At 37.1% G+C, this 72,089-nt stretch overlaps 5 protein-coding genes across 5 annotated transcripts; 4 read left to right on the top strand and 1 right to left on the bottom strand.

The window, feature by feature from the left end:
- Positions 1 to 18,284: 18,284 nt before the first annotated feature.
- Positions 18,285 to 19,241, top strand: LOC125083597 (olfactory receptor 13C9). The gene has a single exon (XM_047700356.1). It carries the CDS (start codon positions 18,285 to 18,287, stop codon positions 19,239 to 19,241), a length of 957 nt encoding a protein of 318 aa, XP_047556312.1.
- A 12,377-nt stretch (positions 19,242 to 31,618) lies between these two features.
- On the top strand, positions 31,619 to 32,575 carry LOC125083548 (olfactory receptor 13C9-like). Its single transcript, XM_047700275.1, has one exon. The coding sequence runs from the start codon at positions 31,619 to 31,621 to the stop codon at positions 32,573 to 32,575; it is 957 nt and encodes a 318-aa protein (XP_047556231.1).
- An 11,649-nt stretch (positions 32,576 to 44,224) lies between these two features.
- Positions 44,225 to 45,180, top strand: LOC125083539 (olfactory receptor 13C2-like). The gene is given in 2 exon segments (XM_047700256.1): positions 44,225 to 44,297; positions 44,300 to 45,180. Coding segments are annotated over 2 exon segments (954 nt in total).
- Positions 45,181 to 64,759: 19,579 nt separating this feature from the next.
- Positions 64,760 to 65,719, top strand: LOC125082997 (olfactory receptor 13F1-like). Its single transcript, XM_047698897.1, has one exon. The coding sequence runs from the start codon at positions 64,760 to 64,762 to the stop codon at positions 65,717 to 65,719; it is 960 nt and encodes a 319-aa protein (XP_047554853.1).
- Positions 65,720 to 70,394: 4,675 nt separating this feature from the next.
- LOC125083545 (olfactory receptor 13D1-like) lies at positions 70,395 to 71,333 on the bottom strand. The gene has a single exon (XM_047700270.1). The coding sequence runs from the start codon at positions 71,331 to 71,333 to the stop codon at positions 70,395 to 70,397; it is 939 nt and encodes a 312-aa protein (XP_047556226.1).
- Between the last annotated feature and the right edge of the window lie 756 nt (positions 71,334 to 72,089).

Genomic DNA, 72,089 nt, shown 5'->3' with positions numbered 1-72,089 from the left:
CTCTCTCTCTCAAGTAAATAAATAAAATCTTTTAAAAAAAGAAAAAATATGGTAAATATAAATTAGAAGGAATGAAGCAAATGAAAATATTACATTGCCCAACATTATTATACTCTTATTCAAGAAAACACTGGTTCAGGCCAGTTTTATTAAAGTCAGTATTGCACACAAAGTGATTAATGACATTTTTTCCATGAAGGAAAACTCTTAATGTGAGTACATTTTGTGTCATTCTATTGAAAAAGCCTAATATCCAGGAGATAGCTGCCATCTAAACACAAAGTGCCTTGTTTATGATGATGCGTGATTTCAGAGATTTGCTGATGACCATGTAGAAGCCATATGCTATCACTGCCAGGAACACACACTCTGTGGATAGACATTTATATAATACAATCTGTGAATGAGAGTTTTTTTTTTTGTTGTTGTTTTGTTTTATGGTAGCAAGTTTGTCAGCATAGAGGGCACAAAAGAGGATGCATACCAGATACCCACAATGAAGAGGCATATGGAGGCAGGCTTCTAGGAGGGTTAAGATGACCAAAGTACTGTTCTCTGGGAGGATCATCAAATATACTCCTAACCAAATGACAAAAAGGAATTTTTTCAGTTCATTTGTACTCATCAGTACTCATAAAGATCTCTCAGAATGTACTCAATTTCAGTTGTCCAATTGGTCCTCTCCATTTTCCTTTTTCATACCTGAAATAAGCCAGAAAAAGAAACAGCATATAAGTTAAATATGTGGTCCCATATTATATAAAATAAAAGGTAAGTGGGGTAGGACATCCAACAACTATGTGAGCGCCACCTAGCCTAGTGGTAACAGCAGTGAGATTAGCTCATGGGATTCCTCTTCTAGCTCATAAAGCAGCTGACTCGCATGGGTAACTTATTAAAAATGCAGGCTTCTGTGTTCGATTTTCTGAGATTGTGATGCACAAGGTCTGAGGCAGGAAAGAGTGATTTGCATTTTAACAAACATCTGCTATTTCTGATGCAATCAATCCATAAACTCGGCTTAAAAATCAATATTTTAGAGAAAACACGCTTTATTTTCTCAACAAAGATTTATTTGATTGTACACTACAACAGTCACTAACAATATCATTTGTTTAGAGTTTTATAGTTTACAAATGTGTTCAAACATATTACTTATTTTATTATCACTATAATTCTCTGAGGAAAATGAAATCCAGAGAGAAGAAATTTATATAAAATTGTTAAGTGAATAAACTGTTATTGAAATCTGTTTTTTTCTGATTTTAAATCTCTATGTATTTCTTAACTACACTTTATTTTCATCCAAAAATTCTTTTTTTTGGTCTGATTGCTATGACTAGAACTTCCAGTACTATATTAAATAACAGTGGTAAGAATGGACATCCTTGTCTTGTTCCTGACTGTAGAGGAAAAACTCTTAGTTTTTTCCACATTTGAGGATGATTTTAGCTGTGGGTTTTTCCTAGAATTTCTTATGTTGAAGTATGTTCCCTCTAAACCTACTTTGTTGAGGGTTTCTGTCATGAATGAATGTTGTACTTTGTCAAATGTTTTTTCTCCATCTATTGAAATGAATCATATGGTTCTATCCTTTATTAATGTGGTGTGTCATGTTGTTGATCTGAGAATATTGAACTACCTGGCATCTCAGGAATAAGTCCCACTTGATTGTGGTGAATGATTTTTTAATGTATTGTTGAATTTGGTTTGCTAGTATTTTTATTGAGAATTTTTGCATCCATGTTCATCAGAGATATTGGCCTGTAGTTCTCTTTTTTTAGTGGAATGTTTATCTTTTTTTTTTTTTTAAAGATTTTATTTATTTATTTGACAGAGAGAGATCACAAGTAGATGGAGAGGCAGGGAGAGAGAGAGAGAGGGAAGCAGGCTTCCTGCTGAGCAGAGAGCCCGATGTGGGACTCGATCCCAGGACCCCGAGATCATGACCTGAGCCGAAGGCAGTGGCTTAACCCACTGAGCCACCCAGGCGCCCTGTTTATCTGGTTTTTATATCATGGTAATGCTGGTCTCATTAAATGAATTTGGAAGTTTTCCTTCCTTTTCTAATTTTTGGAATATTTGAGAAGAGTAGGTATTAAATGTCTTGTAGTGTGGTACCTGGGTGGCTCAATTGGTTAAGCATCCAACTCTTGATTTTGGCTTGAGTCATGATCTCAGAGTTGTAGGATTGAGACTTCCTCAGGCTCTGTGCTCAGTGGGGAGTCTGCTTGAGATACTGTCTCTCCATCTCCTTCTACCTCTCCCTCTGCTCTCTTTCTAAAACAAATAAATAAAATCTTTTTTTAAAATTATGTTCAGGTAGCCCACATCATTAGTTTTGATGTAGTGTTCAGTGATTCTTTAGTTGCATATAACACCCAGAGCTTATCACAACACATGCCCTCCATAATACCCATATCCCAGTTATCCCCCTTCTGGAACCCTCAGTTTGGTTCCTGGAGTCCAGAGTCTCTCATGGTTTTTCTTCCTCTCTGATTTCTTTCCCATTCAGTTTTGCCTCCCTTCCCTATGGCTCTCCATGTTATTCCTTATGTTCCACATGTAAGTGAAATCATATGATAATTATCTTTCTCTGCTTGACTTATTTCACTTAGCATAGTCCACCCCCCCAGTTCCATTCATGTTGATGGATATGGCAGGTATTCATCCTTCCTGATGACTGAGTAATATTCCATTGTATATATGAACCACATCTTCTTTATCTATTCACCTGTTGAAAGACATCTCAGCTCCAAATCCCGAAAAATGGTAGAATTCCATTGGGAAGCCATTTGGCCCTGGACTTGTTTATTGGGAGTCTTTTGATTACTGAGTCTATTTCTTTGCTGGTTATCAGTATTTTCAAATTTTCTATTTCTTCTGATTCAATTTTGGTAGTTTATATTTCTAGGAATTTATTCATTTCTTCTAGGTTGTCCAATTTATTGACATATTTTTCATAATATTCTTTTATAATTTTTTTTGTATTTCTGCAGTGTTGGTTATTATTTCTTCTCTCCTATTTATCATTCCATTTACTCAGATCCTTTATCTTTTCTTTTTTTTATTTAAAAAAAATTTTTTTTAATAAACATATAATGTATTAGCCCCAGAAGTACAGGTCTGTGAATTGTCAGGTTTACACACTTCACAGCACTCACCATACCACATACACTCCCCAATGTTCATAACCCAACCACTCTCTCCCTACCCCCCTCCCCCTGGCAACCCTCAGTTTGTTTTGTGACATTAAGAGTCTCTTATGGTTTGTCTCTCTCCCAAACCAACCTTGTTTCATTTATTCTTTTCCTACCCCACAAACCCCCCATGTTGCATCTCCACTTCCTCAATCAGGGAGATCACATGAAGTTGTCTTTCTCTGATTGACTTATTTCACTAAGCATAATCCCCTCTAGTTCCATCCATGTCGTCGCAAATGGCAAGATTTCATTTCTTTTGATGGCTGAATAGTATTCCATTGTATATATACACCACAACTTCTTTACCCATTCATCTGTTGATGGACATCTAGGTTCTTTCCATAGTTTGGCTATTGTGGATATTGCTGCTATAAACATTCGGGTGCACGTGCCCCTTCAGATCACTACGTTTGTATCTTTATGGTAAATACCCAGTAGTGCAATTGGCTGGGTTGTAAGGTAGCTCTATTTTCAACTTTTTGAGGAACCTCCATGCTGTTTTCCAGAGTGGTTGCACCAGCTTGCATTCCCACCAACAGTGTAGGAGGGTTCCCCTTTCTCTGCATCCTTGCCAGCATCTATAATTTCCTGACTTGTTAATTTTAGCCATTCTGACTGGTGTGAGGTGGTTATCTCATTGTGGTTTTGATTTGTATTTCCCTGATGCTGAGTAACGTGGAGCACTTTTTCATGTGTCTGTTGGCCATTTGGATGTCTTCTTTGCAGAAATGTCTGTATATGTCCTCTGCCCATTTCTTGATTGGATTTGTTCTTTGTGTGTTGAGTTTGATAAGCTCTTTATAGATTTTGGATACTAGCCCTTTATCTGATATTTCATTTGCAAATATCTTCTCCCATTCTGTCGGTTGTCTCTTGGTTTTGTCGACTGTTTCCTTTGCTGTGCAAAAGCTTTTGATCTTGATGAAGTCCCAATAGTTCATTTTTGCTCTTGCTTCCCTTCCCTTTGGCGATGTTTCTAGGAAGAAGTTGCTGCAGCTGAGGTCTAAGAGTTTGCTGCCTGTGTTCTCCTCAAGGATTTTGATGGATTCTTGTCTCACATGGAGGTCTTTCATCCATTTTGAGTCTATTTTGTGTGTGATGTAAGGAAATGGTCTAATTTCATTCATCTGCATGTGGCTGTCCAATTTTTTCAACACACTTTGTTGAAGAGACTGTCCTTTTTCCATTGAACATTCTTTCCAGCTTTGTCGAAGATTACTTGACCATAGAGCTGAGGGTCCGTTTCTGGGCTCTGTATTCTGTTCCATTGATCTATGTGTCTGTTTTTGTGCCAGTACCATACTGTCTTGATGCTTAAAGCTTTGTCTTAGAGCTTGAAGTCAGGAATTGTGATGCCACCAGCTTTGCTTTTTTTTTTTTTTTCAACACTCCTCTGGCTCTTCGGTGTCTTTTGTGCTTCCATACAAATTTTAGGATTATTTGTTCCATTTCTTTGAAAAAAGTTGATGGTATTTTGATAGAGGTTGCATTAAATGTGTAGATTGCTCTGGGTAGCATAGCCATCTTCACAATATATGTTCTTCCAATCAACGAGCATGGAACATTTTTCCATTTCTTTGTGTCTTCCTCAATTTTTTTCATGAGTATTCTATAATTTTCTGAGTACAGATTCTTTGCCTCTTTGGTTACTTTTGTTCCTAGGTATCTTATGGTTTTGGGTGCAACTGTAAAGGTGATCGACTCCTTAATTTCTTTTTCTTCTGTATCATTGTTAGTTTATAGAAATGCAACTGATTTCTGTGCATTGATTTTATATCCTGCCACTTTACTGAATTCTTGTATGAGTTCTAGCAGTTTTAGGGTGGAGTCTTTTGGGTTTTCCAGAAAAAGCATCATATCATGTGCAAAGAGTGAGAGTTTGACTTCTTTGCTGATTTCGATGCCTTTAATTCCTTTTTGTTGTCTGATTGCTGAGGCTAGGACTTCTAGTACTATGTTGAATAGCAGTGGTGATAATGGACATCCCTGCCGTGTTCCCGACCTTAGTGGAAAAAAAATCTCAGTTTTTCTTCATTGAGAGTGATATTTGCAGTGGGTTTTTCATAGATGGCTTTGATGATATTGAGGTATGTGCCCTCTGTCCCTACACTTTGAAGAGTTTTGATCAAGAAAGGATGCTGTACTTTGTCAAATGCTTTTTCAGCATCTATTGAGAGTATCATATGGTTCTTGATCTTTCTTTTATTAATGTATTGTATCACACTGATTGATTTGCGGATGTTGAACCAAACTTGCAGCCCTGAAATAAATCCCACTTGGTTATGGTGAATAATCCTTTTAATGTGCCATTGGATCTTATTGGCTAGTATTTTGGTGAGAATTTTTGCATCTGTGTTCATCGAGGATATTGGTCTGTAATTCTCTTTTTTGATGGCATCCTTGTCTGGTTTTGGGATCAAGATGATGCTGGCCTCATAAAATGAGTTTGGAAGTTTTCCTTCCATTTCTATTTTTTGGAACAGTTTCAGAAGAATAGGAATTAATTCTTTTTTAAATGTTTGGTAGAATTCTCTGGGAAGCCATCCTATCCTGGGCTTTTGTTTGTTTGGAGATTTTTTTTTTTAAGATTTATTTATTTATTTGACAGACAGAAATCACAAGGAGGCAGAGAGGCAGGCAGAGAGAGAGGAGGAAGCAGGCTCTCTGCTGAGCAGAGAGCCTGATGCGGGGCTCGATCCCAGGACCCTGGGATCATGACCTGAGCCGAAGACAGAGGCTTTAACCCACTGAGCCACCCAGGTGCCCCTTGTTTGGAGATTTTTGATGACTGTTTCAATCTCATTACTGGTTATGGGTCTGTTCAGGTTTTCTATTTCTTCCTGGTTCAGTTGTGGTAGTTTATACATCTCTAGGAATGCATCCATTTCTTCCAGATTGTCAAATTTGTTGGCGTAGAGTTGCTCATAAGATGTCCTTATAATTGTATTTCTTTGGTGTTGGTTGTGATCTCTCCTTTTTCATTCATGATTTTATTTATTTGGGTTCTTTCTCTTTTCTTTTTGATAAGTCTGACCAGGGGTTTATCAATCTTATTAATTCTTTCAAAGAACCAGCTCCTAGTTTCGTTGACTTGTTCTATTGTTCTTTTGGTTTCTATTTCATTGATTTCTGCTCTGATCTTTATTATTTCTCTTCTCCTGCTGGGTTTAGTCTTTCTTTGTTGTTCTTTCTCCAGCTCCTTTATGTGTAGGTTTAGGTTGTGTATTTGAAATCTCTCTTGTTTCTTGAGAAAGGCTTGTATCACTGTATATTTTCCTCTCAGGACTGCCTTTGCTGTGTCCCACAGATTTTGAACCATTGTATTTTCATTATAATTTGTTTCCATGAATTTTTTTCAATTCTTCTTTAATTTCCTGGATGACCCATTCATTCTTTAGAAGGATGCTGTTTAGTCTCCATGTATTTGGGTTCTTTCCAAATTTCCTCTTGTGGTTGAGTTCTAGCTTCAGAGCACTGTGGTCTGAAAATATGCAGGGAATGATCCCAATCTTTTGATACCAGTTGAGACCTGATTTAGGACCCAGGATGTGATCTATTCTGTAGAATGTTCCATGTGCAATAGAGAAGAATGTGTATTCCGTTGCTTTGGGATGGAATGTTCTGAGTATATCTGTGGTGTCCATCTGGTCCAGTGTGTCATTTAAGGCCTTTATTTCCTTGTTGATCTTTTTCTTAGATGATATGTCCACTTTCAGTGAGGGGAGTGGTAAAGTCCCATACTATTATTGTATTATTGTTGATGTGTTTCTTTGATTTAATTATTAATTGGTTTATATAGTTGGCTGCTCCCATGTTAGGGGCAGAGATATTTAAAATTGTTAGGTCTTCTTCTTGGACAGACCCTTTGATTATGATATAGTGTCCTCCCTCATCTCTTATTATAGTCTTTGGCTTAAATTATAATTGCTCTGATATAAGGATTGCCACTCCTGCTTTCTTCTGATGTCCATTAGCATGGTAAATTGTTTTCCACCCCCTCACTTTAAATCTGGAGGTGTCTTTGGGTCTAAAATGAGTTTCTTGTAGGCAGCATATTGGTAGGTTTTGTTTTTGTATCCATTCTGATACCCTGTGTCTTTTGATTGGGGCATTTAGCCCATTTACATTCAGGGTAACTATTGAGAGATATGAATTTAGTGCCATTGTATTGTCTGTAAGGCAACTGTTACTGTATATTGTCTCTGTTCCTTTCTGATCTACTACTTTTAGGGTCTCTCTTTGGTTAGAGGACCTCTTTTAATATTTCCTGTAGAGCTGGTTTGGTGTTTGCAAATTCTTTCAGTTTTTGTTTGTCCTGGAAGCTTTTTATCTCTCCTTCTATTTTCAATGACAGCCTAGCTGGATATAGTATTCTTGGCTGCATGCTTTTCTCATTTAGAGCTCTGAATATATCATGGCAGCTCTTTCTGGCCTGCCAGGTCTCTGTGGATAAGTCTGCTGCCAATCTAATATTTTTACCATTGTGTGTTACAGACTTCTTTTCCTGGGCTGTTTATACAAAAAAATAAAGTTAGATACAATGAAGGTTAAAATATGACTATAATAATTATTATATAATAATAATAAAAGAGTTTTTTTTAATGAAAGTTATTGTTAAGATACTCTAGTTTAAGAACGTTAAAAAAGGAAAGGGTAAAAGTTAAAAAAAATTTAGCAGAAGAAAAAAAAATTAAATTAAAAAAATTAATTAACTTTGCAAGACTAAAGAATCATCGGGAGAAAGCCATGAATTCCATGCTTTGCTTTCTCCTCCTCTGGAATTCTGCTGTTCTCCTTGGTAAGTGAACTTGGTCTTAGCTGGATTTCTTGTTGATCATCTGGGGGAGAGGCCTGTTATAGTGATTCTCACGTGTCTTTGCCCGAAGCGGAATTGCACCGCCCTTACCAGGGGCCAGGCTAAGTAATCCGCTTGGGTTCGCTTTTGGGAGCTTTTGTTCCCTGAATGTTTTCCATAGAGTTCGGGAGGATGGGAATGAAAATGGCAGCCTCCCAATCTCTGTCCCGGAGGAGCCGAGAGCTTGGGGCCCCACTCCTCAGTGGGCCCTCAGAGAAAAGTGCTCAATCACTCCTGTCTCCATGGCCTCTGGCTGTGCTCCGAGCTCACCCAGCCTGTGACCCAGTGTCTCTGTCTCTGGCACACAGCTCTGCCTGGAGTCTCTGAACCCTGCAGATCCCTGAGCTCTTCTGGGGGGGGTCTCCCCAGATATTGTGGGGATCCCACTCACGGAGCAGTGGTCTGTGCCACGGATTTCGGTTCAAGGTAATCCCGAGTTGAGAGCTCTCTCCTCGCCTCTGTCTCTGTAGCCGGCTTCCCTACTCTAATACCTGTGAGCTCTGTGACACTCAGACACCCCTGATCCTTCTGTGACCCCATGGGACCTGAGGCCATGCTGTCCCCACGAGGGCTTCACCCCGGTTTAGCCTCTGGAGCGATGTTGCTCAGTGGAGCAGACTTTTAAAAGTCCTGATTTTGTGCGCCATTGCTCCGCCGCTTGCCAGGAGCTGGCCCCTCCCCCCGTGGACTATCTTCCCATCGCTTTGGATTCACTTCTCCGCTGGTCCTACCTTTCAGAAAGTGGTCGATTTTCTGTTTCTAGAATTGTTGCTCTCCTTCTCTTCGATCTCCTTTTGGATTTGTAGGTGTTCAGAATGGTTTGATAAGCTATCTATCTGATCTCCTGCTACCTGATGTCATCTCAGCCTGCTATTTCTCTGCCATCTTGACTCCTCCCCCTCTCTTTTCTTTTTGATAAATCTGGTTAGGGGTTACAATTTTATTAAATTTTTCAAGGAAGCAGCACCTGGTTTCATTGTTCTGGTCTATTTGTTTGCTTGTCTGTTTGTTTTTTTATCACTTATTTCTACTCTAATATTTATTATTTCTTTCCTTCTGGCTTTATTTTTTGTTTGTTTGTTGTCCTTTTTCTAGCTCCTTTAGGTGTAAGGTTAGGTTGTTTGAGATTTTTCTTGCTTCTTTTGTTGTAGGCCTGTATTACTGTAAACTTCCCTTTTAGGGTGGCTTTTGCTGCATTTCAGATGTTTTGGATTATTGTGTTTTCATTTTCATTTGTTTACATTTTAAAAAAATTTATTCTTTGATTTCTTGGTTCACTCATTCATTGATTAGTATCATGTTATTTAACCTCCATGTATTTGTGGTCTTTTCAATTTTTTTCTTGTGGTTGAATTCTAATTTCATAGCATTGTAGTCAGAAAGTGTACATGGTATGACTTCTGTTTTTATGTGTTTGTTGAGGCCTGTTTTGTGACCTAATATGTGATCTGTTCTGGAGAATGTTCTATGTGTACTTGAAAAGAATGTGTATTCTGCCGTTTCAGGATGGAGTGTTTTGAATATATCTGTTAAGTCCATCTGGTCCATTGTGTTATTCAAATCCATTGTTTCCTTGTTTATTTTCTGCTTGGATGATATATCCACTGTTGTGAATGAGGTGTTAAATTTTCAATCATTGTGTTATTATCAATTAATTCCTTTGTGTTTGTTATTGATTAATATATTTGGGTGCTCCCACTTCGGGTGCATAAATATTTGTAATTGTTATGTATTCTTCTTGGAATATCCCTTTTATGACTGTATAATCATAATTTTTTGTCCTTTTTTACATTTTTTGTTTTAAATCCTAGTTTTGCTTTCTTTCTTTCTTTCTTTTTTTTTTTTTTTAGATTTTATTCATTTATTTGACAGACAGAAATCACAAGTATGCAGGGAGGCAGGCGGGGGTGGGGGGGGCAGGCTCCCCGCCGAGCAGAGAGCCCAATGCGGGGCTCGATCACAGGACCCTGGGATCACGACCTGAGCTGAAGGCAGAGGTTTTAACCCACTGAGCCACCCAGATGTCCTAGTTTTTCTGATATATGTATTGCTATTCCAGCTTTCTTTTGACATATATTTCAGTGATAAATATTTCTCCACTCCCTCTCTTCCAATCTGCAGGTAACTTTAGATCTAAAATGAGTCTCTTGTGGGCAGCATTATAGCTGTATCTTGTTTTTTAATCTATTCTGACACTCTATGTCTTTTAATGGGTGTGTTTAGTCTGTTTACATTCAAAATGATTATTGATAGATATGCATTTATTGCCATTTTATTACTTGTTTTATCATTGTTTCTAGAGACTTTCTCTGATCCTTTCTTGCCTTTGTCACTTTTGGTCTCCTTTGAGTTCAAAGAGTGTCCTTTAATGTTTCTTGAAGGGCTGGTTTAATGGTCACAAATTCCTTTAGTTTTTGTTTGTCTGGAAAACTCCAGGTCTTTTCATGTTCTGAATAATAGCCTTGCTGGATAGAGTATTCTATCCAGATATTTTCCATTCAGCACTTTTGATTATATCACGCCACTCTCTTCTGGTTTGCCAAGTTTCTGTTGAGAAGTCTCCAGCTAGCTTTCTGAGTTTTCCCTTGTAAGTTAAGGATTTCTTTTGTCTTGCTGCTTTTTTTCTGTATCAGTCTATTTTGCAAATTTAATTATAATATATCATGGTATTGGCCTCCTTTTGATGATTTTGGTGGGAGTTTTCTGTGCTTCCTGGATCTCCATGTCTTTTTACTTTCTCAGATTAGGGAAGTTTTCTGTTGTTATTTCTTGAAATAACTTTCTATCCCCTTTTCTCTCTCTTCTATTATGAGTCTCCTGTTATATGAATCTTTTCATGTTTGATGGGGTCACTGAATTCTTTAACTCTATTCTTCTGTTGCATAATTCTTCTTTCTTATTTTGTTCAATTTTATTAAATTCCAATATTTTATCTTCTACATCACTAATTCATTCTTCTGCTTCTTCCAGCTTTCTGCTCATTGCATCAAGCCTGTTTCCAATGTCATTGATTGCATTCTTCATCTCTGGTTGATTTATTTTTTTTTAACTCTTTTATCTCTGTGGTAAGGGTCTCTCTGATGTCTTCTGTTCTTTTCTCAAGCCCACTGAATATCTTCATGAGTGTTGCTTTAAATTACCCATCAGGCATGTTGCTTATAGGTATTTTGCTTAGATCACTGGATGCAGCCTTATTTTATTCTTTCAGTTGAGAAATTCCTCTTCTTTGCTTCTTTGAATGAGTCTCTGCCTTCTTCCCTGTGTTAGAAAAGCCAATTATGTCTCCTGTTCCTGAAAGGAATGACCTTATTAAGAACTAGTCATGTAGTACCCAGGACTGGGCACTTTAAGAAGTGTCTGTAGCATGTGTTGTATACACTCTACTGTTGTGTTTTAGCTGCTCTATCCCTCAGGCCAGTCATCTGCTGATGCTCTTCTTGCCTACTGGGTAGTGTTTGGCTCTTGGCTTGAATTTGGTGAGTTTTAGCTAAGTGTGCTCTTGTCTGCTTGTGATATGAGTCCCAACACCACCTCCATGAGAACTGAGGCCCTCTAAGACTCTCTAGTGGGGACATGTGGTGTAGGCAGGGGTTTGTGCTGGTCTTCTTGGAGAGAGGCCCACTATGCTGGGACTGAGCTGAGTGACTAAGAAGGGCAGTCCTGCCAGAGAGAAGGGGGCTTGGTGTAAGCCAGTTAGACAGCCAATGTCAGTGCTGCACTGCTTCCTGCATGTGACTCTATGTTTATGGTGAGGGAAAGGGAGGGAAATGGTGACAGCCAGCTCCTTTGTTCCTAGAGAGGTATCTCTGTGGATGTTGCATCTCAGGGACATGCTCCTAGAAGAGCGAATAATCTCCCCACTGTGCGCCCCAGATGTTCTTCATATCATTATTTCCATGCCATCTTCCCCTGGGATGTTTTTGCCTGCCTTCTCTCCAGGAGCAGTGCCATCTGGGCTCTAGCCCAGCCAAGCTCACTGACCTTTAAAACTCTAGGCTTTAAGCCCCACTGGGTGCAAGAACTCGTGAAATTCAGGCCCTCTAGTTTTTCCAGTTGATGGGTTTGGGGAAATGTTCTCCTTGTACATTTCCCTATGTGTTCCTTTCTCTCTCATCCTTCTCCATGACCAAGGTTCCTGCCCCTCTGCAGGACCCCCTTCTCCTTTTCTTCCCTAAACCACATCTCTGCACTTCCTACCTTCTTCAAGTTGGCCTCTATTTCCCCTTTAGTTGTGGAGTTTTTTCTGTCAGTCTTCAAGTTGATTCTGGGCTATTTAGGAAGATTTGATAGTTACCTAGTTGTGTTTATGGGAAGAAACAAACCCAGGATCCTCTTGTTCCAGTGTCATCTTCCTACCTGTTACCTTTTTAAAAAAAATATTTTATTTATTTATTTATTTGACACAGAGAGAGATCACAAGCAGGCAGAGAGGCAGGCAGAGAGAGAGGAGGAAGCAGGCTCCCTGCTGAGCAGCAAGTCCAATGTGGGGCTCGATCCCAGGACCTGAGATCATGACCTGAGCTGAAGGCAGAGGCTTTAACCCACTGAGCCACCCAGGTGCCCCTGTTACCTTTTGAAGTAGTTTTTCATACTTGTCTATTTTCATGGAAGGGAATTATGAAATCATCATAGTACATCCTTGATGGACTGTTTTACAACAACTGAATGATATTTTTGAAGAATTTATATTAATACAAGAATACTTTTGTTAAAACAGTTATGTGAAAGAAATACAAAAACTAGTCTTCAGCATTGTTTGCAAAGCCAAAACCTACCCAGGAAAACTTACCATGTGTGATAGATGCTGGAAAGATATATCTAAAGAAAATTAACCATAGTATTTTTTCTGAGTTGTCTAAGTTTCTTGAATAAATACAAATACTTATGAAAAACAGAAAATGTAATTTTAAAGAGAGGAAAAATTTGAGATTGGTGCCCAATTATGTTAGAAAGATTAATATATAGTAAAAAGATATAAAATCTCAATTAAAAATTTAAGCAGTGTCTTTAGGTCTGGAGATTACACAGTGAGGCTGAATTGCACTGCATGCCCATGTTTTGTACATCCTAGGTGATAACAGAAAAGATAACTATATTTAAAAATATTTTTTTGGTGGGGGGCACTTTAATGATCCATTTGGTTTGTGGATCCTTTAATTGTGACCTTTAATGAGATAGGTTAAAAAAATAGTAACTAAAACTTTTTTGTCAAAAAATGTAAAAGAATAATTTTATTTTCTTGAAACATTATTCTGATATGATTCACTTTGGTGTTTCACTTAAGTAATGTTGGATATTGGATTTTGAGGATCCCTCATGATTTGAGAGGAAAGGAAAAGAATGGGTAAAGAACTCTGTTCTTGAGAAGGAAGCTTAGTCACATGTTGGCAGACTAGGACCTAAGATGTATAGGAAGCAATTCCTTGTGATCAGATCAGTGAACTTCAGAAACAAAGATGTTGGATATCCAGTTTTAACTTGTTTCTGTTCAGTGCTATGATTTTTCCTTATTGTCTTTAAAGCCATAGTCAAAGTCTGTTTTACCTGGGTTAGTGGTTTTATGGTAAATAAATTATATTAATTGTTTGGGTGAAGCAGTTCAAGGAAGGGAGAGCACAGCCTTAAGAAGTAGAAGTTGGCTGACAATATCTGGGATTTTATACATATATTCACCTTTACCTCCTATTTGTATTAGATAGGTGGTAATTTTATGTCAGTTAAGGTGGGTGATAGGTATATATGTTTAGGTGAATTCTTTTTAAAAAAGTATTTGTTTATTTGAGAGAGAAAGAGAGAGAGGGTGTGTGCATGTGCACACGCAAACGCGAGCAGGCATGTGGCAGGGTTTGACCCCAGGACCTGAGCAGTAACTAAGAGTCAGAGGCTCAATTGACTGAGCCACCCTGGTGTCCCTGTTTAGATGAATTCTTTGGAGATGCTTTCAGTATGAAGTGGGATTGAGTTACAAATTAGGTTGTAGAGTTGCAGTAAGAAAACTGAATAGCTCAGTGGCTTCTAGGTTTCTTTGAATGGTTGCAAAATTTCTAAATTTGTGAATTTCAAAATGCCAGTCATATTCATATAAGTACAGAAAATTCTGATTTTCAACTTCAATAATTTTTTGATTATTTTGTACAATAAAACACTTTTTCTCTTCACTCATTAATTAAAGAAGTAAGAGTCAAATGACTTAATATATATATAATTCTTAAAATAATGCCTGGAGGGGTGCCTGGATGGCTCAGTGGGTTAAAGCTTCTGCCTTCAGCTCAGGTCATGATCCTAGGGTCCTGGGATCGAGCCTGTGTTGCGCTTTCTCTGCTTAGTGGGGAGCCTGCTTCCCTTCCTCCCTCTCTCTGCCTGTCTCTCTGCCTACTTGTGATCTTTAAAATCTTTAAAAAAATAATGCCTGGAAATTTATAAGTTTTTACTCTTACTATTAATAATGAAGAGCTAATGTAGCTAAATGAAGTGTTTCTAATATATCAATAGGACATCGTAGGATGAACAAAGCTATAGACAAAGCCTCTGGACTATATTTGGGTTAAGGATTTCAGCAGTATATGATAATACAGAATGGGTTAAGACACATCCTGATTGGTTATTTGAAATACAGTATGGATCTAATATAATTAAGTCTTTAGGGAATTCTTGAAGTTTTCAAAAGTTTTGAACATCTTTCCCCTGAAGCAATTTAAAGCTATGACTTAGAAAAATGCATAAGTCCCTTAGAGCATGAAATATTTAAATTGCCTTCCTGAGCCCAGAGAAAATTCTTTAGAGGAATTCCTGGTTCTTCACAATAGGACAATGTTTTCACCTGGGCTTGAAGGACAAATGAAATCTTCCATATTTCTCAGACACTGATTTTTATCTTACTTTTGAGCTAGCACAGCCAAAATACACTACCTTTGTAATCAATCATATTTGGCTGTAATGTATAGTTTTTAAAGCAGTTTTCAATAGTACCTTTTCCATCAATGTTTTCCATCAATAAGGCCTGTGACATTATGATTCTCAGTTGCAGTACCTTCAGACATTCTTCAACCTCATGGAAAATTTTGACAATAGGCTGCAAAGACAAGATCAAGGCAAAACGGTCTGCTGTCTGTTACAACTTAGGTGGTTGCATTCAATCTTCCATTTAGAGGTAATTGCTGAAAACATTCTAATAAAACAAATTCAAGGGGATGTCAGTCCAATGAACTGTGTTGAAATAGCCATGTGTTTGTAAGAATATTTCTTACTATAAAGAGTCTAGAGAATAGGAAAAAAAAAATCCAAGAGGATTTTCTTTGATATAGTGAGAAAATGGAGACAAAATTTAAAAATATGACCAAAAGAATAATTTGAATATCAAAAAAGGTAGATATTTAGGTCTAGAATTCATTTTACTGGAAATAAGAATTCATTTAGTCAGAAAATGGTTTCTGGGTCCTTGGTTCAGTAGTACCTACATATCTAATGGTGTCATTTCCCACTAGTCCAGTGAGGTTGCTGTACAATAGGCAGCAGATTTGTACTCTTGATCCCGAATGTAAATAAGCTGTGTCACCAGCGTTCAGATTCTGAAAGTTTACCTCATAGCACCGATTCAGTTCTCTTTGGTCCTGTTTAGCTTTGTCCAGTGCTAATCATGAACAGACAGACAGTCCCTGTCCTGGAGACTTTCACTGGTGGTGCTATTTGGAAAACTCTACTTGGAAAACTTACTTCTTCCTGAATATATACTTTGATTTGTGTAAAAAGTAAATGAAGAGGAGCTAAAGTTCCTTAGATAACAGGGAAGAATTTTGATTTTCATTGTTATAAGAGTATTTGGGGAATTTTTTTAATTTTTTAATTTTTTGTTGTTGTTGGTAATGCATTCCTGTGGAAACTTGAGACGTCATATTTGTCACACACACACAAGCTCCTTTAACTTTTATATGAGTGAATTGAAATAGCCTTTTAAAAAACATGTCAACCTGAGTTTCTTACTTTAAGTGGTGCTGGCCTTTGCTATGGGGGCATAACACTCTTTATTACAATGTGACTAGAGTTTAATAAAACATCCATCTGTGTCAAGAAAATTTTCATTCATGTGATGAAAATTAATAGGTTGACTTCTATTGTTTAAAGAACCTTTTTGTAGAAACATTAACTCTAGTGCACATATGCATGTCAGTAAAAGTCTTAATTTCATTAAAAAAAGGTACATGTTTGCTTCAATAGACATAGTGAACTTGCAGAGTGAAATTGCTTCTTAGTCATCATTTACCAAGGAATTGGGATTTGTCTGGCTAGCATTAAAGAAGGTGAATCTGGGACTCAGAATAAAAGAAGCATGCATTGTTAGGGTATAAAAGAATCCATAAAAGATGAAGTTGATTGAAATAAGGGCAAACATAAGATGAAAGAAGTACCCTAATAATGATCAAAGGCAAATATAAGTAGTTAGAAGCCAGTTAAAATAGATCCAAAGAATTCAAACCTAAAATCCACAATAAGTTTCCTGAATAGGGAAAGATCTTCTACATGTTACATGCCTTTTTGTTTGAGTGAATTAGAGCCTTTGCAATGGATTCTATGTCTGCAAGAAAGGAAATTTGTATGTGCATATGGGAGGGGTGCTATTTGTAAGGAAAATATAAAGGAAATATCCTGAGACTTTGTGAGGCAGAGTCTTTGGATGCAAACCCTACTGTTTCTGATCCCTGAGTGATGGCAGTGAAATATTTGCCTGAAGGATCAACCCAAGGTAAGACGTGTCAAGTGCCCTTTTAGAAAATGACTTTTTGGTCACAGTCTTTCTTTCAATTGAACTTAAACAGGAACTGATTAAAGCGGCAATGAAAAGTTTTTTGCATTAAAAAAATGAGAAGACAAGTCTCAGACTTGTAGACAATATATGCAAGTCATATATCCAAAATATTATTCACAGCCAGAATATATGAAGAACTCTCAAAATGCAACAAAAAGAAAATGAACACTCCAATTAAAATGGGCAAGAAATATGAATGACACTTTACTAAAGGGAATATAAGGATGGCAAAAAACCCCCAAACATTAGTCATTAGGGAAATGTAGATTAAAATTATGATGAAATGGGGTGCCTGGGTGGCTCAGTGGGTTAAAGCCTCTGCTTTCAGCTCAGGTCATGATCCCAGGGTCCTGGGATCGAGCCCCAAATCGGGCTCTCTGCTCAGCAGGGAGCCTGCTTCCTTTCTTCTCTCTCTGCCTGCCTATCTGCCTGCTTGTGATCTCTTCCTCTGTCAAATAAATAAATAAAATATTTAAAAATAAAAAAAATTTAAAAATGTTTAAAATTATGATGAAATGTGGCAATATATACCTATTAGAATTATATATATATATATATGAAAAGCAACTATAACTCCCATACATTTCTGGTAGAAATGCAAAAATGATAACAGCTACTCTGGAATACTGGCAGTTTCTTATAAACTTAAATATGCATGATTCTTTATCCACTATGCCACTCTGAAATTTACCCTAGAGAAATGAAAATTTGTGTTCACACAAAAATCTGGGTATAAATTTTATAACAGCTTTATTTATAATTGCCCAAAACTGGAAACAACTCAAATGTCTTTCAACAGGTGAATAAAGAAACTCTAGGACATCCATACAGTGGAATACTACTCAGCAATTAAATCCTGGATGGAGCTCAAAGGCTTTATGCTAAGAGAAAGAGGCCAGAGACCAGTGGCTCATATGGTTCCTTTAATATGATATTCTGGAAAAGGTAAAACTGTAGAATAAAAAGAACTTTAGTCTTTGCAAGATTTATGAGTCGACGAAAGGATGGACTGACAAGGGATAGCACGAGGGAGTGTTTAGGGTGATAGACAAGTTCTGTGTTCTGATTTGGCAGTAGTTACATGAATCTATACATGTTTTAAAAATTCATAGAACTATATACTAAAAGGGATAAAATCAATTTTACTATATATTTTACTGTATGATAATTATTATGATTTTGTTCTATCTCCCACCAAAAAAAGGATATTTGTTGTAACAAGAAGACTTCATATAATTGGGTTTTACAGGATTTGTACTTGATTTTTGGGCATTCACATAGTCAATAAACACTGGTTGGGTTTATTGCTGACCATTGTCCCATACAAATTTTTATATGTGCATTGGTGAACTTGGACTTACTGGAATAAATAAATTATTATACTTAAAAATTCTTTGAATTCTTACTGGTAAGAGAAAGTAAAATGGAATGGGAAAATCAAACCATTCTGGTGGAATTCTTCCTAAAGGGGCTTTCTGGTTACCCAAGGCTTGAGCTACTCTTTTTTGTGCTAATCTTAATAATGTATGTTGTGATCCTTCTGGGCAATGGCACCCTTATTTTAATCAGCATCTTGGACTCCCACCTTCACACCCCTATGTACTTCTTCCTGGGGAACCTCTCCTTCTTGGACATCTGCTACACCACCACCTCCATTCCCTCCACGCTGGTGAGTTTCCTCTCGGAGAGAAAGACCATCTCCTTCTCTGGCTGTGCGGTGCAGATGTTCCTTGGCTTGGCCATGGGGACAACAGAGTGTGTGCTCCTGGGCATGATGGCCTTTGACCGGTATGTGGCTATCTGCAACCCCCTAAGATATCCTGTCATCATGAGCAAGGATTCCTTTGTGCCCATGGCAGCTGGGTCCTGGATCATAGGAGTCATCAACTCTGCAGTACAAACTGTGTTTGTAGTACGATTGCCTTTCTGTAGGAATAACGTCATCAATCACTTCTCCTGTGAAATTCTGGCTGTCATGAAACTGGCCTGTGCTGACATCTCAGGCAATGAGTTCACCATGCTTGTGACCACAACATTATTTGCCTTGATGCCCCTGCTTTTGATTGTCATCTCTTACTCATTAATCATCTCTAGCATCCTCAAGATCCCTACTTCTGAGGGGAGAAGCAAAGCTTTCTCCACCTGCTCAGCCCACCTGACTGTGGTGATAATATTTTATGGAACCATTCTCTTCATGTACATGAAGCCCAAGTCTAAAGAGACACTTAACTCAGATGACTTGGATGCTACTGACAAACTTATATCTATGTTCTATGGGGTTATGACTCCCATGATGAATCCTTTAATCTATAGTCTCAGAAACAAGGATGTGAAGGAGGCAATGAAACATCTATTTAACGGAAGGTTATTTAGCAAGTGAATGGAAAAGGTCTTGGATTGTGAACACATTGGACATTGTTGAAACTTCAGAATTATGTTAGAATTTTTTTTTTAAAGATTTTATTTATTTATTTGTCAGAGAGAGAGAGGGAGAGAGAGCGAGCACAGGCAGACAGAATGGCAGGCAGAGGCAGAGGAAGAAGCAGGCTCCCTGACGAGCAAGGAGCCCGATGCGGGACTCGATCCCAGGACGCTGGGATCATGACCTGAGCCGAAGGCAGCTGCTTAACCAACTGAGCCACCCAGGCGTCCCTATGTTAGAATTTTTTAAAATTTAATTTAAATTTAATTTAATCTAATCTTTATTTTAACTAATTTAATTAATTTTAATTTAATTTATTCAATTTATTAAATTAAAAATTTAAATTTAAATTAAATTTTAAAATTTATATTTATTAAATTTATTAAATAAATTAATTTAATTTATTTTAACTAATTTATTTCAATTTAATTTTAAATTTAATTTAATTTAATTTTAATTTTTTAGCACTTTCATATATTATTTAATTTTTTTTTAAATTTTATTTTTTTATAAACATATAATATATTTTTATCCGCAGGGGTACAGGTCTGTGAATCGCCAAGTTTACACACTTCACAGCACTCACCATAGCACATACCCTCCCCAATGTCCATACTCCACGCTCCCTCTCCCAACCCCCCTCCCCCCATCAACCCTCAGTTTGTTTTGAGAGATTGAGAGTGACTTATGGTTTGTCTCCCTCCCAATCCCATCTTGTTTCATTTACTCTTCTCCTACCTCCTTAACCCCCCATTTTGCATCTCCTCTCCCTCATATCAGGGAGATCATATGATAGTTGTCTTTAATTTTAATTCAATTTAATTTTTTGGTGACATACATCTTTACAATATCATTACATGCTCATTTTAGAGAATTTGCAAGATACAGGACAGTAGGGTGAGGAAAATAAAGAGATCACCTATTACTCTAACACTAGGAGATGGCTACTTTCAATCATTTTGAACAATATCTTCCATATTCTCTCTCTCTATATATATATTGCAGTTTTGGAATTGGATATTATATGTCATTTTATGTTCACTCTTTTACATAGTCCTAATTTCATAGGCATCACTTCATCAAATCTTTCAAAATAAAGAAGAAGCTCTTTTTTTTTAAAGATTTTTTTCTTTTTATTTATTTATTTGACAGAGAGAGATCACAAGTAGAGAGGCAGGCAGAGAGAGAGAGAGAGAGGAGGAAGCAGGCTTCCTGCCGAGCAGAGAGCCCGATGTGGGACTTGATCCCAGGACCCTGATCATGACCTGAGCCGAAGGCAGCGGCTTAACCCACTGAGCCACCCAGGCGCCCCAAGAAGAAGCTCTTTTTGTGTGTGAAAAAAGCAAATCAGAAAAACCCCCAAATACTATACCCACATTCTGCAGTGGAGAGCCTTGTGTTGTAGTTTCACACTAATCTCAAAATCCTCCTAAGTCTTTAGAGACTATTTTCTTGCTCAATACTTGGAATGTTCTTCCTGTATAACTAAGGGTGCGAAGCATTTGGGACTATCGAGGGCATGGATAAGTGGACCTTAAGGGTGGAGCCTATGCAATCCATTAGGATATCCTTGTTTTATCTCCTTTCTTTGTTTCAGCTTACATGTTAGCTCTAGCATAAAGAAAATTTTACAAAATTAAAACTGGGTTAGAAAAGCAGTCTACTGGTCTAGATAATAATGTGGACAAGTGTTTGGTTGGATGGGGTCATACCCGTGCCCATTTAGGAGAAGCCCATTTCTTTGATACCCTGAGGTCATTCCAATATTTTCCAAAACTTAGAAGAAGCTCTAAGTTCTTGATTTTTGGTGTAGACCTGCATCAATGTCTTGTCTCTGTTACTAATAACTTTGTGACCTTAGTAATCTGAGGTCTCAGTAGAAGATTGAGGGATGTCAGATAGGATGTGACATTATCTCGATTTTTGTTGGCTTTCTTCTCAAATTTTTGCTCTATTTGAAGAACATTTCTAATTTATAGGAGAGAGAGTGTGTGTTCAGGAGCAAGGCACATTCTAGGAAATCCATTTGGCTGGATAAATTTTATATTGATGGAACAGTGAATTCAGAGGATGTTGGGCATTAACGTGTTTTACATAGGCAAATAAATATTTTTGGGATTTGGGTATATAGTAATGTCACTTTTCCAAATTCAGTTTTAATTTTAGTGGCAGGAATACCAGTCATAAACTCTTTTTAATTACCTTCAGCTTCAATCATAGTTATTCACAGATTAAATCTGATGACAAAGTCTATTATGACTATTGATGTATCAGTTTCACACCTTGGTGAAATATACTATAAAAACCTATTAGTTTCCATATACATGCTCATAGGACTTTTTTCTCCTGAAGAATTTCAGGTAGGTGGAAAACCTCTAGAGTCAAGCATATTGTATTTGACCTACAGGCCATCGTGGATACTCAGACTCTACTTTTGTTTTTTTCTCAGAGCCTAAAATCAACTGCTTCCATGCTTTTTGGGGTGACAGATCTAGGTTCTGGTCTTATATCAGACTTACAAATTTTTTATAGAAAATTAATTAAAGCAAGTAGAAAATTAAAAAAAAATTTATTTATTTGACACAGAGCAAGGGAGAGAGAAAGACAGAGAGCAAGCACAAGCAAGAGGAACAGCAGGCAGTGGAGAAACAGGCTCCCCACTGAGCAAGGAGCCCAGTGTGGGGCTCCATCCCAGGGCCCTGGGATCAAGACCTGAGCCGAAGGCAGCCGCTTAACCAACTGAGCCACCCAGGCGCCCCAAGTAGAAATTCTAATATGCATATTTCTTCCCATAGGAAAAGACCAGGAGTGTTTTCTCCCTCTCAGCATTGTAGAATAAAGGTCTGAAGGTCTGAAGAAAAGAAAGGCGAGTCATTTGTCTTGATGTACCCATGTATTTACATTTGCTGGGCAAATATGTTATCACTACATGTCCTGGAACAATTTCCAGGATTCTGAGTCACTTGTCATTTATACTTCCATAGCACACTAAACTGTCATTTTAGTTGCAGCAGTTATCCCCTTTTATTGAAACCATGTGATTACGTTTTTCTCACTACCTATTGGACAGGTAGAGACTACGTCTTGGGCATTTTTATATTCATAATATTCTTACTATCATCTTCATTGAGTAGGTGTGCAACAAGTGTCACGTAAACAGAGGTTATCAGAAAATATAAAGCACCAAATAGAAACATGGGTAAATGACATGAGTACAGAACACATATAAAAGAAAATATTAAAACATACACTCAAGTTAAATATCTCTAGTAATTAAAAATTTCACTTAAAGCAATGATGAGATACTATTTTTAAGTCCTTTAGATTAGAAAAAAAGAAACCCTAAACTATTTGTCAGTATCCAGTGATGATAAGAGCAAGAGAAAATCAGCAGCACTGTAACACTGGTGGGAGCATAAATTAGTGTTACCTTTTAGATTCACAAGAATCTTCGTTTATTTTGATGAAATCAAAGACACAATTTAAATGTTCTGGAATTCTATTTTAACAAAATAATTTGAACTTATTTTGTTAAAATATCTCATTTATGAAGGAATTTAAAGTTGTTTCCAGAAATAAAATGAAGTTATTTTGATATTTCAGTAATTTGAGCTTATTTTGTTAAAAATAAATTTAAGGGGGCTCCTGGGGGGCTCAGTTGTTTAAGCATCTGACTGTTCAATTCGGTGTAGGTTGTAATCTTGAGGTCCTGGGATCAAGCCCAAGGTCTGGCTCCACACTCAGTTGGGAGTCTGCTTGAGGTTCTCTCCCTCTCCTTCTGCACCCCCTGAATATATAAATAAATCTTGAAAAAAATTTAAAAAATAAAGAAAAGAAAAAAGATCATTCAAAAGTATCTAGCTTTAAGGTGTCTCATTGGATGCTCAGAAGAGCAAATGATTTTAGCTTGAGTTATTATATTGTTTTTTAATCTTTTTTCTTTTCTTTCTTTCTTTTTTTTTTTTTTAAGTAGGCTCCATGCCCTGTGCAGAGCCCAATGTGGGGCTTGAACTCATGACCCTGATATCAAGACCTGGGCTAAGATTAACCGACTGAGTCACACAGGCCCCCCTATTACATTGTTTTATAATGAAAACCAGGCTCCTTTCTGAACTATGGTTATCACTAAGTTGTTTAATTATAATTTATTTTCAACTTTGTTTTTTAAACCTTTATATATTACCTGACTAAATCTTTTCCTTCCTTGCCTAATCTTTTCCCTTCTTCCTTCCTTCAAAAAGAGAAAATTCTTCCTTCTTTTAAGAGTGTGTATTTGTTTTGGAATATTTACAATGTAAAATACATTTATTAAAAAGTCAACTTTTACTAGAAGCTAAATTATAAAGTGAACTTAAAATTGTATAGGAAATAATCCATACTTCTAAAATGGTTGTATGTGAGTGTGCACATATGTGTGTTTGTGTGTGTGTTTGTATGTGTGTTTTTTTTAATTTAATTTCTTTTCAGTGTAACAGAATTCATTGTTTATGCACCACACCTAGTGCTCCATGCAACAGGTGTCCTCCATAATACCCACCACTAGGCTCCCCCAACCTCCCACCCCTTCAAAACCCTCAGATTGTTTTTCAGAGTCCATAGTCTCTCATGCTTCATCTCCCCCTCCAATTTCCTGTATATGTGTAAGAGAGACGGAGAAAGATGGAAAGATTGAGAGAGAATTCAGCTGGGGAAATTTTGATGACAATACATGAGCTCCTTTATGATTTTTGTGTGAAACAGAGTAATAGGCCTCCTGTAATTAGGTCTTTAGGGCTTTATTTCTGAGGTCTCATCCATTTTATACATATTTCATTTATGAAGCAATTTAAAGTTGTACACAGAGGTTTAGAGAGGTCCTTAAGAACATTTAAATTGTGTCTAAAAGCATGGAGCTGATTCTTTAGGTATTTGTGGGTCTCCACAATGGGACAGTATTTCCACTTAGGCTTCATGCGCAAATTGCCCCGTTCCTAAAATTAACGGCTAACTGTTAATTTTCTTCCTTTTTTTTTTTTTAAATAGAGGAATCTAATGGTGCTTTATTTGATCTAGAAGCATATATCTCCATACTCACACTTGTAACAATCCTGTTTCTACAAATGTCAAACAATCAAAGAATTTCTATGACAAAATGATTACTGACCATGAACTGCCTCTTTGGAGCCTCAGCTACTAATGAGGAGTTATAAAGATTGGCTGCCAATAGAAAAGCGATGAAATTATTTGTTGTTGCTGGAACCTAGAAGGATAGGAGTCTCTGGTTTGAAGGTAAGTGACTGCAAAGACAGGAAACAAACTCATCATCTACAAGCAAGAATTGGACTGTTGGGTTAAAGGTGTCAAGTTTGAAAATGGAATTTTTTTCTTCCCTGAGGAGAGACTGTTAGAAATAGAGTTTAGAGGTCTATTCACTGAGATGTAGTGGGGAAGAAAGAGCTTTGAGACCAAAAGAAGACTTCTGCATGCAAAAGCCACTGTGCAACAACAAACTGAAAGGAATTTGCCCAGCAGGTGTGAATTACTTTTTATTAATGTGTAGCTTTTTAGTGCATTACAAAGTATTTGGACACCATTACCTACTTGAGCTAATTGAGGCTCACTACAGAGTTTATAGTAGACTATGTGTTCTCTACTATAAAATTAATAACAAGTCTTCCTTGGTCCCCTAGCAATACTCAGTTCCATTTGGTTCAGTCAACGGATAACGAGGTGAACTATATGCCAGGTTCTGTTCTTTACACAGAGGTTACATATGAGGAGGATACTCTGACCAATTTGGATTTAAAAAACACTGAACATTATAATTTCCTGAGACCTGAAAAAGATAATTTACCAAAACAGTGTATAGCCAGAAAGAGGCCTGCTTGGTCATGATTCTATGCAGCATTGGTGTTTGCATGCAGTATTAGTGACTATTTTGAATATTTGTTTTTCAATCATGAGGTTATAGTTGTAAAAGTGAGTAACTTTTCTTTTTTTTTAATGTTAAGAAGCTTGCTAAAAATGTTATAATAGTCTTAGTAAAAAAAAAGTTAGTCATGTGTTTTAAGACAAGGAACACCCTGGTATCTTACTAGAACCCTATTGTTTTGTGGAGTGAATTAAATTTGATATAAGATTTTTGGGATGATTTTTCCTTTTTGGTACCTAATTTGCTGGTTTCCAGAGGCTGAGAGTGAGTGCGATAAAGTGTATTAGAATTTGTATGTAGGATGAAAATTATACCATTTGTTAGAATGCTGTGTGTGATCTGATTAAGCTTTTAAGCTACACACACCTGATCTTATGGAAAGAAATGATGACTATTTCAGAGATGTAAAAAGAGTCTAACAGAGAGAAGAAATTAACAAAGAGGCATGAAGGAAACAACTAACAACGGGATTCACTGTTGTACTAATTGAATTACATATACCAGCTCATTTAATCTTATCAACAAATAACAGGGTCTAGGTGTTTTTTATCTTCATTCTATAGCTAGGAATGGTGATGATCAGAAACATGCCCAGGCCATCTAGTTAAAAAGGGGTAGAGATGGCATTTGACCTCAGCCTGCTTCCAAGGCCTGTGTTCTTGACAATATTATGAAATGTGCTTGATAGAATTCATGGCATGGAGATAGCTAATGGAATTTACAGAGATCATTTTTATAGGTGTGCATATAATCTCCACTATTCAAAATCACTCGTGTATCTAATACCCTTTGGGATCTCAAGTGGTTTGAGACTTAACCCAGAAAAATCTGAAAAATTCTTTAAAATGAAAATCTTATAAAAAGTTAAAGAATTTTAAAATCTGGGGAAAAGAGGAGTTTAGAATAGGAAAATCAGATTGGGCTTTGGGTGATCCCAAGGAGGCTAATTATGTCCTGAAAAAAAAAAAAAAAGTTAAGTAGACAAAGGCTTCTGAAAAGGGAGGACTCTTGGGTCATGAGAATGGAACAAGAATAATAGTGAGCATTTATTGAGCTGTAATTTTGTTCCAGGACTTTTACTAGCTCATCAAAGCAATAATGCATTTAATGGAAAGGAAATGACATTGGATAGAAGAACAGACCCTTAATCAGGTTAAAGAATAGTTTAGAGCCTGATGGTAGGACTGGAGATGGTTATGGGCCTGGAAATCCTAATGATACTAGGTAAAGGGTCCTGAGTATTGAGAATGCAACTCTATGTAAAGTATCTTTGAGTCTTCAATTCCCATCTAGTATATAATACTGAACAAGTTAGAACAATTTTCAAACATACAGGGTTGTGTCCTATGGCAGGAGATAGTTTGATGTAGTATACCACTAGAAAAGTGAATGAAAGATGAATCTCAAAAGCTTAAATGTTGTTTATTTTATGAATATGTTGTTTATTTTATGAATAAGCAATATAGTCATAAAGTGCCAAAATTTTGAAAAGTACTAAAAGAGGTATAGTATATAGCCTACCTTCCACTCCTGTTAATAAGCTAGTAAGCTATCCATTTCCTTTTCTGGAGATAACTATTCTTGTTTCTTTTTCTAAAGATATTCTATGTGTGAGCAAAATGTGTTTATGTATATGTATCACACATACATATATAATCTTTTTTACACAGATGTTAGTGTGTCATATATATTCTGAACATTACTTTTTCAATTGCTATTTCTTTTTTGAAAAGATTGATTGATTGATTGATTGATTGATTTTAGAGAGAGAGCATGTAAAAGTGAGTGGAGTGGGGCAAGGGTGGAGGCGGGGGGGGGGGGGGGGGGGGGGGAGGGAGAAAGAATTTGAACCAGACTCTACACTGAGCACAGAACGCAGTGCAGGGCTTGATCCCACGATCCTGAGATGACCACCTGAGCTGAAACCAAGAGTCAGACCCTTAACTGACTGAGCCACCCCGTGCCACTCCACTTAATATTTCTTAAAGATTGGGCGCCTGGGTGGCTCAGTGGGTTAAGCCGCTGCCTTCAGCTCAGGTCGTGATCTCAGGTTCCTGGGATCGAGTCCCACATCGGGCTCTCTGCTCAGCAGGGAGCCTGCTTCCTCCTCTCTCTGACTGTCTCTCTGCCTGCTTGTAATCTCTGTCTGTCAAATAAATAAATAAAATCTTTAAAAAAAAATATTTCTTAAAGATCTTTCCACATCAATACACAAAAAGCCCCATGTTCTTTTTGACAGCAGAATAGTATTGCATTATTTCTATGTCCCATTTTCCTGGGCATTTGAAATTTTTATGCATCTATTAATACAAACAGTACTTTAATGAATCAATTTATATGTAAATCACTTTATTCAGGTGCCAGCATAACAGATGAGGATTACCTAGAAGTAAATCTGTGGTCGAAGTTTACATGTATGCTTTGTTGATTTTTATAAATATTGCCAAATTGTCCTCCACAGAAGATGTACTAATTTGTGCATCCACTGAGAATATGTAGGAGTTTCTGTCTCCTCACCCTTAGGCAGCAAGTCATTAGAGGTGACACCATGCTTTGTCCCTATGATATACCAGTGCATAGCCACCTAAAAGAATGGATCACAGAGATGTTAGCAAAATTCTCAGGGCTCTCTATATTTTGGTCTCTGAGTTTCTTTTTTTTTTTTTTTAAAGATTTTATTTATTTATTTGACAGAGAGAGATCACAAGTAGACGGAGAGGCAGGCAGAGAGAGAGAGAGAGGGAAGCAGGCTTCTCGCTGAGCAGAGAGCCCGATGTGGGACTTGATCCCAGGACCCTGAGATCATGACCTGAGCTGAAGGCAGCGGCTTAACCCACTGAGCCACCCAGGCGCCCCTGGTCTCTGAGTTTCTTAAAAACTTTTTTCAGAATAGAAACATATATATATATATGTATATATAATTTATATGTTTATATATATATACTTTTATATATAATTTTTATTATATGTATAAACTTTAATGTACCAACTAACATAAAGATGTCAATTAATAGGCACAATTCAAATATTACATATGTATGTATATGACTAATACATATTTTTACTTATATACTTATTATAGGTCATACATATATTTGTTGTATATAATATGTAACTATATACTGTATATTATATACTATTATGTATATGATATCCTTAGGATATAGTGTTAGATGTAGAATTTGGTGGGAAAGTCATGCATTATAAAAATTTATGCAATTTAAAAAAGGAAGTTATTTGATGATCTATAAGAATTTAGATAACATATTACATTTTCATCTGAGGAAAATTCTGCAAATATACTCTAACGAAACCAAAATATAAACTAATATATTTATATATATAAATAAATATAAATAAATATCTCTCTCTCTCTATCTATATATATAAAATATGGTCCTGAGGATTCAGAATAGAAGAGAAAGAGAAGAGAGAAGAACCAATGTGATCAATGAGTAGGTATATAGAGAGGTAAATACATTGATAAAGACTGTCCAAATATGTAATTGTAAGAGCTGATAAAGAACTCTCGAAAAGATGCATTGTAAGGAAATTATAAACACGTCTACATTATCTCGCTGACATTTGTGAATTTGAGGATACAGACGGAGGAATAAAAGTATTCTTGCAATTCTGTCTTCATTTAGTGTTTGAGGGATAACTTAGGATATTAGACAACACTGTAGTGGAAAAAATAGTTAATGAGCATAAAAATAAATTTTATGAGCAAAAGGTTGGTTCTTATAAGTCAAATTATGAGCATAGTGAAAGAGAAGGTATCTACATATGGAATGCCAAAAGAGAGTAGAGTGTTCAAGTTAATGAAAACAAACAGTAAATGACACCTTAACCAATGAAAATAAGGAACTAGAAAAAAAGAGAATGCAGTAATGCAAAATAAGTAAATAATAAAAATTAAGTGTATGAAAGAAAGTAATGAAGTTCATTAGTAATTGTATTCTTATTTTTTATTTTTTAAAAAGATTTTATTTATTTATTTGACAGACAGAGATCACAAGTGTCAGAGAGGCAGGCAGAGAGAGAGGAAGGGAAGCAGGCTCCCCGCTGAGCAGAGAGCCCAATGCAGGGCTTGATCCCAGGATCCTGGAGCCATGACCTGAGCCGAAGGCAGAGGCTTTAACCCACTGAGCCACCCAGGTGCCCCAATAATTGTATTTTTAAAGCGAATGGACTGGATGCTGTCATGAAAGACAGAGACTGTAAAAGGAGATTGAGAAAAAATTTTTTAAATTTCTTTTCAGTGTTCCAGAATGAAATTTAAACCCAGATATATGTTACTTATAAGTAGTATATGCAACAAAGCGAGAAAGAAAAGTTGAAAATAAAGGGATGCACAAGAGCAGGCAAAAGCAAACTAAAAGAAGGCAGGAATGTAATAGCAATATCATAAAAGTGGAATTTAAAGTACAAAACATGATAAAGACAGGTCAGTTAATAATATTGACAATTTATACAAATTATCAGCTATAAACAACACAGAAGCTAAGCATATTAAAAAATTCCTAGCTATATGGGCAGAACGTGCTTTCAGATATTTATAAAGAATCAATTAAATATAGATGACAAAATAATTATTTCACAGATTTGAATAACACATTAAGTAAACTTGATTATATGTATACATGTATGCATGTATTATGTATCTATATAAAACTATATGTCTCTCCCCAAGAGAATTAAAATTTTTTGTTAGTATTTACAACATGGATCAAGTAATTGACTGCCAAAGTCTCCGTAACTAGAGAATTACATGTTATGTTGTCTTATAATAAAAACTAAAAAAATAACAGAAATCGAACACAAATATCCAGTGACTAGGTGTGCAGAGAATATACACCTGGATAGCTATAGGCTTGAAGGGGAAAAGGAAAGAAAAAAATTATCTAGAAGCCAATGAAAAGAACATTTTATGTCAAAATCTAAGTTTTTAAGAAAACTAAGTATCTTAAGGGCATTAATTAGAGCTAGAAATAGAAAAGAGAGAGGGAATATTTAGTTCTTATTTCATGAAATTAGAAAATTCCAATAACCTTTAAAAATTTACAAACAAAACTTAAGAAAACAAGAAAATTAGTGGAAAGCATATATTGATCCAAGAGCCCCCCTCCCCTTTTTTTGAGAAGACCTATGATATAGGAAAACCCTTTGTGAGACTAAAATAGAAAAAAAAAATCACTTAAGGATAGTAATGGAAAAGAAAATAGAACTTCTCACATGGGAAATCACAGATTATAAGGATCAAATGCAACTCTATGACAACACATTTGTAGGAAAATATCAAGTATCAAAACGAACTTCTCTCAAATCACTATGTTGAAGTCTTGCTTCTTTCTAACAGTCACCTTTCCTTGGTCCAATATTTCTTTTGAAGCATTAGTACTGTCAATTAGATTAAAACGTGTTGCAGATTGAAAAATTAAGAATTGATTCTATGCAGCCATACAGCTGGGGTTTAACTCTTAGTTCTACTGTTTGTTTAGCTGTATGACTTTAGGCAAATGACTTGACTTTTCTGTGCTTTATTTTCCTCCTCTATTATTAAAGATGATGAGGCTGATCACAGTAATTGCCTAATAGGTTTGCTCTTCAGACTAAATAGGTAATGCACAAAGCAAACAACTAGTAGGGGATTGACACAGAGTGAGAAATGTTAGTCATTATTTTGTCTTTCATTTTGTTTCTTTATCCAACAAATATTTTTGAACAACTGTCTCTGATTCCACTTTATTGTAGGTACTGGGACTATAGATGTAAATAAGAAGAGTACCTACCTTTATCAAGTTTACATGCTACTATGCAAGACAGATGGCAAACATAACATTATAACATATAATTTCAAGGAGTGACAAGATCATTGGTTTATTGTGTGGTGCTTTGTATTCAGTAAATATGGTTTATTGTTCAGTTACCCATAATACAATGTTAATTTTTATTATAACCTCTAGTTTACGTGTGAGATGATAAATATGGCAAAAAGCCCAGGCTTTATCAAGGAAGACTTAGTTAGGTTTGAATCTTACTTTATAATCTTGCTTTATATTTACTTTTAGTCAAGTTTATTTAATATTTACACTTTAGTTTACCTATCTGTAGACTGTGGATGATAATAGCTCTCTCTCAGCACTGTGATGAGATTAAGTAAATTACGTGCCATATTGTGTGTGGCTAAAAACATGCAAGTTTCCTCTTCCCGCCCTCCTCTTTATTCATATCTTACCTCTCTTTGGTTCACTTTTATTTACTTCTTTTTTTGTTTTTTCTTTCGCTTTTTCCTTTAAAAAATTTTTTCCTCTCTGGGAGTATGGTACTTATAAACTGGTTCACATTTGAAAGTAATCATAATGAGTCACATATTTTGTTTTAAAAAATTCTAATGTCTTACAGGTAAAACAGAAACTGTGAAATGGAATGGGAAAATCAAACCATTCTGGTGGAATTCTTCCTAAAGGGGCTTTCTGGTTACCCAAGGCTTGAGCTACTCTTTTTTGTGCTAATCTTAATAATGTATGTTGTGATCCTTCTGGGCAATGGCACCCTTATTTTAATCAGCATCTTGGACTCCCACCTTCACACCCCTATGTACTTCTTCCTGGGGAACCTCTCCTTCTTGGACATCTGCTACACCACCACCTCCATTCCCTCCACGCTGGTGAGTTTCCTCTCGGAGAGAAAGACCATCTCCTTCTCTGGCTGTGCGGTGCAGATGTTCCTTGGCTTGGCCATGGGGACAACAGAGTGTGTGCTCCTGGGCATGATGGCCTTTGACCGGTATGTGGCTATCTGCAACCCCCTAAGATATACTGTCATCATGAGCAGGGATTCTTTTGTGCCCATGGCAGCTGGGTCCTGGATCATAGGAGTCATCAACTCTGCAGTACAAACTGTGTTTGTAGTACGATTGCCTTTCTGTAGGAATAACGTCATCAATCACTTCTCCTGTGAAATTCTGGCTGTCATGAAACTGGCCTGTGCTGACATCTCAGGCAATGAGTTCACCATGCTTGTGGCCACAACATTATTCACCTTGATGCCCCTGCTTTTGATTGTCATCTCTTACTCATTAATCATCTCTAGCATCCTCAAGATGCCTACTTCTGAGGGGAGAAGCAAAGCTTTCTCCACCTGCTCAGCCCACCTGACTGTGGTGATAATATTCTATGGAACCATTCTCTTCATGTACATGAAGCCCAAGTCTACAGAGACACTTAATTCAGATGACTTGGATGCTACTGACAAACTTATATCTATGTTCTATGGGGTTATGACTCCCATGATGAATCCTTTAATCTATAGTCTCAGAAACAAGGATGTGAAGGAGGCAATGAGACATCTATTTAACGGAAGGTTATTTAGCAAGTGAATGGAAAAGGTCTTGGATTGTGAACACACTGGACATTGTTGAAATTTTAGACTTACGTTAAATTTTGGATAATTTTACTTTTTAGCAGTTTCATATATTATTTAATTTTAATTCAATTTAATTTTTTGATGACATGCAGCTTTACAATATCATTACATGCTCATTTTAGAGAATTTGCAAGATACAGGACAGTAGGGTGAGGAAAATAAAGAGATCACCTATTACTCTAACACTAGGAGATGGCTACTTTCAATCATTTTGAACAATATCTTCCATATTCTCTCTCTCTCTATATATATTGCAGTTTTGGAATTGGATATTATATGTCATTTTATGTTCACTCTTTTACATAGTCCTAATTTCATAGGCATCACTTCATCAAATCTTTCAAAATAAAGAAGAAGCTCTTTTTTTTTAAAGATTTTTTTCTTTTTATTTATTTATTTGACAGAGAGAGATCACAAGTAGAGAGGCAGGCAGAGAGAGAGAGAGAGAGAGAGAGAGAGAGAGAGGAGGAAGCAGGCTTCCTGCCGAGCAGAGAGCCCGATGTGGGACTCGATCCCAGGACCCTGATCATGACCTGAGCCGAAGGCAGCGGCTTAACCCACTGAGCCACCCAGGCGCCCCAAGAAGAAGCTCTTTTTGTGTGTGAAAAAAGCAAATCAGAAAAACCCCCAAATACTATACCCACATTCTGCAGTGGAGAGCCTTGTGTTGTAGTTTCACACTAATCTCAAAATCCTCCTAAGTCTTTAGAGACTATTTTCTTGCTCAATACTTGGAATGTTCTTCCTGTATAACTAAGGGTGCGAAGCATTTGGGACTATCGAGGGCATGGATAAGTGGACCTTAAGGGTGGAGCCTATGCAATCCATTAGGATATCCTTGTTTTATCTCCTTTCTTTGTTTCAGCTTACATGTTAGCTCTAGCATAAAGAAAATTTTACAAAATTAAAACTGGGTTAGAAAAGCAGTCTACTGGTCTAGATAATAATGTGGACAAGTGTTTGGTTGGATGGGGTCATACCCGTGCCCATTTAGAAGAAGCCCATTTCTTTGATACCCTGAGGTCATTCCAATATTTTCCAAAACTTAGAAGAAGCTCTAAGTTCTTGATTTTTGGTGTAGACCTGCATCAATGTCTTGTCTCTGTTACTAATAACTTTGTGACCTTAGTAATCTGAGGTCTCAGTAGAAGATTGAGGGATGTCAGATAGGATGTGACATTATCTCGATTTTTGTTGGCTTTCTTCTCAAATTTTTGCTCTATTTGAAGAACATTTCTAATTTATAGGAGAGAGAGTGTGTGTTCAGGAGCAAGGCACATTCTAGGAAATCCATTTGGCTGGATAAATTTTATATTGATGGAACAGTGAATTCAGAGGATGTTGGGCATTAACGTGTTTTACATAGGCAAATAAATATTTTTGGGATTTGGGTATATAGTAATGTCACTTTTCCAAATTCAGTTTTAATTTTAGTGGCAGGAATACCAGTCATAAACTCTTTTTAATTACCTTCAGCTTCAATCATAGTTATTCACAGATTAAATCTGATGACAAAGTCTATTATGACTATTGATGTATCAGTTTCACACCTTGGTGAAATATACTATAAAAACCTATTAGTTTCCATATACATGCTCATAGGACTTTTTTCTCCTGAAGAATTTCAGGTAGGTGGAAAACCTCTAGAGTCAAGCATATTGTATTTGACCTACAGGCCATCGTGGATACTCAGACTCTACTTTTGTTTTTTTCTCAGAGCCTAAAATCAACTGCTTCCATGCTTTTTGGGGTGACAGATCTAGGTTCTGGTCTTATATCAGACTTACAAATTTTTTATAGAAAATTAATTAAAGCAAGTAGAAAATTAAAAAAAAATTTATTTATTTGACACAGAGCAAGGGAGAGAGAAAGACAGAGAGCAAGCACAAGCAAGAGGAACAGCAGGCAGTGGAGAAACAGGCTCCCCACTGAGCAAGGAGCCCAGTGTGGGGCTCCATCCCAGGGCCCTGGGATCAAGACCTGAGCCGAAGGCAGCCGCTTAACCAACTGAGCCACCCAGGCGCCCCAAGTAGAAATTCTAATATGCATATTTCTTCCCATAGGAAAAGACCAGGAGTGTTTTCTCCCTCTCAGCATTGTAGAATAAAGGTCTGAAGGTCTGAAGAAAAGAAAGGCGAGTCATTTGTCTTGATGTACCCATGTATTTACATTTGCTGGGCAAATATGTTATCACTACATGTCCTGGAACAATTTCCAGGATTCTGAGTCACTTGTCATTTATACTTCCATAGCACACTAAACTGTCATTTTAGTTGCAGCAGTTATCCCCTTTTATTGAAACCATGTGATTACGTTTTTCTCACTACCTATTGGACAGGTAGAGACTACGTCTTGGGCATTTTTATATTCATAATATTCTTACTATCATCTTCATTGAGTAGGTGTGCAACAAGTGTCACGTAAACAGAGGTTATCAGAAAATATAAAGCACCAAATAGAAACATGGGTAAATGACATGAGTACAGAACACATATAAAAGAAAATATTAAAACATACACTCAAGTTAAATATCTCTAGTAATTAAAAATTTCACTTAAAGCAATGATGAGATACTATTTTTAAGTCCTTTAGATTAGAAAAAAAGAAACCCTAAACTATTTGTCAGTATCCAGTGATGATAAGAGCAAGAGAAAATCAGCAGCACTGTAACACTGGTGGGAGCATAAATTAGTGTTACCTTTTAGATTCACAAGAATCTTCGTTTATTTTGATGAAATCAAAGACACAATTTAAATGTTCTGGAATTCTATTTTAACAAAATAATTTGAACTTATTTTGTTAAAATATCTCATTTATGAAGGAATTTAAAGTTGTTTCCAGAAATAAAATGAAGTTATTTTGATATTTCAGTAATTTGAGCTTATTTTGTTAAAAATAAATTTAAGGGGGCTCCTGGGGGGCTCAGTTGTTTAAGCATCTGACTGTTCAATTCGGTGTAGGTTGTAATCTTGAGGTCCTGGGATCAAGCCCAAGGTCTGGCTCCACACTCAGTTGGGAGTCTGCTTGAGGTTCTCTCCCTCTCCTTCTGCACCCCCTGAATATATAAATAAATCTTGAAAAAAATTTAAAAAATAAAGAAAAGAAAAAAGATCATTCAAAAGTATCTAGCTTTAAGGTGTCTCATTGGATGCTCAGAAGAGCAAATGATTTTAGCTTGAGTTATTATATTGTTTTTTAATCTTTTTTCTTTTCTTTCTTTTTTTTTTTTTTAAGTAGGCTCCATGCCCTGTGCAGAGCCCAATGTGGGGCTTGAACTCATGACCCTGATATCAAGACCTGGGCTAAGATTAACCGACTGAGTCACACAGGCCCCCCTATTACATTGTTTTATAATGAAAACCAGGCTCCTTTCTGAACTATGGTTATCACTAAGTTGTTTAATTATAATTTATTTTCAACTTTGTTTTTTAAACCTTTATATATTACCTGACTATATCTTTTCCTTCCTTGCCTAATCTTTTCCCTTCTTCCTTCCTTCAAAAAGAGAAAATTCTTCCTTCTTTTAAGAGTGTGTATTTGTTTTGGAATATTTACAATGTAAAATACATTTATTAAAAAGTCAACTTTTACTAGAAGCTAAATTATAAAGTGAACTTAAAATTGTATAGGAAATAATCCATACTTCTAAAATGGTTGTATGTGAGTGTGCACATATGTGTGTTTGTGTGTGTGTTTGTATGTGTGTTTTTTTTAATTTAATTTCTTTTCAGTGTAACAGAATTCATTGTTTATGCACCACACCTAGTGCTCCATGCAACAGGTGTCCTCCATAATACCCACCACTAGGCTCCCCCAACCTCCCACCCCTTCAAAACCCTCAGATTGTTTTTCAGAGTCCATAGTCTCTCATGCTTCATCTCCCCCTCCAATTTCCTGTATATGTGTAAGAGAGACGGAGAAAGATGGAAAGATTGAGAGAGAATTCAGCTGGGGAAATTTTGATGACAATACATGAGCTCCTTTATGATTTTTGTGTGAAACAGAGTAATAGGCCTCCTGTAATTAGGTCTTTAGGGCTTTATTTCTGAGGTCTCATCCATTTTATACATATTTCATTTATGAAGCAATTTAAAGTTGTACACAGAGGTTTAGAGAGGTCCTTAAGAACATTTAAATTGTGTCTAAAAGCATGGAGCTGATTCTTTAGGTATTTGTGGGTCTCCACAATGGGACAGTATTTCCACTTAGGCTTCATGCGCAAATTGCCCCGTTCCTAAAATTAACGGCTAACTGTTAATTTTCTTCCCTTTTTTTTTTTTTAAATAGAGGAATCTAATGGTGCTTTATTTGATCTAGAAGCATATATCTCCATACTCACACTTGTAACAATCCTGTTTCTACAAATGTCAAACAATCAAAGAATTTCTATGACAAAATGATTACTGACCATGAACTGCCTCTTTGGAGCCTCAGCTACTAATGAGGAGTTATAAAGATTGGCTGCCAATAGAAAAGCGATGAAATTATTTGTTGTTGCTGGAACCTAGAAGGATAGGAGTCTCTGGTTTGAAGGTAAGTGACTGCAAAGACAGGAAACAAACTCATCATCTACAAGCAAGAATTGGACTGTTGGGTTAAAGGTGTCAAGTTTGAAAATGGAATTTTTTTCTTCCCTGAGGAGAGACTGTTAGAAATAGAGTTTAGAGGTCTATTCACTGAGATGTAGTGGGGAAGAAAGAGCTTTGAGACCAAAAGAAGACTTCTGCATGCAAAAGCCACTGTGCAACAACAAACTGAAAGGAATTTGCCCAGCAGGTGTGAATTACTTTTTATTAATGTGTAGCTTTTTAGTGCATTACAAAGTATTTGGACACCATTACCTACTTGAGCTAATTGAGGCTCACTACAGAGTTTATAGTAGACTATGTGTTCTCTACTATAAAATTAATAACAAGTCTTCCTTGGTCCCCTAGCAATACTCAGTTCCATTTGGTTCAGTCAACGGATAACGAGGTGAACTATATGCCAGGTTCTGTTCTTTACACAGAGGTTACATATGAGGAGGATACTCTGACCAATTTGGATTTAAAAAACACTGAACATTATAATTTCCTGAGACCTGAAAAAGATAATTTACCAAAACAGTGTATAGCCAGAAAGAGGCCTGCTTGGTCATGATTCTATGCAGCATTGGTGTTTGCATGCAGTATTAGTGACTATTTTGAATATTTGTTTTTCAATCATGAGGTTATAGTTGTAAAAGTGAGTAACTTTTCTTTTTTTTTAATGTTAAGAAGCTTGCTAAAAATGTTATAATAGTCTTAGTAAAAAAAAAGTTAGTCATGTGTTTTAAGACAAGGAACACCCTGGTATCTTACTAGAACCCTATTGTTTTGTGGAGTGAATTAAATTTGATATAAGATTTTTGGGATGATTTTTCCTTTTTGGTACCTAATTTGCTGGTTTCCAGAGGCTGAGAGTGAGTGCGATAAAGTGTATTAGAATTTGTATGTAGGATGAAAATTATACCATTTGTTAGAATGCTGTGTGTGATCTGATTAAGCTTTTAAGCTACACACACCTGATCTTATGGAAAGAAATGATGACTATTTCAGAGATGTAAAAAGAGTCTAACAGAGAGAAGAAATTAACAAAGAGGCATGAAGGAAACAACTAACAACGGGATTCACTGTTGTACTAATTGAATTACATATACCAGCTCATTTAATCTTATCAACAAATAACAGGGTCTAGGTGTTTTTTATCTTCATTCTATAGCTAGGAATGGTGATGATCAGAAACATGCCCAGGCCATCTAGTTAAAAAGGGGTAGAGATGGCATTTGACCTCAGCCTGCTTCCAAGGCCTGTGTTCTTGACAATATTATGAAATGTGCTTGATAGAATTCATGGCATGGAGATAGCTAATGGAATTTACAGAGATCATTTTTATAGGTGTGCATATAATCTCCACTATTCAAAAATCACTCGTGTATCTAATACCCTTTGGGATCTCAAGTGGTTTGAGACTTAACCCAGAAAAATCTGAAAAATTCTTTAAAATGAAAATCTTATAAAAAGTTAAAGAATTTTAAAATCTGGGGAAAAGAGGAGTTTAGAATAGGAAAATCAGATTGGGCTTTGGGTGATCCCAAGGAGGCTAATTATGTCCTGAAAAAAAAAAAAAAAGTTAAGTAGACAAAGGCTTCTGAAAAGGGAGGACTCTTGGGTCATGAGAATGGAACAAGAATAATAGTGAGCATTTATTGAGCTGTAATTTTGTTCCAGGACTTTTACTAGCTCATCAAAGCAATAATGCATTTAATGGAAAGGAAATGACATTGGATAGAAGAACAGACCCTTAATCAGGTTAAAGAATAGTTTAGAGCCTGATGGTAGGACTGGAGATGGTTATGGGCCTGGAAATCCTAATGATACTAGGTAAAGGGTCCTGAGTATTGAGAATGCAACTCTATGTAAAGTATCTTTGAGTCTTCAATTCCCATCTAGTATATAATACTGAACAAGTTAGAACAATTTTCAAACATACAGGGTTGTGTCCTATGGCAGGAGATAGTTTGATGTAGTATACCACTAGAAAAGTGAATGAAAGATGAATCTCAAAAGCTTAAATGTTGTTTATTTTATGAATATGTTGTTTATTTTATGAATAAGCAATATAGTCATAAAGTGCCAAAATTTTGAAAAGTACTAAAAGAGGTATAGTATATAGCCTACCTTCCACTCCTGTTAATAAGCTAGTAAGCTATCCATTTCCTTTTCTGGAGATAACTATTCTTGTTTCTTTTTCTAAAGATATTCTATGTGTGAGCAAAATGTGTTTATGTATATGTATCACACATACATATATAATCTTTTTTACACAGATGTTAGTGTGTCATATATATTCTGAACATTACTTTTTCAATTGCTATTTCTTTTTTGAAAAGATTGATTGATTGATTGATTGATTGATTTTAGAGAGAGAGCATGTAAAAGTGAGTGGAGTGGGGCAAGGGTGGAGGCGGGGGGGGGGGGGGGGGGGGGGGGGAGAAAGAATTTGAACCAGACTCTACACTGAGCACAGAACGCAGTGCAGGGCTTGATCCCACGATCCTGAGATGACCACCTGAGCTGAAACCAAGAGTCAGACCCTTAACTGACTGAGCCACCCCGTGCCACTCCACTTAATATTTCTTAAAGATTGGGCGCCTGGGTGGCTCAGTGGGTTAAGCCGCTGCCTTCAGCTCAGGTCGTGATCTCAGGTTCCTGGGATCGAGTCCCACATCGGGCTCTCTGCTCAGCAGGGAGCCTGCTTCCTCCTCTCTCTGACTGTCTCTCTGCCTGCTTGTAATCTCTGTCTGTCAAATAAATAAATAAAATCTTTAAAAAAAAATATTTCTTAAAGATCTTTCCACATCAATACACAAAAAGCCCCATGTTCTTTTTGACAGCAGAATAGTATTGCATTATTTCTATGTCCCATTTTCCTGGGCATTTGAAATTTTTATGCATCTATTAATACAAACAGTACTTTAATGAATCAATTTATATGTAAATCACTTTATTCAGGTGCCAGCATAACAGATGAGGATTACCTAGAAGTAAATCTGTGGTCGAAGTTTACATGTATGCTTTGTTGACTTTTATAAATATTGCCAAATTGTCCTCCACAGAAGATGTACTAATTTGTGCATCCACTGAGAATATGTAGGAGTTTCTGTCTCCTCACCCTTAGGCAGCAAGTCATTAGAGGTGACACCATGCTTTGTCCCTATGATATACCAGTGCATAGCCACCTAAAAGAATGGATCACAGAGATGTTAGCAAAATTCTCAGGGCTCTCTATATTTTGGTCTCTGAGTTTCTTTTTTTTTTTTTTTAAAGATTTTATTTATTTATTTGACAGAGAGAGATCACAAGTAGACGGAGAGGCAGGCAGAGAGAGAGAGAGAGGGAAGCAGGCTTCTCGCTGAGCAGAGAGCCCGATGTGGGACTTGATCCCAGGACCCTGAGATCATGACCTGAGCTGAAGGCAGCGGCTTAACCCACTGAGCCACCCAGGCGCCCCTGGTCTCTGAGTTTCTTAAAAACTTTTTTCAGAATAGAAACATATATATATATGTATATATATAATTTATATGTTTATATATATATATACTTTTATATATAATTTTTATTATATGTATAAACTTTAATGTACCAACTAACATAAAGATGTCAATTAATAGGCACAATTCAAATATTACATATGTATGTATATGACTAATACATATTTTTACTTATATACTTATTATAGGTCATACATATATTTGTTGTATATAATATGTAACTATATACTGTATATTATATACTATTATGTATATGATATCCTTAGGATATAGTGTTAGATGTAGAATTTGGTGGGAAAGTCATGCATTATAAAAATTTATGCAATTTAAAAAAAGGAAGTTATTTGATGATCTATAAGAATTTAGATAACATATTACATTTTCATCTGAGGAAAATTCTGCAAATATACTCTAACGAAACCAAAATATAAACTAATATATTTATATATATAAATAAATATAAATAAATATCTCTCTCTCTCTATCTATATATATAAAATATGGTCCTGAGGATTCAGAATAGAAGAGAAAGAGAAGAGAGAAGAACCAATGTGATCAATGAGTAGGTATATAGAGAGGTAAATACATTGATAAAGACTGTCCAAATATGTAATTGTAAGAGCTGATAAAGAACTCTCGAAAAGATGCATTGTAAGGAAATTATAAACACGTCTACATTATCTCGCTGACATTTGTGAATTTGAGGATACAGACGGAGGAATAAAAGTATTCTTGCAATTCTGTCTTCATTTAGTGTTTGAGGGATAACTTAGGATATTAGACAACACTGTAGTGGAAAAAATAGTTAATGAGCATAAAAATAAATTTTATGAGCAAAAGGTTGGTTCTTATAAGTCAAATTATGAGCATAGTGAAAGAGAAGGTATCTACATATGGAATGCCAAAAGAGAGTAGAGTGTTCAAGTTAATGAAAACAAACAGTAAATGACACCTTAACCAATGAAAATAAGGAACTAGAAAAAAAGAGAATGCAGTAATGCAAAATAAGTAAATAATAAAAATTAAGTGTATGAAAGAAAGTAATGAAGTTCATTAGTAATTGTATTCTTATTTTTTATTTTTTAAAAAGATTTTATTTATTTATTTGACAGACAGAGATCACAAGTGTCAGAGAGGCAGGCAGAGAGAGAGGAAGGGAAGCAGGCTCCCCGCTGAGCAGAGAGCCCAATGCAGGGCTTGATCCCAGGATCCTGGAGCCATGACCTGAGCCGAAGGCAGAGGCTTTAACCCACTGAGCCACCCAGGTGCCCCAATAATTATATTTTTAAAGCGAATGGACTGGATGCTGTCATGAAAGACAGAGACTGTAAAAGGAGATTGAGAAAAAATTTTTTAAATTTCTTTTCAGTGTTCCAGAATGAAATTTAAACCCAGATATATGTTACTTATAAGTAGTATATGCAACAAAGCGAGAAAGAAAAGTTGAAAATAAAGGGATGCACAAGAGCAGGCAAAAGCAAACTAAAAGAAGGCAGGAATGTAATAGCAATATCATAAAAGTGGAATTTAAAGTACAAAACATGATAAAGACAGGTCAGTTAATAATATTGACAATTTATACAAATTATCAGCTATAAACAACACAGAAGCTAAGCATATTAAAAAATTCCTAGCTATATGGGCAGAACGTGCTTTCAGATATTTATAAAGAATCAATTAAATATAGATGACAAAATAATTATTTCACAGATTTGAATAACACATTAAGTAAACTTGATTATATGTATACATGTATGCATGTATTATGTATCTATATAAAACTATATGTCTCTCCCCAAGAGAATTAAAATTTTTTGTTAGTATTTACAACATGGATCAAGTAATTGACTGCCAAAGTCTCCGTAACTAGAGAATTACATGTTATGTTGTCTTATAATAAAAACTAAAAAAATAACAGAAATCGAACACAAATATCCAGTGACTAGGTGTGCAGAGAATATACACCTGGATAGCTATAGGCTTGAAGGGGAAAAGGAAAGAAAAAAATTATCTAGAAGCCAATGAAAAGAACATTTTATGTCAAAATCTAAGTTTTTAAGAAAACTAAGTATCTTAAGGGCATTAATTAGAGCTAGAAATAGAAAAGAGAGAGGGAATATTTAGTTCTTATTTCATGAAATTAGAAAATTCCAATAACCTTTAAAAATTTACAAACAAAACTTAAGAAAACAAGAAAATTAGTGGAAAGCATATATTGATCCAAGAGCCCCCCTCCCCTTTTTTTGAGAAGACCTATGATATAGGAAAACCCTTTGTGAGACTAAAATAGAAAAAAAAAATCACTTAAGGATAGTAATGGAAAAGAAAATAGAACTTCTCACATGGGAAATCACAGATTATAAGGATCAAATGCAACTCTATGACAACACATTTGTAGGAAAATATCAAGTATCAAAACGAACTTCTCTCAAATCACTATGTTGAAGTCTTGCTTCTTTCTAACAGTCACCTTTCCTTGGTCCAATATTTCTTTTGAAGCATTAGTACTGTCAATTAGATTAAAACGTGTTGCAGATTGAAAAATTAAGAATTGATTCTATGCAGCCATACAGCTGGGGTTTAACTCTTAGTTCTACTGTTTGTTTAGCTGTATGACTTTAGGCAAATGACTTGACTTTTCTGTGCTTTATTTTCCTCCTCTATTATTAAAGATGATGAGGCTGATCACAGTAATTGCCTAATAGGTTTGCTCTTCAGACTAAATAGGTAATGCACAAAGCAAACAACTAGTAGGGGATTGACACAGAGTGAGAAATGTTAGTCATTATTTTGTCTTTCATTTTGTTTCTTTATCCAACAAATATTTTTGAACAACTGTCTCTGATTCCACTTTATTGTAGGTACTGGGACTATAGATGTAAATAAGAAGAGTACCTACCTTTATCAAGTTTACATGCTACTATGCAAGACAGATGGCAAACATAACATTATAACATATAATTTCAAGGAGTGACAAGATCATTGGTTTATTGTGTGGTGCTTTGTATTCAGTAAATATGGTTTATTGTTCAGTTACCCATAATACAATGTTAATTTTTATTATAACCTCTAGTTTACGTGTGAGATGATAAATATGGCAAAAAGCCCAGGCTTTATCAAGGAAGACTTAGTTAGGTTTGAATCTTACTTTATAATCTTGCTTTATATTTACTTTTAGTCAAGTTTATTTAATATTTACACTTTAGTTTACCTATCTGTAGACTGTGGATGATAATAGCTCTCTCTCAGCACTGTGATGAGATTAAGTAAATTACGTGCCATATTGTGTGTGGCTAAAAACATGCAAGTTTCCTCTTCCCGCCCTCCTCTTTATTCATATCTTACCTCTCTTTGGTTCACTTTTATTTACTTCTTTTTTTGTTTTTTCTTTCGCTTTTTCCTTTAAAAAATTTTTTCCTCTCTGGGAGTATGGTACTTATAAACTGGTTCACATTTGAAAGTAATCATAATGAGTCACATATTTTGTTTTAAAAAATTCTAATGTCTTACAGGTAAAACAGAAACTGTGAAATGGAATGGGAAAATCAAACCATTCTGGTGGAATTCTTCCTAAAGGGGCTTTCTGGTTACCCAAGGCTTGAGCTACTCTTTTTGTGCTAATCTTAATAATGTATGTTGTGATCCTTCTGGGCAATGGCACCCTTATTTTAATCAGCATCTTGGACTCCCACCTTCACACCCCTATGTACTTCTTCCTGGGGAACCTCTCCTTCTTGGACATCTGCTACACCACCACCTCCATTCCCTCCACGCTGGTGAGTTTCCTCTCGGAGAGAAAGACCATCTCCTTCTCTGGCTGTGCGGTGCAGATGTTCCTTGGCTTGGCCATGGGGACAACAGAGTGTGTGCTCCTGGGCATGATGGCCTTTGACCGGTATGTGGCTATCTGCAACCCCCTAAGATATACTGTCATCATGAGCAGGGATTCTTTTGTGCCCATGGCAGCTGGGTCCTGGATCATAGGAGTCATCAACTCTGCAGTACAAACTGTGTTTGTAGTACGATTGCCTTTCTGTAGGAATAATGTCATCAATCACTTCTCCTGTGAAATTCTGGCTGTCATGAAACTGGCCTGTGCTGACATCTCAGGCAATGAGTTCATCATGCTTGTGGCCACAACATTGTTTATATTGACACCACTGTGTTTAATCATTATCTCTTATACATTAATAGTTGTCAGCATCCTCAAAATTCGCTCTTCTGTGGGGAGAAGCAAAGCCTTCTCCACCTGCTCAGCCCACCTGACTGTGGTGATAATATTCTATGGAACCATTCTCTTCATGTACATGAAGCCCAAGTCTACAGAGACACTTAATTCAGATGACTTGGATGCTACTGACAAACTTATATCTATGTTCTATGGGGTTATGACTCCCATGATGAATCCTTTAATCTACAGTCTTAGGAACAAGGATGTGAAGGAGGCAGTTAAACACCTACTGAGTAGAAATGTGTTTAACAAATAAATGGGAAAGGGACCAGTAATTTTTATAATCACAATGTATAAATCAATTAGAGAAACTGAAGAGCCAAACAGATAGGTTCTTGCTGCTATGTCAAATTTGTCTCTCAAAGCTCTCAAGCTCTCAAGTATTCCTTGGGTGCAGTCATAATGAAAATAAGTAAATAAATGTCCATGTTTTAGGAGTCAATGATTGTAGTTTGTTCTTGTTCTTGTTGTTGAAGAGCTTGATTTTAAGGGTAAGCAGAGGGGTTGTGTAATAATAAGAGAGATTTCCAGACAGGAAAAAGTTAAGCTTGTATTAAAATCTTTAAAACGATTTTTATTTTATTTTATTTTTTTTTTAAGATTTTTATTTATTTATTTGACAGAGAGAGAGAGAGAGAGCACAAGTAGGCAGAGAGGCAGCCAGAGAGAGAGGGGGAGGCAGGCTCTCCGCTGAGCAGAGAGCCCAATGTGGGGCTTGATCCCAGGACCCTGAGATCATTCCTGAGCCGAAGGCAGAGGCTTAACCCACTGAGCCACCCAGGCGCCCCTAAAATGTTTTTTAAATAACATTATTTCCAAAACCAATTTCATACTTTATTACTTTCTTTATAAGACAAAATGAAAATTGGTTTCAGATTTTTAAAACTCAGTCAAAATTAAGAATTTACAGTACTGTGATTACTAGAAGAATCTTATTTATTTGGAGTCTATTCAGATATGTAATGCTGATTCTCCTCTGTCTATGTAGCTATGTAATATTAAACCTTTGGTTCTAGAATAGTATATTTTTAAAAATTTTTGTTCCTTCCACCTATGAGGCATTAAGTTATTATTATTTTCTGCTTTCAACATATCTACTTTGACAACCCTTTTCCCAAAGATCTTCTGATACATGGGCTTGACTGCTTTGGACTTGGAACCTAATACCTAATTTTTGAAGCCACTTGAAAATAAAAAGTAAATAACTTCTGAGTGAACTATCCACAGATGAAGGTAGAGCTGTATCTTTTCCTTTGTCCCATTGGCTCTCTAACCATGAAGTATGTTGCTGATCCAAAAGGAATTCTGTTAACTAGGGAATGGTGGGTCTACCTTTAGATGGTTTTTACATATGATTTTTATCTGGAAATTGTTATTCTTTGTTATGGTAACCTTCAGCTTTAAAAAATATTTACTTTTTATCATTTTATTTTTCCTAATCTGTATTGCACATTTTAAATATTGTGTTAGATTTTACTATTCAATAGTTCATCTTTTTTATTTCCTGCTATCATATTATCATATTATCCTCAGAATTTTTTTATTTAAAAATTTAAGTAATTTAGTTTATGTGTCTTTTATAATTTCAGAACACTTTAAGGTATTAAGTTAATTAGGTTTATTCTTTTGTTTAATTGCTTTAGTTTTCAAATGCTGCTTAAAACCCCACATTATTTAAGTAGTAATTTTTATTTAGATTTTAAAATATTCTTGTTTTTCTATTTTATCCTTTAATGTTTTTAGGTCTTGTGTTTATTTTTAATTGTAAGGTAGAGATTTATTTTCCCCTTACAGTTCAGAAAGAGGCAGCAGTGAGCATTATATAGGACACCACACCACACAGAGAAATGACTCCTTTATTTCATTGTCATGCTACTTCTCTTTTTTTTTAAGATTTTATTTATTTATTTGACAGACATAGATCACAAGTAGGCAGAGAGGCAGGCAGAGAGGGAGAGAGGAGGAAGCAGGTTCCTTGCCGAGCAGAGAGTCCAATGCGGGGCTTGATCCCAGGACCCTGAGATCATGACCTGAGCCAAAGGTAGAGGCTTTAACCCACTGAGCCACCCAGGTGTCCCGTCATGCTACTTCTATCTCTGTCTCCTTGAATCTTTTAGTTATCTTCCTAATTATTTTCTGAGAATATTTCCCAAGAAATATGAGAGAACCACAAGTTCTAGAACCTTCCTACACCCTATATCTAACTAACAATAACAAAAAGACCTAAGACTTAAGTGACTTCTTGGAATTGTGTACTTTCTGAAACTATATGGGGGATAAAATGTTTTCACTTTCTCCAGTACATAAAGCCAACAGCATTTTTCTCAAACCACAAGCTGTCAGCATTTCCGAGGAGGTCATGAATTGACAAACTACAGTAGAGGTTTTATGTAACAGGTTCACAGTCTGATACACATCAAATATATTTATTCCTAAGGTGGAGTTCTTGGGAATTTCTTTCCAGAAAGGTCATGTATATTATTTTTTGTGTCAGTCCTTTGCATTACTTTCTTTCATCATGATGCTAAATAAGAAGCTAGCTAGAACCCGGTTTATCCAAGTAAGACTTAAAAAAATAGAATCAGGGGTACCTGGGTGGCTCAGTGGGTTAAAGCCTCTGCCTTCTGCTCAGGTAATGATCCCGGGGTCCTGGGATTGAGCCCTACATTGGGCTCTCTGCTCAGCGGGAGCCTGCTTCCTCCAGTCTCTCTCTCTGCCTGCCTCTCTGCCTACTTGTGATCTCTGTCTGTCAAATAAATAAATTAAAAAAAAAATGGAATCAGAAATTTTAAAAACTGGGGTCAAGGTTGTTTCACTGATTCATGGTTGGATTGTTGGATTTAGACTTGGTCATTCTGAAGTTGCCCAGAAAGTGGAACCTTCATATTGCAGATCAACCCTTCTTTGAAAAGAGGAGACTAGCAATTTTTTAACTTTAGCTGACTTTCTTAGGAGAGAATAATGTGCCATTCAGAGGGAGATAGAATAGCTGAAAGGTGACTGAATGAGAGTGTTTAGAGACTACTGCTTGTGGCTGATCTCTTGTTCCACACCACTATTTCTGCTTCAGGGACAGTCATTTCTGCCTGTTCTTCATTGTCATCAATGTTGATGCATTCTTGGTCCAGTTTGTTTCTTCCCATGCATGGATGTATATTCCCTTCATTCACTGAACTATAGCTAGCTCTGGGCTTCTTTTTACTAATTGAAAGTTTGAGGAAGATATAAAGGAATGACACTGTAGAAAAGGAAAAAAGAAAAACCCTAATTAGACTTCAGATTTCACTGTTCCTGCCCTCCACCATGAGCTTTCATAAAGATTCCGTATCACCCAACTCTTTCCTTAGTCCCTTGTCCCCTGTTATGTTAATAGGGTTTACTGTGTCTCAGATTAGAATTATATCTTTAATTTATTATCACCCCAAGTCCCAGAAAAGCGTGAAATCTGCCCAGAAATTGTTTCTGCAGCCTAACACCATGAATTTAGATTTGGACTTTGGAAGACATCAAGTTCGGACCAAAGCTTAAGTAGTTGCTGTAGGCCAGGGCACAAACAGAACATAATGTCTGCTGTCCTGCTTCCCCTGCCCCAAAGAAACATCTTGTGTCTTGGAGCATGATGGTCCTAATAAAACCAACCTTGAAATGATGACCAGATATCTCTATTTGCTCAGAACTAGTCTACTTAACACCAGTTTCCCTGGTGTAATTAGTAATAATTCCCCCCTTTCATTGCCAAGTAGCCTAGTTTAGATGACCTAATATATGAACACCCTAAAAGTAGGGCGTATTAGAAGCAGCAGGACCATCAGATTCCAGGGAAGTGATAGGAATAGTAGATCATAACATTGTGATGGCTGCGTCCTGAGGTAGATAAGGTGAACACACAATAGCACATGGGAGATAACTCCCAAGGACGCTTCAAATTAAATGGGTGGTTCTTTCATCAAATTTGGAAATACACCATTGGACTTCAGTTGTCACTGAAAAATTGCTTAATATCCACCCATACAACTTTATCTGGATTGTGGACTTCCTTTCAGACAATAATTCACTAGAATGATTATTATTTCTGGTAACTCCTTGTTAGGATAATAAAACTCTTATCATGGAGGAGGAGTCAAGATGGTGGAGAAGTAGCAGGTTGAGACTACTTCAGGTAGCGGGAGATCAGCTAGATAGCTTATCTGAAGATTACAAACACCTACAAATCCAACGGGAGATCGAAGAGAAGAGGAACAGCAACTCTAGAGGCAGAAAATCAACCACTTTCTGAAAGGTAGGACTGACGGAGAGGTGAATCCAAAGCGACGGGAGGGTGGACTGCGGGGGGAGGGGCCGGCTCCCGGCGAGCAGCGGAGCAACGGAGCACAAAATCGGGACTTTTAAAAGTCTGTTCTGCTGAGGGACATCGCTCCAGAGGCTTAACCGGGGTGAGGCCCACGTGGGGTCAGCGTGGCCTAGGTCCCGCAGGGTCACAGAAGGATCGGGGTGTCTGAGTGTTGCAGAGCTCACAGGTATTGGAACGGGGAGGCCGGCTACGGAGACAGAGCCAAGGAGTGACTCTCACCTCGGGGTTACCTTGAACCGGTCGCGGGCTTGGTCGGCTCGGAGCGCGGCCGGAGGCCAGGGCGGCGGGAGTCATTGGGCGCTGTTCTCTGGGGGCGCACTGAGGGGTGGGGCCCCGGGCTCTCGGCTCCTCCGGGCTGGAGACCGGGAGGCCGCCATCTTCATTCCCGCCCTCCAGAACTCTACAGAAAGCGGTCAGGGAACAAAAGCTCCGAAAGCAAACCCAGCAAACCCGAGCGGATTACTCAGCGCGGCCCCGGGTAAGGGCGGTGCAACTCCGCCTGGGGCAAAGACACTTGAGAATCACTACAACAGGCCCCTCCCCCAGAAGATCAGCAAGAAACCCAGCCAGGACTAAGTTCACCTACCAAGAAGTGTAGTTTCAATACCAAGGAGAGCAGCAGAATTCCAGAGGAGGAGAAAGCAAAGCACGGAACTCATGGCTTTCTCCCCATGATTCTTTAGCCTTGCAGTTAATTTAATTTTTTTTTCTTTTTCAATTTTTTTTCTTCTGCTAAATTTTTTTAACTTTTACCCTTTTCTTATTTAACATTTTTAAACTAGTTTATCTAATATATATATATATATATTTTTTTTCCTTTTTATACTTTTTCTTTATTGGTTTTCTTTTTTTAATTTTTTTTTTCTTTCTTTCTGAACCTCTTTTTATCCCCTTTCTCCCCCCTCACGATTTGGGATCTCTTCTGATTTGGCTAAAGCATATTTTCCTGGGGTTGTTGCCACCCTTTTAGTATTTTACTTGCTCCTTCATATACTCTTTTTCTTTTTTAAAGATTTATATTTATTTATTTGACAGACAGAGATCACAAGTAGGCAGAGAGGCAGGCAGAGAGAGAGGAAGGGAAGCAGGCTCCCTGCTGAGCAGAGAGCCCGATGCGGGACTCGATCCCAGGACCCTGAGATCATGACCTGAGCCGAAGGCAGCGGCTTAATCCACTGAGCCACCCAGGTGCCCAGCTCCTTCATATACTCTTATCTGGACAAAATGACAAGGCGGAAAAATTCACCACAAAAAAAAGAACAAGAGGCAGTACCAAACCCTAGGGACCTAATCAATACAGACATTGGTAATATGTCAGATCCAGAGTTCAGAATGATGATTCTCAAGGTTCTAGCCGGGCTCGAAAAAGGCATGGAAGATATTAGAGAAACCCTCTCGGGAGATATAAAAGCCCTTTCTGGAGAAATAAAAGAACTAAAATCTAACCAAGTTGAAATAAAAAAAGCTCTTAATGAGGTGCAAACAAAAATGGAGGCTCTGACTGCTAGGATAAATGAGGCAGAAGAAAGAATTAGCGATATAGAAGACCAAATGACAGAGAATAAAGAAGCTGAGCAAAAGAGGGACAAACAGCTACTGGATCACGAGGGGAGAATTCGAGAGATAAGTGACACCATAAGATGAAACAACATTAGAATAATTGGGATTCCAGAAGAAGAGGAAACAGAGAGGGGAGCAGAAGGTATATTGGAGAGAATTATTGGAGTGAATTTCCCCAATATGGCAAAGGGAACAAGCATCAAAATCCAGGAGGTTCAGAGAACCCCCCTCAAGATCAATAAGAATAGGTCCACACCCCGTCACCTAATCATAAAATTGACAAGTCTTAGTGACAAAGAGAAGATCCTGAAAGCAGCCAGGGAAAAGAAGTCTGTAACGTACAATGGTAAAAATATTAGATTGGCAGCAGACTTATCCACAGAGACCTGGCAGGCCAGAAAGAGCTGGCATGATATATTCAGAGTACTAAACGAGAAAAACATGCAGCCAAGAATACTATATCCAGCTAGGCTATCATTGAAAATAGAAGGAGAGATTAAAAGCTTCCAGGACAAACAAAAACTGAAAGAATTTGCAAACACCAAACCAGCTCTACAAGAAATATTGAAAGGGGTTCTCTAAGCAAAGAGAGACCCTAAAAGAAGTAGATCAGAAAGCAACAGAGACAATATACAATAACAGTCACTTTACAGGCAATACAATGGCACTAAATTCATATCTCTCAATACTTACCCTGAATGTTAATGGGCTAAATGCCCCAATCAAAAGACACAGGGTAGCAGAATGGATAAAAAAACAAAACCCATCTATATGTTGCCTACAAGAAACTCATCTTAAACCCGAAGACACCTCCAGATTTAAAGTGAGGGGGTGGAAAACAATTTACCATGCTAATGGACATCAGAAGAAAGCAGGAGTGGCAATCCTTATAACAGATCAATTAGATTTTAAGCCAAAGACTATAATAAGAGATGAGGAAGGACACTATATCATACCTAAAGGAACTATCCAACAAGAAGATCTAACAATTTTAAATATCTCTGCCCCTAACGTGGGAGCAGCCAACTCTATAAACCAATTAATAACAAAATCAAAGAAACACATCGACAATAATACAATAATAGTAGGGGACTTTAACACTCCCCTCACTGAAATGGACAGATCATCCAAGCAAAAGATCAACAAGGAAATAAAGGCCTTAAATGACATACTGGACCAGATGGACATCACAGATATATTCAGAATATTTCATCCCAAAGCAACAGAAAACACATTCTTCTCTAGTGCACATGGAACATTCTCCAGAATAGATCACATCCTGGGTGTTAAATCAGGTCTCAACCGTTATCAAAAGATTGGAATCATTCCCTGCATATTTTCAGACCACAATGCTCTGAAGCTAGAACTCAATCACAAGAGGAAATTTGGAAAGAACCCAAATACATGGAGACTAAACAGCATCCTTCTAAAGAATGAATGGGTCAACCAGGAAATTAAAGAAGAATTGAAAAAATTCATGGAAACAAATGATAATGAAAACACAATGGTTCAAAATCTGTGGGACACAACAAAGGCAGTCCTGAGAGGAAAATATATAGCGGTACAAGCCTTTCTCAAGAAACAAGAAAGGTCTCAGGTACACAACCTAACCCTACACCTAAAAGAGCTGGAGAAAGAACAAGAAAGAAACCCTAAACCCAGCAGGAGAAGAGAAATCATAAAGATCAGAGCAGAAATCAATGAAATAGAAACCAAAAAAGCGGGGCGCCTGGGTGGCTCAGTGGGTTAAGCTGCTGCCTTCAGCTCAGGTCATGATCTCAGGTCATGGGATCGAGTCCCACATCGGGCTCTCTGCTCAGCAAGAAGCCTGCTTCCCTCTCTCTCTCTGCCTGCCTCTCTGTATACTTGTGATCTCTCTCTGTCAAATAAATAAATAAAATCTTAAAAAAAAAAAAAGAAACCAAAAAAGCAATAGAACAAATCAACGAAACTAGGAGCTGGTTCTTTGAAAGAATTAATAAGATTGATAAACCCCTGGCCAGACTTATCAAAAAGAAAAGTGAGAGGACCCAAATAAATAAAATCATGAATGAAAGAGGAGAGATCACAACGAACACCAAAGAAATACAGACAATTATAAGAACATACTATGAGCAACTCTATGCCAACAAATTTGACAATCTGGAAGAAATGGATGCATTCCTAGAGACATATAAACTACCACAACTGAACCAGGAAGAAATAGAAAGCCTCAACAGACCCATATCCAGTAAGGAGATTGAAACAGTCATCAAAAATCTCCAAACAAACAAAAGCCCAGGGCCAGATGGCTTCCCGGGGGAATTCTACCAAACATTTAAAGAAGAACTAATTCCTATTCTCCTGAAACTGTTCCAAAAAATAGAAATGGAAGGAAAACTTCCACACTCATTTTATGAGGCCAGCATCACCTTGATCCCAAAACCAGACAAGGATCCCATCAAAAAAGAGAACTACAGACCAATATCCTTGATGAACACAGATGCAAAAATTCTCACCAAAATACTAGCCAATAGGATTCAACAGTACATTAAAAGGATTATTCACCACGACCAAGTGGGATTTATTCCAGGGCTGCAAGGTTGGTTCAACATCCGCAAATCAATCAATGTGATACAACACATTAATAAAAGAAGGAACAAGAACCATATGATACTCTCCATAGATGCTGAAAAAGCATTGGACAAAGTACAGCATCCCTTCCTGATCAAAACTCTTCAAAGTGTAGGGATAGACGGCACATACCTCAATATTATCAAAGCCATCTATGAAAAACCCACTGCAAATATCATTCTCAACGGAGAAAAACTGAAAGCTTTTCCGCTAAGGTCAGGAACACGGCAGGGATGTCCGTTATCACCACTGCTATTCAACATAGTACTAGAAGTCCTAGCCTCAGCAATCAAACAACAAAAGGAAATTAAAGGCATCCAAATCGGCAAAGAAGAAGTCAAACTATCACTCTTCGCAGATGATATGATACTATATGTGGAAAACCCAAAAGACTCCACTCCAAAACTGCTAGAACTTGTACAGGAATTCAGTGAAGTGTCAGGATATAAAATCAATGCACAGAAATCAGTTGCATTTCTCTACACCAACAACAAGACAGAAGAAAGAGAAAATAAGGAGTCCATCCCATTTACAATTGCACCCAAAACTATAAGATACCTAGGAATAAACCTAACCAAAGAGACTAAGAATCTATACACAGAAAACTATAAAGTACTCATGAAAGAAATTGAGGAAGACACAAAGAAATGGAAAAATGTTCCATGCTCATGGATTGGAAGAATAAATATTGTGAAAATGTCTATGCTACCTAAAGCAATCTACATATTTAATGCAATTTCCTATCAAAGTACCATCCATTTTTTTCAAAGAAATGGAACAAATAATCCTAAAATTCATATGGAACCAGAAAAGACCTTGAATAGCCAAAGGAATATTGAAAAAGAAAGCCAAAGTTGGTGGCATCACAATTCCGGACTTCAAGCTCTATTACAAAGCTGTCATCATCAAGACAGCATGGTACTGGGACAAAAACAGACACATAGATCAATGGAACAGAATAGAGAGCCCAGAAATAGACCCTCAACTCTATGGTCAACTCATCTTCGACAAAGCAGGAAAGAATCTCCAATGGAACAAAGACAGCCTCTTCAATAAATGGTGTTGGGAAAATTGGACAGCCACATGCAGAAAAATGAAATTGGATCATTTCCTTACACCACACATGAAAATAGACTCAAAATGGATGAAGGATCTCAATGTGAGAAAGGAATCCATCAAAATCCTTGAGGAGAACACAGGCAGCAACCTCTTCGACCTCAGCTGCAGCAACATCTTCCTAGGAACATCGCCAAAAGCAAGGGAAGCAAGGGCAAAAATGAACTATTGGGATTTTATCAAGATCAAAAGCTTTTGCACAGCAAAGGAAACAGTGAACAAAACCAAAAGACAACTGACAGAATGGGAGAAGATATTTGCAAATGACATATCAGATAAAGGGCTAGTGTCCAAAATCTATAAAGAACTTAGCAAACTCAACACCCAAAGAACAAAGAATCCAATCAAGAAATGGGCAGAGGACATGAACAGACATTTCTGCAAAGAAGACATCCAGATGGCCAACAGACACATGAAAAAGTGCTCCATATCACTCGGCATCAGGGAAATACAAATCAAAACCACCATGAGATATCACCTCACACCAGTCAGAATGGCTAAAATTAACAAGTCAGGAAATGACAGATGCTGGCGAGGATGCGGAGAAAGGGGAACCCTCCTACACTGTTGGTGGGAATGCAAGCTGGTGCAACCACTCTGGAAAACAGCATGGAGGTTTCTCAAAATGTTGAAAATAGAACTACCCTATGACCCAGCAATTGCACTGCTGGGTTTTATCCTAAGGATACAAACGTAGTGATCCAAAGGGGCACGTGCACTCGAATGTTTATAGCAGCAATGTCTACAATAGCCAAACTATGGAAAGAACCTAGATGTCCATCAACAGACGAATGGATAAAGAAGATGTGGTATATATACACAATGGAATACTATGCAGCCATCAAAAGAAATGAAATCTTGCCATTTGCGACGACTTGGATGGAACTAGAGGGTACCATGCTTAGCGAAATAAGTCAATCGGAGAAAGACAACTATCATATGATCTCCTGATATGAGGGAGAGGAGATGCCACATGGGGGGTTAAGGGGGTAGGAGAAGCGTAAATGAAACAAGATGGAATTGGGAGGGAGACAAACCATGAGTGACTCTTAATCTCACAAAACAAACTGAGGGTTGATGGGGAGGAGGGTTGAGAGGGGGGTGGGATTATGGACACTGGGGAGCGTATTTGCTATGGTGAGTGCTGTGAAGTGTTTAAACCTGGTGATTCACAGACCTGTACCCCTGGGGATAAAAATATATTATATGTTTATAAAAAATAAAATTAAAAAAAATAAATAAAACTCTTATCATGTATTTATAAAAAATGTTTGCCCTTTTCATTTTTATTATGGGGAGAGTGGCAACCAATTCATCTAAAATGATATGTGATCACTGAATAACAAAAAAATGAGTGTCCAAAACAAAGCAACTTTGTGTTTTCCCACTGGAACATAGCTTTTTCATCAGAAGATCACTCTTATTGGCTTTGCCTCTTATGAGGTTAGAAATGTGTGGGAAATCTTCTAAACCTTTTAAACTTTGCCCTGTTACTCATCTTTAGCATTAAGTATTAAAATATAATGGAGTAATATCTACAGGAAAATATAAAAATTTTCATATACTTCCCTATTCACCATCATTGCTAAAGATTCAATAGTTCTTTTAACATAAAATTGCTTGATGGTCATACATCTACACATGGGTTTTCATTTGTTCTATTTGTACCTCTCATTGCTTAGAGACATTTCTTTTTTTTTAAATTTTTAAAAATTTTTTTATAAACATATAATGTATTATTAGCCCCAGGGGTAAGGTCTGTGAATCGCCAGGTTTACACACTTCACAGTACTCACCATAGCACATACCCTCCCCAATGTCCATAACCCAATCACCCTCTCCCTACCCCCCGCCCCCCTGCCACCCTCAGTTTGTTTTGTGACATTAAGAGTCTCTTACGGTTTGTCTCCCTCCCGATTCCATCTTGTTTCATTTATTCTTTTCCTACCCCCCAATCTCTCCCCCCCACCGCTGTTGCATCCCCATATCCTCATATCAGGGAGATCATATGATAGTTGAGACATTTCCTTTTTAAGGTTTTCTTTGTTTGACAGAGAGAAAGAGCACAAGCAGGGAGAGTGGCAGTCAAGGGAGAGGAAGAGGAAGGAGCAGGCTCCCTGTGTGAAGCAAGGAGCCCTGCTCAACCTCTGGGTCTTGGGATCATGACCTGAGTTGAAGACAGATGCTTAACCTACTGAGCCACCCAGGCACCCCTAGAGACATTTTTTTTTAAGATTTTATTTATTTATTGGACACAGAGAGATCACAAGTAGGCAGAGAGGCAGACAGAGAGAGAGAGGAGGAAGCAGGCTCCCACCAAGGAAAGAGCCCGATGCAGGGCTCGATCCCAGGACCCCGGGATCATGACCTGAGCCAAAGGCAGAGGCTTTAACCCTCTGAGCCACCCAGGCGCCCCATGAGACATTTTTTTTTATAAGACATCCTTGATATTCCTCTTGCTAATGGCCTTTAAGTCCATGAGAGATTTTCCTGTTATTTTTAAAGGAAAATAACTTGGAATCTTCAAAAATGAGTTGTCATTTGTGAGTCTATAAATTCTGAGGTATCTTGAAAATGTCAAGGTGTGTTCGCCATGACTCTGAAAAGACTGACATTAAAAGTCATACTTTCTGTTTACCATTAGATTGGGGAAAATGAATTTCTGGGATTTTTATAAGCCAGGGAAAATGTAGTTATTTAATATAATCTTGATTTATCGCATCCATGAAATATCTTGACTTCAGAAGGAAAAGAAGTTTTTCAAGTTTCTGTGAATGGGATATTAATTGTCTTTTTTAGGTTACCTTGAGACTTGGGGAAACCATGTCCTGTACAAGAAATGAATGCTGAGGGAAGATCAACTAAAGTGACAAGTAAACAAATTTTTTTCTGGCCAAATTTCCCCATGTGTCAAAAAAGATTACTTTGGACAGATGTAGATCTGTGTCTATAGCTTGCTTGATACTCATATTGGTCTGAAACATAAATATGTTAAGCATTTAGCTGTTGTTGCAGTTGAGAATTGCAATTGCAAATTGCTAATGCAATTTTTGTAGAATGTTTAATAATTTAATATCCATACTTATTGAGAAGTATAGGTGTGACCATTTTTAGATGTTTGGATTCAGGTAGAAGGCATGCCAGTCTATCATTAACAACAGTGTCTCAACAAGTGCAGATCAGAGCAGTTTCTCATCTTTTCTAGAAATAGCTTTATCCTCAGGTATATTTTTTTCACCTTGAGTTTTTTTTTTTTCTCAGAGAGAGAGAGAGAGAGATCACAAGTAGGCAGAGAGGCAGGCAAAGGGGGGGAAAGCAGGCTCCCTGCTAAGCAGAAAGCCCGATGCGGGGCTTCATCCCAGGACCCTGAGATCATGACCTGAGCAGAAGGCAGAGGCTTAACCCACTGAGCCACCCAGGCGCCCCCACCTTAGGTTTTTAAATAAGCACTGTGTGAGGACGCATTAACTGGACCCCAGGCAGAAAGTAGCTTGGCATATAAAATCATCAGGACAATTGACCCTGGTCTGAGGTAAAATATGTGGAGCTTTCTAGTAAATTCCTGCGTCTCTATCACCTGGACACAAGTAATTCTGTCCCAGAATCTGCTCATATTGCAGGCCTACTGGCTAGATAAGATCTACACAAATATTCTATTATATTGATGTTTTCCACAATTTACTTTGAAATTTGTTTATTTGCTTTACATCTGTTAGACATCACAGAGTGATGTTGTTTTTTTTAAGACTCTATTTATTTGACAGAGAGAGAGAGATCATAAGTAGGCCGAGAAGCAGGCAGAGAGAGAGCGGGGGAAGCAGGCTCCCTGCTGAGCAGAGAGTCCGATGTGGGACTCAATGCCAGGACCCTGAGATCATGACCTGAGCAGAAGGCAGAGGCTTAACCTTCTGAGCCACCCAGGCGCCCCTAAAGGTGTCTTTTTTTTAAGATTTTATTTATTTAGGGGCGCCTGGGTGGCTCAGTGGGTTAAGCCGCTGCCTTCGGCTCGGGTCATGATCTCAGGGTCCTGGGATCGAGCCCCGCATCGGGTTCTCTGCTCAGCAGGGAGCCTGCTTCCTCCTCTCTCTCTGTCTGCCTCTCTGCCTGCTTGTGATCTCTCTGTCAAATAAATAAATAAAATCTTAAAAAAAAAAGATTTTATTTATTTATTTGACAGAGAGAGAGATCACAAGTAGCCAGAGAGAGGGGGAAGCAGGCTCGCTGCTGAGCAGAGAGCCCGGTGTGGGGCTCGATCCTAGGACCCTGAAATCATGACCTGAGCTGAAGGCAGAGACTTAACCCACTGAGCCACCCAGGTGCCCCGACAGTTTTTTTTTTAAACTTATTTTTATTCTCTTTTGTTCTGTCTCAATAAAATCATTAGAAATACATTTCATAGGATTCCTGGGAGCTCACTGATACCCTGTAGTAAGAAAATGAACTTTATATTTGTTATAGTATTTAGAACTAGAAATATTTTATGTCTTATGTAATCTGTGTTACAGGAGGAATCTTAATTTTTCAGTAATCAAAACCTAGTTTTAAATAGTCCACAGCCATTTTTAAGTACCAATACATTTTTCAAATAAAATTCTCTCATTTTGCCTTATTTTTCTCAGCTCCGTAATGTGACATTGTAATAGTATTAGAATTCATAATCAGAATTACTAAAAGTAATGATAAATGATATAATGAAAACAAATCTACCATTATTTATGAATGACACTACATGTATATAGAATACGCAAATGGTCTACAAACTATTGGAATTAGTAAGTGAATTTAATGTGAACTCTACTTCATTAAATATTTAAAAAATATTATAGAAAAGTGAATTTACCAATATTCTTAAATATAAATTTAGGATAAAAAATCATTACATAGCAATAATAAGAAAGTAAAAAAAAGAGTTTAAAGCACAATTTATAATAGCATTAATAATATAAAAATATATGAATAAATCTAATATACTATGTGTAAGACACTTATACAGGAAGAATCAATACATTATTGAGAGAAATTTAAAAAGATCTAAATTAATGGATTAGAAGATGAAAAAGTGTAAAGATGTCAATTCTCTCTAAATTGAAATGTAGGTTCAAGGCAATCCCAATAAAAACTCCAGCAGGTATATTGTGAAAATTGTAAAGCAGATGCTAAAATACATGGTGCCAACACCAGCCAATCTATCCATAAAGAAGAAATCATTTAGAGGGCCAAAATCAAGTCTTACTATAGAGCTATAGCTAATAAGACAATGCAATATTGGTGCAAGGATAGGAAAAATAGACTAATGGAACAAAACAAGAAGCTCAAAACAGATCCAAACATATATGGTCAATTAGTTTATGTCAAAAATGACACTGCAGTAAGATTATGTTGAGTCAAATAGTGTGCACATAGTAAAAAATAAATTTTGCCCTTGTCTCATGCTATACACAAAGATTAACTCTAGATGTATTGTGTATCTCAATATGAAAGGTAAAAATGTAAAGCTTCTAGAAAGGAAGGTAGGAGGCTTGGGCTTACCAAGATATTTTCCCATTGGATAAAAATGGGGTAGACAAAGGAATAAAATTATGATTCTTTCAAGAAAGATAAAGACCAGGTGAGTTGGTGTTGGATAGGCAATGACACCATTTATTGCTCCATCAGTCTCACATTGCTACAATGATATAGCATAATAAATAATCATAAAATCTCAGTGACAGCAAAGTAAGCATTTACTAAAGTCTATGAGACACCTGGAGCCAGGTGATCTCAACTAGATTACCTTAATATCTCAAATCAGCTATGAGTTGGTTTATTGATTGTTTTTGGACTCACTCATTTGTTGGAGATTGAGTGACGGCTGGCTCACACAGGGCAGCCTTGGCTGTTTGCAACTGAAGCAACTCAGTTCTGTTTAATGTTCATCTTATCCTCCAGTTGGCTAGTTTGGACATATTTTCATGATAGTAGCAGAGACAGAAAAGAGAAGACTAACCTAATTATGCAAGTGCTTTACAAGTGTCTGCTTGCATTATATTTGCTAATGCTCTATGATCAAATCAAGTCACATGTGTAGGGCTAAAATCAGAGTGAAGAATTGGGGTGATTAATGCCATTAATTTACCACAATTGTATAAGATTACTTAACTAATCAATAGTTGAGCTGAGGTTTAATACCCAACTCTTTAAGTCTAGTATTCTTTCCAATGCACTATTCCTTCAAAGATTACTATATAATCTTTATAAAATCATAAACACTGTGCTAGAAACTTTGCCTATTCAAGGGCATTTGATAGTAATAAATTATTTGATTGATCAGTGCTCTCTCTTTGTGGTCATTTAAAAGCTCAGTTAGGAGGGGCGCCTGGGTGGCTCAGTGGGTTAGGCCGCTGCCTTCGGCTCAGGTCATGATCTCGGAGTCCTGGGATCGAGCCCCGCCTCGGGCTCTCTGCTCTCTCGGGGAGCCTGCTTCCTCCTCTCTCTCTGCCTGCCTCTCTGCCTGCTTGTGATCTCTCTGTCAAATTAAAAAAAAAAAAAAAAAAAAAAAAAAGCTCAGTAAGGATGTTTCATCTTCTATTTCTCAGATAACTGAAATATTTGGGAGAGATTTCTGAAAATAAATCCATCACTTTACAAGCTGAGGCCATATAGGCAGGCATTTCTATGATTCTTATTTGCAATGTTTGCTGTGTAATTCAAGGGCAGTCTGCAGGAGGAATAGGCGAATAGTCTCCTCCAATTTTGCTTGTATGAATGCTGCTCAACCCAATATTATTTCCATAACTTGAAATAATTTAAAATTTTTTTACCTTTCTTTTTTTGGTTCCCAATTAGTTAATGGAACTTGGAGAGGCATACCCTAGAGAACCAGAAAGTTTCTTTACTTCTTTATGTTTCAGAATCACAACACTAAATTGTTAAGGGAGTTGGTAAGTCCCTAATAGCAATGGAAGCTTTAATAGTCTTAGATCCAGGGGTTACCCTTTGGAAGTTTGTGGGAGCAGATCATAGGTGGTGATTTTGGCAGAACAAATCTTTATGTTGTTATTTTTCTTAAGAATTGTTTTGATATATTTTTTAAAGATTTTATTTATTTATTTGACAGAGAGAAATCACAAGTAAGCAGAGAGGCAGGCAGAGAGAGAGGAGGAAGCAGGCTCCCTGCTGAGCAGAAAGCCCGATGTGGGGCTCGAACCCAGGACCTGGGATCATGACCTGAGCCGAAGGCAGTGGCTTAACTCACTGAGCCACCCAGGTGCCCCTTGGGTTGATTTTTTGCAAACCAAGACCATCCATATCCTTTCTCATTGCAAGTGTCTGAATAAAAATACCTCTGTACAACTCACTCTAATATAGTTTATCATGGAATATTGTCCTAATTATAAAAATCAGATTCTTTTACTTTTTTGAGCACTGCACCCAAGATTCACAAGAAAGACCATGCTGGAGATCAACTTCAAATATTGAAGCATGCATTAATCAAAAAGGAAGATGCTTATCACATGTGCTAAGGTATATGAGTGTAGACATTATCCATCTCTTTCTGTATCCTCAGATTTATAAAACATATTAATGGGTCTCAGCCAGGCCAGGGCACCAGAATAGAGATATTTACTCTAAAAAGAAGTACTAGTTGGTAGGAAAAATAGAGTTGAAATGAGTCCTGAATATGGGATAGGACTTTTGGCTTTATGCTTTCAGTTTTCTCATTTACCTCAGATAAGTCATTAAATGGCTTCAAGCATCCATCAACTTTAAAATAAGAGGATTGGATTAGAACTCTTGAGCCTGTTCTGGCTCTGACATTTAGAAAGAAAGAGAGGAGTTTGTTAGAAATCATTTAATAATCTTAGCACTGGTATCAGAAATCATTTTAAAGAAAGTATCTCAATAAAATGACTTAAGATAGGTGAGACTCTTAAAAGGATATGAGACAAGGGAATGAGTGCAGACTCAATCTGCGTGAGAAAAAGAGACGTCCTTGTTTTATTTATGAGAGAGAGGGCAAGAGAGTGGTAAAGAAATAAAAGAAAGGCAAGAGGGGCCAGGGCTAGAGCAAGAAAATTGGGTGGGGATGGGGAAAAACAATCGGGAAAGCCTCAGTGGAAGTGGTGGTGTGTGTTGACCAAAGTGGACAAAACAGCAGAAATGTCTAACACTAACCTTTCTGGAAATACTCAGTAAAGTGTGTCATATTAGTCCATGGTTGGGGGTTGAAATTCCAATAGATTATAAAGAAGGCACTAATTTTTTTTTATCTGAGGCAGTGGGAACCGGCACTCGGCCAGCATACAGGCAATTGTAGTTCTGGAAAACAGGGAGACCATGAAATGATAAACTCTTTGTGATTCTCATGAAATTGGGGTGGTGGAGGGAGAGTTTAAAACAAGTTAATTTGGAATTATCATCCTCCTGGTATAGATTAGACAACTGAGGTTCAAAGAAGCCAAGTGATTTATCTAATTGTGTGTGCTTATAGGAAGTATGGTTGGATTTAGAGTCCAAGTCTCATACTTAGAGACAGTGCTCTAAAACCCTACAGAGGATGATTGTTTGGGAAGCATTACAGGCTCTTCTAAGAGTACAAGTGGTCATCCCCTTCCCCACCTTCCTCACTCTGCATCAATTATTTAAAGCTAAGAGCTCATTGTTTCTTTTTTTTTTTAAATTTTATTTATTTCTTTGACAGAGACAGATCACAATTAGGCAGAGAGGCAGGCAGAGAGGAGGAAGCAGGCTCCCCGCTGAGCAGAGAGCCCGATGCGGGACTCGATCCCAGGACCCTGAGATCATGACCTGAGCCGAAGGCAGAGGCTTTAACCCACTGAGCCACCCAGGCGCCCCAAGAGCTCATTGTTTCTTAAATTAATAAGTTTCTTTAATGTTACAGATAAGAGTCTAGATATAAATGACAAGTTGAGCAATCTTTAGGCTTTTAGGTTGACATGAAGAACTGTAGGAAAATGTACTTATTTGAATATGTATCAAAAACTTTCCAAGTTCAAGACAGTGGTGTGTTATTAAAAATCTTAAATGTGAGTTATTACCTTGCTGGTATTATGGGGGAACAAGCTCTTGAGAATTCCCTTCTAGCAGGGGTGGGAGCAATTGAGATGTACCTATCTGGCTACAGTTTGCTGTAATATACTAGAGTACTGTAAGTATGTACAAAGAAGGAAGCTGTACTTGAGACAGTGGCATACAGTTTTGATGACTGGATAAATACTCATGGAAGACAAGATTGGAGCTGGGGAGAAAGGTCACTCCATGGAGATAAACTGTTGATTAAAGACATAAAAATTAAAAAAAAAAACAGCATGTAAGTATGAGGAGCTACATGCTGGTTGTTTTTTCAAAGTGTGGAGGGAGTGTTGGGAGATGAGAAATAGGGAGAAGTAGATAATGATGAGGATATGACGCTTGAATCCTTGTGATTGATTTCCTTTGAACGTATAGGACAGTGGTTTTTAAACACATCTCCATATGTGTCCAGTTGTGAGACATATCACAAGTAATTTGAATTGCAATATAAAATACTCAACTTTGAAAATTACTTTGTTTCTAAGTTTGGGTTCAGGATTATTCCATGCTTTCATGAAGATGGAAATCAGGTGGTACTATAGTGGTCGGATGCATGTTTATCTTCTATTTATATTCCTTAGTTACAGCATATTCATCTGTTATATTATACAATTAGCAGGTTTATGAAATGCAACTAAATCCTTCCTCAGTGTAGCTTTTACAAAAATTTTTCGTTTCCCCAGCAAATCTCCTGTGGTCCTTACCTCAATTAAATCTAATGCATTTTTTTGATTAAACTAAGTATCAAAATAGGTCACTGAGCAGCATCCCCAATATAGAGTTAGGATTCTTATTCTCTGTGTTCTCTCAGTGCCCTAGGGAATACTTACATCATGTTCTTGTAATTATTTATTTACTTGAATATGTGATACTCTATTGTGACTTGCCGGAGAATAGCTTTTATGTAATTCAACTCTAGATCTTCAGTGACTTGTAGTATACTCAATAAATGTTGAATGAATGAATGAATGAATGAATGAATAACTAATGTGGTATTGCCAGAATAATGATCCTTTTAAAGTACCCCTACCAAACAACCCTGGAAAGTTGGTAGAATGTAATTTTTATAATATATACAATGTATATTTTTATTCACTACTGCAGATAAACAAAGAGGAATAAAATGGTCAAGGCAAACTTGACAGTCATTTCAAATTTTATTTTTCTGGGATTTTCCCACTACCCCAAAGTTGAGGTCATTGTATTTGTGCTGTGCTTGCTGATGTACTTTATCACCCTGCTGGGTAATGTAATTCTGATCTCCATCACTGTCCTGGATTCCCATCTACACAAACCCATGTACTTCTTCCTCAGCAACCTCTCCTTTTTAGACATCTGGTACACCTCTTCTGCTCTCAATCCAATGCTAGCAAACTTTGTTTCAGGAAAAAACACTATCTCATTCTCAGGATGTGCCATTCAGATGTACTTTTCTCTTGCCATGGGCTCCACTGAGTGTGTGCTCCTGTCCATGATGGCGTATGACCGGTATGTGGCCATCTGCAACCCCCTGAGGTACCCCATCATCATGAACAAGAGTGTCTGTGTGCAGATTGCAGCTGGCTCCTGGGTGACTGGCTGCCTCACCGCCCTGGTGGAAACAATGTCCGTGCTGCATCAGTCTCTCTGTGGAAAGAGCATCATCAATCATTTCACTTGTGAAATTCTGGCTGTGTTGAAACTAGTTTGTGTAGACACTTCTAGGGTGCAGTTAATCATGCTGGTGATCAGCGTACTTCTTCTTCCTACGCTGATGCTCCTTATTTGTATATCTTATGCATTCATTCTCTTCAACATTCTGAGAATCAGCTCAGTGGATGGTCGAAGCAAAGCCTTTTCAACATGTGCAGCCTACCTGACTGTGGTGGTTTTGTTCTATGGGACAGCTCTCTCCATGTACCTGAAGCCCTCAGCTGTAGATTCACAGGAAATAGATAAATTTATAGCTTTGGTATATGCTGGATTAACCCCCATGTTGAATCCCATCATCTATAGTTTACGGAACAAAGAGGTAAAAGCAGCTGTGAAAAAATTGCTGATTAGGAACTCTCTTTGTGCTTTTTTAATCCCCAGTAGCAAATAATATCCATAAACATTAACCTGAGGTGTGTTTTAGTGGTTAATACACAACACAACATTGGGATAATGGGGGAAGACACTAATTTTTAAAAAATATTTATTTATTTATTTTAGAGAGAGAGCATGAGTGGGAGGGACAGAGGGAAAGAGAATCTTAAGCAGAGTCCACACAGTACAGAACCCAACATGGGGCTCGATCTCATGACCCTAAGATCATGATCTGCGCTGAAACCAAAAGTTAGATGCTCGACTGACTGTACCACCCAGGAAGACACTCATTTTAAATGAGATGTGTGATTCCCTAAGTTTTCTCCTTGACTGACTACTGAAACTAAAATAATTTAGGTACCTCTTACATAAGCATATCTGAAATCTTATGTAAATAGGTCTCATGATGACAAACTTCAATTTTTATTTTAGGTTACCCAGTGTAAATGTAATTATAAACATTAAGTTAGTGTATTGTTAGTATTCAAATTTATGTACATATAATATACCAATGTAATACCTATAGTAGACTTTTTAGCTAATTTATGATTAACCTCTGTTTTAGGTTGATTTGTGTCCCTCCAAAACTTATTTTGAAGCTTTAACCCCCAGTACCTCAGAGTGTATCTATATTTGAAGGTATGGACTTTCAAAAGGTGATAATGTTAAAATGAGGCTGTCAGTGTGGGGCCTCATACAAGCTGAATTGTGTCATTGTAAGAAGAAATTTAGACACACATGGGTTCAGCAGGGATACTCACATACAGAGGAAAGGACACAGCAAGAAGGTGGCTATTTGCAAGCCAAGGAGAGGCTTCAGAAGAAATCAAATCTGCCAACATTTTGCTCTTGGACTTCTCGCCTCCAGAAGTTTGAGCGAGTAAATTTCTATTGTTTAAGCAACCCAGTCTGTGGTATTTTGTTATGGAAGCCTTAGAAATCTAGTATAACCTCTTTTTCAGCATAGCTAAATTTAATGGAAGTAATTGCATATTCCACAAAGTGTAACTATGTTATATATATGTGGATATATTTGTGCATGCAGATAGATGTGTGTGATGTGAATGTCTTTGTACAGATGGAAAAGGTCTGCACAAATATATCCTGAATAGAAATAGGGTAGGAGTGCCAGTCTGGAGAAAAATATCAGAGAGTTTAGTAGTTTGTTGTTGGTCTTAGAATACTGACATTATTTTGTAAATTCAAAAAAGCTACGGGAGGTTTCATTGAAACTACTAGTACCCTTCCCTTTTTTATTGTGCTTTCCCCTGACACCTAGTTTCTTAAATCCAAGGGTATAAATGAACCCATTACTTAGAAAATACATGATATGCGTATTATAAGATATACAATACCTCCAAACCCACTAAAATGGTGTGAAATATTGAAGTACATGAATATATCTTATTATATAAACCATAATATACAAAGAATTAAAAACTGTACAGTCAGCAGCATTTGTAGCATTTTTATATACTTTCTGGACCAGATAAATAAACGTGAGTTCAGTGGGCAAGACTTATTTGCTCATCATGAAGTTGTTGCCAGAGTCAATAAAATTGTTGGATGGCTTGGATCCAGAAAGCAATGGGATGAACAAAATAGGATGAATATGGGCATTACAAGGTGTAGGGCACATTTGTTTTCTCAAATTTGAATAAACAGTCATCATAGATGATGGGTCCGTTGGTCTAAGTAAAGATTTCAGATGCAGCCATTGATTGGATGAGAGGAGAAGCTTAAGAATAATGACTTCATGAAGATAGGGATGTAAGTTGGTTGACTAGTTCACTGTGCATTGATGGTCAGACTTCTAGGTGAAGACAGATTAGTGAAGTCAGGGCAAGAAATCAGGACTAAAGCTGTACATACATTGGGAAGTCTTTTGCACAGAGATGGAAATTGAGCTCTAGGTGTAGATGATGTCATCTAGGGAAAAATTTAGGACAATTGTCTATAAAATGGTTGGCTTTGTTTTCCTATGATTGGCCAGAGCTGTGATAAAGATGAAAGAATAAAACCCTTAGGATTTAGAGTAAAGAATTAGAATTTTTTCTGGTTTCTATACAAGCTTAGAGATCTTAGGTAATTTATTAAACATTCTAATCTAATTTCCTCTTCTATGAAATGGGAATAATTTATTAAATGTATTTATAATAATTATTTAAAAGTTAATATTTGCTAATTCCAAAAGACCACTTGTCAGTCAGCTATGTTATAGGTGGTCAGATAGGATGATATCACTTTGATACAGTTTTTGATCATCTTTTTCTGGCTAGACTCTAGCTTCAGTTAGTTTGAATTTACCTGTGATTTCAAATGTATTGAGCAACATTTTGTTATTGTGTTACAAGTCTAGGCCTATCACTGTGGTAGTACTTAGGGATATAAGCATAAAATACCCCGTTATCTCTTCCTCTCTCTCTGTCTCTCTCTGACAACCTTAGCTAAGTCATTCCCTGTGTGGATGTCCTTTTGATTCTGCTTGGGTTCTCACAACCTGAATTGGGCCTCCCTTTCATGTTGCTATTTCACTTACTCAATCAGGCTCCAAAACATCATGCTGGGCAGAACAAGCAAAGGTGCCCTCCTGAACACTGTTTCATTCCTGAAACCTTTGCTGGGTTGCCCTTGAGCATAGATGCTCTCCTTATCAGGCTGTGACACTGTACCAGGCAGCTCAACTATATATCATGTAGACATATGATATGATATGATATCACATAAAAATAAAACTGCATACTATTATTCACTAGCAATTTCAAGGGGATTTTTTTAAAGGAAAATATTCAAAATGAAACTTGCTGCTGAAAAAGTGAAATTGTCAATATCCTTTAAGAAAGATTTATACAATTGATATGTGTTTTTCTCAGCAATTTTTTATTAGAGAATAATTATACACTGATACAATTTTGTCTTACCCGGCCCACATGACCTCTTCAGTTTATTTATCAATGTTTTATCTACTCTTATATTTCCATACATTTAAAAATTAGCTGATACTTTATCAGAAACTTGAATTTGTTGTTTAGTCAATGAAATAATGCATAAATTCAATTTCTTTTATCTCACTGTATTATATCAAGTATTTGGACTGTATTTTACTATTCTTTAAAAATGTTAATTAATCCAGTGCTTAATTATTACCTACTGTTTTGAATTTATTTGACATTAGACTTCATACAGAGAACAGTGAGTTCTGCCATTGGGGAGATTTCAGAATCTAACAAATGATTTAGTATAAAAGCAAAATTACCATCGCAGAGGTAAAGTTCAAGGCAGCATAGAGAAGTGAATAACTAATTGAGAAAGTTTTGGAAGGATTTGCCGAAGATCAAACACTTGAATTGTCTTTAATGAGACTGCTAGGTTGAGAAAGAGAAATGCGATGATGGGGAAGAAGTGGCGTATGCTGTTGTCTTTAGGTAGGGAAAGAACATGAGTTGATTGGAGAACTAATAGCGAATGGAGCATAGCATGGTGCAAAGGGGATGGGACAAACAGGAGGAGGGAAAGAAGAAAGGTAAATAGGTACCTGAAAAATTAGGTTGGGGTCAGATCCAGTCCTTGGGTAAAACAAAAATCAGTAATAAACAGACAAACAGAAAAACTCAAGTAGTTCTCTCAAAAAGGAGCTGAAAAATATGTTTTACTTATTCAGTAGACAAATGCACAGTAGAGTTAACATGGTTTGATTGGGGACTTTTCAACTTTATGATGATATGAAAGTGATAATACATTCAGCAGAAACTGTACTTTGAAATTTGAATTTTGATCTTTTCCTGGGCTAGCAACATGAGAGCTCTTGATACTCTCTTGTTACACTAGGCAGTGGCCACAGCTTCCAGTCTGAGCCACATGATCACGGGGGTAAACAACTGATATACTCACAACCATTCTGAACCCATATAACCATTCTGTTTTTCAGTTTCAGTATAGTACTCATATAATTTATTATTATAGGAAATAGTCAATATTTTATCATAAATAAGCTTTGTGTGAGATGATTTTGAACAACTGCAAGTGTTCTGAATGCATTTATGGTAGGCTAGGCTAAGCTATGATGTTCAGTAGATTGTGTATATTAAATGCATTTCTTTTTAAAGATTTTATTTATTTATTTATTTATTTATTTATTTAAATTTATTTTCAGCGTAACAGTATTCATTGTTTTTGGATTTCATTTATTTATTTGACAGACAGATCACAAGTAGGCAGAGAGGCAGGCAGAGAGAGAGAGGAGGAAACAGGCTCCCTGCTGACCAGAGAGCTCAATGCGGGGCTCCATCCCAGGACCCTGGGACCATGACCTGAGCCGAAGGCAGAGGCTTTAACCCACTGAGCCACCCAGGCGCCCCTAAATGCATTTTTTACTTATGATATTTTCAACGTTCAATGGATTTATTTGGGCATAACCTCATCAGTTGAAGAAGATCTGTACTGGATTTCTTTTTTTGAAAAGCTTATTTCTTAAAGCTTACTGTCACTTCTTGTATCAGTTGTCTCTACATTTTTAGAACAGTCATTTTCATAAAAAGGTGAAGTTAGATTATTATCTTGAAATTTCTTTCCAACTCCTAAATTCTGTGATTCTACATAAAATCTTTATTTCTCTTGTTCCGTTTATATTAAAAACCTTTGCCTCAAAGCTGTGAGCTTATTTTGTGCATGAACTCAAGGAGGTAAGTTTCTTATCCTTTCCTCCAGAACCAGTGTCTAGTCATCAATTTTCTCATAGCTCCATGCACCTCTGTATTCCTTAGGCTATAGATGATAGGATTGAGCATCGGAGTGACTACTCCATAGAACAGAGCAATCAGTTTGTTAAAAGCAGAGTCTTTGGACTTTGGCTTCATATACATCAAGAGGATTGTCCCATAAAACATGGTCACTACTGTTAAGTGGGCTGAGCAGGTAGAAAAGGCCTTTTTTCTTCCTTCTGCTGAATTGATTCTTAGTACAGTAGAAAGGATGAAAACATAGGAGATACAAATTAACAGTAACGGAGAAAACAAAAATATTACATTGCCCAACATTATCGTAATCTCATTCAAGGAAATATCTGTACAAGCCAGCTTGACAAACGCCAGTATTTCACAAACAAAGTGATTAATGACATTTTTTCCACAGAAGGGCAACCGTATTGCAAGAATAGTTTCTGTCAGTGAATTGAGAAAGCCCAATCCCCAAGAGAGAGCTGCCATCTGAATACAAAGTGCCTTACTGATGATGATGGAGTATCTCAGCGGGTTACAGATGGCCACATAACGGTCATATGCCATCACTGTGAGGAGCACACACTCTGCGGACCCCATAGTGTAGGAAACAGACATCTGAACCACACATCTAGTGAAGGAGATGGTTTTTTTCTCTGACAGGAAGTGTATCAACATTGAGGGGATAGAGGTGGATGTGTACCAAATGTCTAGAAAGGAAAGATTACCAAGGAAGAAGTACATGGGCATATGGAGGCGGGAATCCAGAAGAGTTAGGATGATCAAGGTGCTGTTTCCCAGCAGGATCACCAGGTACATCATCAAGCATATCACAAAAAGGAGCTTTTCTACTCTTGGGTACTCAGAAAGTCCCTGTAGAATGAACTCAATCTCAGTCCAATTCATCCTGTCCATTTTACTTTTTTATACCTGGAGTAATCCAGAAGAGAAAATTGTGTGTGAGTTTAACAAGTCTGTACATATTACTGTATGCGGTAAGAGATCACTGGAGGAGGGCCAACAAGTGTGTCAGCACATTTAATGGATTGGTGGTAGTAGCTGTGAGTTTAGCTTTTCGAATTTATCTCAGGTTCATGAGGGAGAGAATTCAAGATGTGTAATAATTACCTTGATAGCTTATTAAAAATACAGGTTTGGGGCTCCTGGGTGGCTCAGAGGGTTAGAGCCTCTGCCTTCGGCTCAGGTCATGATCCCAGCATCCTGGGATCGAGCCCCACATCGGGCTCTCTCCTTGGCGGGGAGCCTGCTTCCTCCTCTCTCTCTCTCTGCCTGCCTCTCTGCCTACTTGTGATCTCTCTCTGTTGAAAAAATAAATAAAATCTTTAAAAAACAACAACAACAGGTTTTTGTGTTCCATTTCCTGAGATTGTGACATACAGTTCTGAGGCAGGGAAGAGCTATTTACATTTTTAATAAACATCCCCTTATTTCTAATTCATTGGACCCACAGACCCCACTTTGAATATCATCATTTGGAGATCCAAATCATCAATGAATAACATCATTGGAGAAAGTGTGCCTAAATCTATTAAAAATACCTATATATTTGATTTTATTTCATGGCAATCCTTAACAATGCCATCGGTTTAAGGCTTTATAATTTATAAATATGTTCATACATATTACTCATTTTATCATCACTATAATTAT

Source organism: Lutra lutra, chromosome 13 (assembly GCF_902655055.1).
Source record: "Lutra lutra chromosome 13, mLutLut1.2, whole genome shotgun sequence".
Lineage (NCBI taxonomy): Eukaryota > Metazoa > Chordata > Mammalia > Carnivora > Mustelidae > Lutra > Lutra lutra.
The sequence above is the reverse complement of the archived record's forward strand: the minus strand, read 5'-3'. Positions and strand labels throughout refer to the sequence as shown.

Excerpts from the sequence above, each read along its gene's own strand:
- LOC125083597 (XM_047700356.1), top strand. The coding sequence starts at position 18,285 with ATGGAATGGGAAAATCAAACCATTCTGGTGGAATTCTTCCTAAAGGGG.
- LOC125082997 (XM_047698897.1), top strand. The coding sequence starts at position 64,760 with ATGGTCAAGGCAAACTTGACAGTCATTTCAAATTTTATTTTTCTGGGA.
- LOC125083548 (XM_047700275.1), top strand. The coding sequence starts at position 31,619 with ATGGAATGGGAAAATCAAACCATTCTGGTGGAATTCTTCCTAAAGGGG.
- LOC125083545 (XM_047700270.1), bottom strand. The coding sequence starts at position 71,333 with ATGGACAGGATGAATTGGACTGAGATTGAGTTCATTCTACAGGGACTT.